This window comes from Paralichthys olivaceus, chromosome 15, assembly GCF_024713975.1.
Source record: "Paralichthys olivaceus isolate ysfri-2021 chromosome 15, ASM2471397v2, whole genome shotgun sequence".
In the NCBI taxonomy this organism is placed as follows: domain Eukaryota; kingdom Metazoa; phylum Chordata; class Actinopteri; order Pleuronectiformes; family Paralichthyidae; genus Paralichthys; species Paralichthys olivaceus.
The window spans coordinates 9439232-9511320 of NC_091107.1; the positions used below are offsets into that span (position 1 = coordinate 9439232).

The 72089-nt window shown below is 39.6% G+C and overlaps 2 protein-coding genes and 1 long non-coding RNA gene across 3 annotated transcripts; 2 read left to right on the top strand and 1 right to left on the bottom strand.

The window, feature by feature from the left end:
- Window positions 1-13152: 13152 nt before the first annotated feature.
- On the bottom strand, window positions 13153-20056 carry LOC138404854 (uncharacterized). The gene is made up of 2 exons (XR_011238616.1): window positions 16186-20056; window positions 13153-14227 (listed from the first exon to the last, which is right to left on the bottom strand). It is a non-coding gene; the product is annotated as an uncharacterized lncRNA (long non-coding RNA).
- A 1718-nt stretch (window positions 20057-21774) lies between these two features.
- Window positions 21775-31539, top strand: vdac1 (voltage-dependent anion channel 1). The gene is made up of 10 exons (XM_020097331.2): window positions 21775-22003; window positions 22477-22646; window positions 25138-25207; window positions 26652-26701; window positions 27365-27517; window positions 27779-27831; window positions 27989-28216; window positions 29186-29336; window positions 30035-30092; window positions 30447-31539. Exons 3-10 carry the CDS (start codon window positions 25141-25143, stop codon window positions 30536-30538), a joined length of 852 nt encoding a protein of 283 aa, XP_019952890.1. The 5' UTR covers window positions 21775-22003; window positions 22477-22646; window positions 25138-25140; the 3' UTR covers window positions 30539-31539.
- A 900-nt stretch (window positions 31540-32439) lies between these two features.
- On the top strand, window positions 32440-38941 carry c15h5orf15 (chromosome 15 C5orf15 homolog). The gene is made up of 3 exons (XM_020097362.2): window positions 32440-32597; window positions 35758-36599; window positions 37420-38941. The coding sequence occupies exons 1-3, from the start codon at window positions 32486-32488 to the stop codon at window positions 37552-37554; spliced, it is 1089 nt and encodes a 362-aa protein (XP_019952921.2). The 5' UTR covers window positions 32440-32485; the 3' UTR covers window positions 37555-38941.
- The last annotated feature ends 33148 nt before the right edge of the window (window positions 38942-72089 follow it).

A 72089-nucleotide genomic window follows, 5' to 3' on the forward strand; every position in this document is an offset into this window, starting at 1 on the left:
ATCCAAACATAGACCATACTTAAACATGGATGCCAAGAGGACATGATGGCTCTCCAAAAGTGAAGCCACAGCACCTCAATGAACGAAACACCAAGGATCCTCATTCTAAAATTAGTTTTCACTCTGTTGCGAGGACCGTCTTCCAAAGTACCATCATTCTTTTTCTCACTTTGTGCTTTCAGTCAATGTGTAAAAAGAGATTACCCTTTTTTTTATTTTGAACGTCTACGTCTGCCTGTGTGGAACAAAAACCCTTCAAATGCCTGCACCGAGCCCGCTCTCTCTTCTCCCTGTGTTCAGAGGAAAGAACAAGCGAGCTGTGGTTGGAACAGCTCCATCTCTGCTCAGCCCTGCCTCAGTTCATGAACTTTTTACAGACGTGCATTAACAAATCTAGCCCGGCTCATAAGGAAAGGTCTGATAGCAACCGGGAGTAAGAGTGAGAGATCTTCTGCGTCACGCTCTGTCACCACACACACACACACACACACACACACACACACACACACACACACACACACACACACACACACACACACACACACACACACACCATTCATAAGGTTTGTCTCAGTGTGTCATGGATGTCTGGGGGATGAAAGATACATTTTATGATACACTCTATGAGAGGTTGCTGGTAGGTTGCTTAAAATGTGTTGACTGTTTCAATTTGACTTCTCTGACTCACAAATAAAACAATGTGGGTATTTTCTACACATGAACCAATAATTAGCATGCAGATATTCATGGAATGATCATATAAGTTCAAACATAAATAGAAAGGTGTCCTTTAAGTCATAAAAATACCCACATGTCAAATTAATACTTTCATCTCTCTCTGTGTGAACAACATGAAATAACAGTTTTTTAAATGTACAGTGGCACATTATTCCCTGTTTGTCCCATATCAGGAGTCAATATGGAATAAACTCAACACAAGTTATATCAGATTATTTACAAATGTAATGATTGTTTATTTTCAGTTTTTTTTTACATGCATCTAATATTATGAACCCTTTAATGCTGTATAGGTGAATTCACTTCGCACGTAGCCTACTGCATAAGAGCCATCTTTACTGTGATCAGAAAGTACATGTAAATAATTAGTGTACCACTGTAAAAATTAAAAGGTGAAGAAAAGTCAAGGCAACACACTGCAATCGAATTTTGAGGAAAACTAAAACCTGTATTTGTTTCCAATCAAACAATAAAGGTTGTGCCAAGAGTTCATGAGTCATGAGTTCAAATATGTCCAAACTATCCATCCATCCATTCACTATCTTTACCGCTTCTCCTTTAAGGGCTGTGGGGGGAGCTGGAGCTGACATTGGGCGGGAAGCTGCCACCCCGGACAGGTATCTCAAGGCCAACAGAAACCATTTTCAAGCATGAACTCCAGATAATGTCTGGATAATTGGGTCCAAAACACAGAGTGGAGAACTCAGCAGGACATAAATTCCACAGTAGAAATGATAGTTTTTTGTGTTTAACACTTTAACACCAGCGTCAGCCCCATGTTGTCAAAAGCTCTAGAATCTTGTCTTTGTTGACATCTTCGTCTGTGTCTTCTACGTGCATGGCACCTCTTTGTCATCCTGAATATGATTATTCTTTTTGCTTTTTTTTTGTTGCAGTTTTGTGTTCGTCACGTGTTAAAAATGTGAATGTTCCAGACATTTTCCTGTTGTATTCTCTCATGGCCTCATTTTCCGGACATTTAAATAGGGCGTTGACGGGAAAAGTTCAGAGAAAATGGAGCAACTGACTCGGACATTTGCATTCTCACATACAGCCCCACTAGAAATTTTCAGGAACATTTCTCAGTTCAGTGCATGTCTGAAAGCAGCACCAGTATTCACATTCACACAGTGCTACTAAATGCTGTACTTCTCTATTACACATTCACATTTGTGCCAGTTCCTTTTCTGAATTTCACAAAACTGACCTTGGATCCGTTTAGTTTTGGTTGCGTTAGAAGAAGAGGAGGATCAGTCCTCTAGTCTACAGGTTACTCTACCCTCCTCACACACACACACGGAGCTCAGGGAGAGAAGTGTTGTAATCTGGGAGGCAGGAAACAAAGGGCCTCGTTAATGCAGAGACTCGCAGGGGCCTTTGATGTGGAGCCAAGCCATTCACTCCTCACTCCTCACGTCTCTCTCTCTCTCTCTCACACACACACACACACAGGCAGTCTCTTACCACAGAGCGCCTCAAACACACACTTTTGCAAACACAGAAAATGATAAAAAGAGCATAATCTCCCCGAGTCGAGGAAGCGTGCCTGCTATTTAAAGCTTGATCTATTAGATGTGAATCAGCCAACACAAAACACGCTCACACACTGATGAACCACAAAGCTGCAGCGTGGCTCATGGAAACAAACATGTTTTTTTTTCACTGCACATTTTCACCTCTGTGCAGTGATGCAAGTTTCCGTCACTGCCATTTTATTTCAGGAAAAAAAAAGAAAAAAGTCATTTCAACTGGTAAAACCAAGAAGTCATAGAAATTGATGTTATAGAATCACTATAGTTGTGGTAGTAGTAATCAAATGTAGTGTACATAGAAGTGCGCACCACTTCATAAAGGCTCATAGAGGCCATGATCACAGTGTCTGGACAGGCAGACATGGAGATTTAGGAAGTGATGACACACTCACCCACATCGGCTTTCTGATTGGCTCTTATCTGTCACAACTCAACTAGATGTGGCAAATGCTAACAGTCAATAACAGTTCCACCTTAGTTAGAAGGAAATCCTTGGTGATGTTATCATTTCCATATGATATGTGTATTCAGGTGTGTTTCTCCTTTAGTAGTATACATTTCAATGTGTTTCTACGTGGATTTCGATGAAATTTAGTGCAAACATCATTGTCCTGATTGACGTGGTGAAAGCCTTCTTCCAGAGTTGTATCAGTTCTGGGAGAATCGATGATTGCAGTGTTGGGCAGAGATGGTCTTGAAGGAAATCAAGCCACAGGGGGGTGTTGACACAGCCCAAATCTCCAACCATGACCATGGGAGCTGTCTCCACAACTGTCAAAGCCTATACCCCCTCCCCCGTGGTCACCCTCGGACCAGGTTCTTCAAAGATATAGATAATTAATGGATGGATTCATGGTCCTCAGAGGCTGAAACCTTTTGAGGTTAGCTGTCACCAAACCTTTTCACTACTGTAGCCATTTTGTAATTCTGTACATAAGGTATCAAATATATTTAATTTCTCTATTAGTATGTATGTATCCACCATAATATACAATATTTCCATTGTGGGAGATGTTGCAGTGTAGTGATGTTTGTGTAATTAGGATAATTATTTGTACTATTGTCATCAGTAGTGTTGATGTTGTTATTATGCTCAGTAAGAGGCTAATCCCTCCTCCAGTATATTGTGATGCAGGAGGCTGCAGCTGTCTGGTTAGTGCGGCCGTGCAGTTGTTCTCCTCTGCTGAACCAACCTGATATTAGTGGTCTGTGTGTTCACCACAGTGGAAGAGGCTCGACCGTGTCTCTGATGAACGTCCTGCCCAGGGCCTCATGTCCGAGGAGCACGACACACTGCATGAAACAGGACGTTAATAATCACAAGTCTTATTCTTCTCTTTATTCACTGTTTGATATCAGAGTTCAGCTCAGTTTTGAATTCCGTGTTTTAATTTACGTTCTGTTTCTTGCACTGCTTCTGCATAATTTTGCCTTGTTGTTTTGGTCTCTAATGAGTTTTTGGAAAAGAAAGACGCAAAACACGCAGCCATCTGCTTTCAATGCTCAGACGACCACAGTGAAATTGACAAAAACTTTGATGGTTTGCAACATCATTCTGACACACTCTTCTTCTTTGGCCTTAACATAAAGCAAATGTTTACTTCGCCTCGCTCCTGAAATAGAAACAGCTGCCTTGTGAGCAGAAAAGACAGAGCATAGACCAAGTATTTTTAGGTTATCGTAAAAAACTGCGTTTAGCTGTGTTTGCCTTTTCATATTAATTGTTCTTTCACCTTATAAGAGCAGTAACGTTACAGGGTGATACTCTTTTTAGAATAAACTCATGATCTGTAATATGATACCACATGTTTTAATATTTTCTCATACATAATTTTACTCAAAAATTTATATATATATTTTTTTTAATGTATATACTTTTTTTGTATTTCAGTACTTGTTTCTCAAATTGCTTTATCTTTCCCACCTATTTTTCTTCTTGGTTGTTATTCACCAAAGACTAAAGAAAATTCTTTGTATACTGCAATTGTGATTCTCTTGAAAAGGCTTTGCTCATGCTTTGCTCTTCCCTTAGCCTATTCATAAAAATCATACATATCTTTTTAATTGTAATATAGCTAAATATCAATGTTTAGCCACATTTATACGCTGGTCAACTCAGTAGCCAAGAAGCAAAAAGAGGAACTTGTGTTGATGCTAACAATTTAGCCTAGCAGAGGCCTTAGAGGATCCATTATGTTGACTTTGATATTGTACATTAAATGAACAGAGAATGTGGGTGGCAAAGTCCAGTCTTGTCTCACAAGGATTACTTTCATACGTGTCCCTCATTGTTTGAAACTTTGACCATGTTTAATATGAACATCTGACACCATAACATTATATATGACAGCAAATGAGGAAAAGCATAATAGATTCCCTTTGGTGTTTGCCAACAGCCAATTTGAGCTGCTGCATGTTTCGCAGCGGAAAGAGCACAGACCTACATGTATGCAAGCACACACACACTCACACACACACACACACACACACACTCACACACACACACACACACACACACACACACACACACACACACACACCACCCATAAACCTCGATGACAGCTATGACATCCGAGACAATTCACCTTCAATGACAAGGAACAAAACTATAACTAAAATTACAATTACAGCTTCGACAAATCCGCCATTGTGTTCGCCCCCTTTGGGGTTTTTCCAAAAAAAAAGAAAGAGGAGCGTCACAAATCCAGAGAGAGATCAGAGTGCTCTCAAACTAATGGCAGGCCTATTAAATGTGTGCGTCCACAGTGGTCTCTTTCTAGTGGTGAGTGGGCGGCTCGAGAGTCCTGCAGTTGACAGTTAGCAGCCGATTCTGGGATCAGTTTTTCCGCAGCAAAGGGATTGATGTGGCCCAGAGGAGGATGTGGATTCGTATGATGGATCATTGTTTAGGTTTGAGGAGTGGGTGTGTGAGCCTATGGGTGTGTATGTGTATCAGTGTGTGCGTGTGTGTGTGTGTGTGTGTTACCATGCCAATCCATGCAGTTGGAGTTGAAGGATTCAGTATCGGCCCCACACTTTGTCCCTACATGTGTGCAGACAAACATCTGCATGGAAGTAGCAAACACACAGACACACACACACACACACATACACACAGACACACACTCACAAAACACAAGGTTTGTCTCAGTGTGTCATCTGTGATTTGCAGATTGAGGCATCAGGTGTCTGGGGGTTGGAAGATACATTTTATGACACAAACCTTTAAGGCTGATATAAAAATCTAAAATCCCCTTTAGATCATCTACAACATTTGGCTTCTGAAAGCTTGAAACAACCCCCTTCACAAATGTGGATTTTAGAGAGCTTTGGTTTTACTTTACTGTGACATGACGTTTTCACATTATCATACAGAGATACTCTTTGTTTCTTTACTTTTATTCCAGTAAATAAAGTTGGGCTGAAGTGTGTGTGAAAAAAAAGCTCCATAACTGTGTTAATAAAGATGGCAGGTTGTAGGTCCAGGTGAAAATAAAATGGCAGAGCAATTACAAAAATCTGAAATACTCATTTCGACCATTTTTTGCATTTACTTTTGAGGCAATCCCTATATCTAAGTTTCCCCTCTCTCCTTCCCCACCTACTGTCAAGTTGCACAAAGTGCCAGACTTCAGGATTGGACACACACTGTTGAAAATAACAACAGTGCAGCATCAACACAAAACAAATCTGGCGAAAGTCAAATGGTGATGATCATGAGACAAACTCTAAAATTACAAGCAAACCTGTTTTGAGCTCTGAACTGATTCATGTTTATTCTTGCTATTGTGTACTGAGTCAGAAGAACATATGTATTATGGGCAGAAAGGTTCAGAGGCTGTTTACATCTTTATTATCTGTTCAAGGATTCTGCAGGACAGTGATGATAAAAGTATCTTTGGCAGGAGGTGGAACATAGTCTGTGTCATGCTTATACACGTACATAGAAACCAAACTAAGAGCTGATCTATTTGATCGGAATGAGTCATTTTCCTCTGTTCAGTGTGCAACAGGAGAAAGCTCAGCTTGAAATAAGGAAAGTATGTTGCTTACGTCAAAAACAGAACCAGGAACAGGAGCTGCCACTGTTTCTGCTCTGGTTTATATGAGGCTTCACAATATTAGAATTCTGGAAAAGATTAGAGGGAAGGATGTATGTTATTGAGAGTGACTTTCAAAACGAGTAAATAATAGTCTGAGGGTTAATAGATTTCCTAGTTGCACTGAGTCTTTGGAACATTCTTACTGTGAAGCTGTTTTATTCTAAATTGCTTTCTCGTCTTTCCTGTGATGATCCACTGTGTTCTGAAATGATCTGCGTCTATGTTGAAAGGAAAGTTTTAAGTATTTTCTTTATCTGTGGAAACATATGTTTATTCAGGCCGTATTTTAATTTAATGCAAACATTTAAAAGATAGACATAAGACATCAAGATAACAAATGTAGGAATTCGATCTGGTCTGTATGTAGGTAGTGTTTTGTGTTGTTGCTAGATACATTACAACATCAGGTATTTTACTGGAAAGAATGAATTGGAAAGTTATTACATTACAGAAACCGTAGACTGGAGAATACTTTGAGTTGCTTAAATTTCCGCAGCATCAAAGCAAAGAGCCCAAACAGCCGTTAAAAACAAAGGTCAAATGCAGGGAGGGTCGTGTCACACAAAGAAAAACATCCTGGTCAATTTTTTCACTCACAGTTTGTAGAATACATTTTTTAATGAGAGGTTAATTAAAAAAATTACTTTTTAGGTTCATTTATGTCTTTTCATCCCTGAGTAAAGACGGCAGGAATAGTAATCATAACTGACCTGCCAAGGAAGCGTGGTAAATCACATTTAATACATTTATATACAGTTCATTCTCAAAGGTTTAACCAAATATTAGATTAATGGAGGTGCAGGCAGCAGCAAGTTAAAAATAATGAAAGTCACTGTATTGAAAGAAAATTGCACCCGAGAGTCATATCACATATATGACGTCCAGCATTTCCCAGAATGCCAGCACCTCTAGGATGGTCCAGAAATTGAAATCAAACATTTTAGACTTCTTGGGCTTTGTAGGCTGTTTTTCAATGTTTTTTTTATTTTGCCTTAAATGTTTACCATGCCATAGTTTGGTATCACTTTTTTTACAGCACCACATACCTACATGACGAGACAAATCATTTTCACTTTGACCTAGGATGTAAACATAATGGATTTTTGTCTCTATACAGATGTCGTTGTGACTATTGATGTTTTGGTATTAAACATCATTAAATCTGCCTGGGAAGCTGATAATCCATAATTGGAAACTTAAGTAAAAGTACCAAATATATATACTATTGCAGAACTAAAAATGTAAAATCTAAATCAAGTATTATCATTAAAGCATACTTTAGGCTAAGTATAAAAAATTAAACCTTTATATTTCAGTTTGTTTTTATCTTAACAGTGCTTCATATTATATATTGATCGAATGCTTTTGTCAAATAAATGTAGCAGGGTGGAACTATTGTCAAATACCTCATACTGTACAATACAGCACTTGAGTAAATGTACATATACTATAAAAATAAATAAAACCTCAGATGTACAATGTAAACCCACAAATGATGTATATAATGGATCTTTACAGTGTTTTTTTAGGATTTTTCAAAGTCTAACTTCTGTGTTCCTCAGTAACAGTATTTGGTGCCAGTACATCCTGCTGGTCACAAAATCTGCAACTTGTCAAAGCACAAAGTTTTAAGCTCCTGTGGGGAAAAGACATCACCTGCTAAAATAACCCTGCAATTAAGGCTAAATATATCAATGAGTACTTTTATGTTGTGCTGTATTATTTAGTGAAGAACAGCTTCAGTATTTTTGATGACATGTCCAAAGATAAACATAAACAGCCTCTATCTCCAACTGATTGTTGGTCATTGGTTCTGCTGGTCACTCAGTGCTGGCACAGGGAGCTAGACTGACCTCTTGAGGTGTAAAATGGGAATTAAACTAGGGCCTCAGAGTGTGAGCTCCACCACATCATTACATCAGAAAGAGGAGAGAGGACTACCAGAACAAATCTGGTTTTATTCCTTTTTGAAGTTAAAAGTTACTTTTTGACTTTTTAAGTAAACGAAACCGGAAAAAAAGACTTGACTGACTGTCCTCTCTTGAAAAGGTACAAAACAGACAAGGACAACTGACAATCTGACAACATTTGATGTCACAACATGAAATGATTGTGTATTTTCTTTCAAAGATAAAAAAAAATTGTTCTCCTTTTTTTCTGCCCCATGCAAATGATTGTAAAAAAGGTCAAACCCTAACTTGAGACTCGCACTCTGAATAAAACCCTCTCGTCATCTCATCATTCCATCTTATGCATAATCAGAAAGCACATTATTCATCGTGGCAGATTTTGAAAAACGATTTGGTCCCATCTGGGTTTGATCGGCAAATCTTCCCAATACTTTTCTTCTTCACATGTAAAAAAACAGAAAACTCTCAGGATTTATGAGACATTTTAGTATGGCTGGAACACTAATGTATTACACACTCACACAGTATTTTTACTGTGACTTTTGTCAGAGTTATGGCTCTGGGATGCGCGGAAATGCAGATGAGTCCTTTTTTGAAAACCTAGTTTATACTTTGAACTACTTATAAGTGAATACGTTTGATAATTCGAGTCGAGGACCTTTCAAAGCCACTTAAAACGCACTGCATAGTTTCAGATGGCATCATGACTAGTTTAATATTCAGAGATTTAAGAGTTTCACAGAACTCAACACTGCACCATGAACTACTTTATGGTGCAGGCCTGGAAATCCTATTTATAAGTAATAAATTATTTCTTTTATTAAATTACAGAGGGATTTTGTCTGAACCCGAATTCCTCAGAGAGACGTGTTGAGCCCACACACAATGATATCTCTGCTTGTTGTACTGTAGTTAAATGGGGCAGCGAATAGCAAACCCAACACATCACAATGGTACGCAGGTTATTGTCTTAATGTTACACGACAAAATACCTCTAAGATAATTCATATATTATTCACATATTACCTTGAATATTGAAACTGTATTGGGGCTGAAGGCAAAACAATTTCAGGTTAATTTATTTTTTAACAGCTGCCATTAAGCCATATGAGCTGCAGGAGGGGACAATAAATACTCAAATAAATACCTGTTGTTTACAATTTACTATAACTGTGTGTACATGTATGCATAGGAATAGTAAATGGACTGCATTTATGTAGAACTTTTACAGTTTTATCAACAACTCAAAGTGCTTTACAGTACAAGTCACATACACCCATTTACACACAAATTCATATAGTGCTTCCATACACTGCGATTTTTCTATAATACACAAGACTGGAGGTCTCGGGGATCAATCCGTGCACCCTCTGGTTAGTGGACGACCCTCTCTACCTCCTGAGACCTCTAAAATTAACTCTAGAATGGCTCAAAGGCAAATACACACATACAATGCATAATTCATTCCTATGAAGGTTTATCTTTTCCCTGTATGGCCTCCACAGTATTTCCTGAAGATCTTGTAAGAACTGTTAAATACCAATTCACACGTCAGGCTGAAGTAAAGCAAAACCCCCTGATATGAAATCTTGTGAGCCTCAGGGCTGGGCCGAGCTGGATGAGAAGCCGAGGCCTTGTAATCTTTTCACTGTGACTCGCTTCTTGTGTGTGTGACACCAGGAAAGGCGGGGAGGGGGGAGGGCGGGGGGTTAATTACATTAATCCAAAACAAATAAACGTTTGGCAGCCCTTGAAAGGCTGTGGGAAATGGTTGGATATCGAACTGACTTTCGAGTCCCCAAAACCTCAAGCTTTGATGGTTTCTACTTGACTTGGAGACTGAAAAAACAGATTGGTTATCCAACTGGAGCTGAACCGATCTCCTCCTGCCCCCCCCCCCCCCCCCCCCCCCCCCCCCCCCCCCCTCTGAGCCTGAATCTGTCTCCCTTTATTTTTCTTTCCTGTCCTCCTCCATTTCTTGTTGTCTCTCTTTTTACTTTACAACTTCCCTTTTGCCTTTTTCGATGTCACTTTTAATCTCTCAGGTCTTACTCTTGCATCTCTCTTTGTCAAGTTTGTCTTTGAAAGTTTTACTACTAAAATATTACGAATCAAAGGTTCCTTTTTACTTGACAATCAGGAGATTATGAAAATACTTTCCCATAGATTCAATTCTCTTATTTCTCAAATCTCCCCTTAACTGTGGTGCAGCTTAGTTCAGCCTGGGTTCTATCGACAGGCCCCAAAATGTTTCGTTCTTCATTGGATTCCAAGATGTCTTCACCTGTTTGCACTTTTTAAACAATTTTTCATGAGAACAACAAAAGCTGTAGTGATCCTTCAATTCTTCCTTCAGCGCCACCAGCAGGTTTGTGATTAGCTCATGTTAGCATGCTAACACATTCAACTAAAATGGTGAAATGCTATTACTGTTGAACATACGCAAATTAGCATTGCCGCTGTGAGCATGTTGCTACGCTAGTATTAGCATGTGCTAATCACAGTATTAGAATAGAAACTTCTCAAAGAGGTTTTACAGGAATAAAGTGTATCAGTGTTTGTTGTTGACCTGTTTTAACATTTAAACCAAATATTACCCTCAGCATCATTGTTAATGCTAGCAAATGTTAGCATGCTACACAAAATCAGAAAGCTTTTATGAATGTTCAACGTAGAATATTGTTAAATGTTTGTCTTTCTGTTAACATGTAACTTTGTCAAGAACAGTGTTGTAAAAAATAAAGTTTGTTATATTTTATGAAATATTATCCTTGTTAAACGTCTGCATGTTAGCTTTGCCACAGCGAGAACGTTGCCGCTAGTATGGTCAGTGTTCTGCTCGGCCTATCATTTGCTGTTTGAGTGATTTCCAGTGTCAGGCCTTTGTTTTGGACTTGTAGCTCTGTGCTTTCTCACAGTGACAGTTAACAATCACCCTGACTCGCCCGATGCTTGTTCACCACCAACAAACCCTGTAATGAAAAAGGATGAGGGCCAAACCCAAACCCCAGCTGATCCTGCAACCTGTAGTTTCACTCTACCATACAATATGCGTGTGAGAAGTACAAGTGAATGGGACTCTATCTTCTCACAGTATATCTTGAGGACCAGTCTTGGGAACAAACATTATTCTCCCAGGCCCTGTTGTTGCAATATAATGTACTTGTTCATGTCCAGGGTCACGATGATGATTTACAGTGATGGGATACTGGAAGTGCTGCAAAACCTAATTTGTTCTGGTTTTGCTGATTGGAAAGATTATAGAGCGCTTGCTGCGACGGCGACAAATGTGTCACCGCACGTATCCCCGCACCGGCTCCGTCTCTCGGTTGTTATAAACACAGGGAAAACAATCTGAGGCCTTTTCTTGATGTGTGGCTTCTGGGGGAGGATTTGGCCGATTTGAGTGTCACTGTGATGTACTGTGTAGCTGCTGAGGCTGTAGAACCTTTATTTGTAATTGACAAAATGTATTTGTGCGGCTGAGGACTGAGGTTGCATCATCAGCTGTAAAGTCGACGGGATCAAGGCGAAGCAGAGCCGCTCTTTTCTCAGTGAGCGAGCTGAAAGATAATAATGTATTACATCACAGCTGACAGAGCCTGACTGAATGGAGATGTGACTTTGACCCTATGAATTACATCAGTCATAACATGTAATTAAAGTTACATTTCACTGAGATATATGATGTTAATAAAAAAAAAGATAAATAACTGCTTTGCTTTTGCGCTGGGAAAACATCAGAAGAAGCATATTCTTACATAAGGCTGTTTGCATTTTTTAAACTCTTTTAATAATTAATTTAATTTGCTGTCTTTTTGTAGTTTCGCTGTGAGAAAGCTTCTTTGAACAGCATGCGTTTTAAATGATGTGGGTTTTTTTTTCTTAATTTGCCATGTAGAGGACTGGCTCTGGATGAGGTTAAGATGTTTGTGAGCAAAGATAAATATAAAGGAGAAGTTTAGACAGGCCCCAAACCCAAGACTTCTTAAATTATTTCATTAGGTTGGTTGAGTCCCAGATAGATTGTTGGTTCCAATGCACACTATAAGTAGTGTGGAATTTTTTTTATAAAACGTAGAAGTTGTTGTTGTCCACTCAGATGACTGGGTCAGGGGCCCCCTTTATTTTACAGCTACAGCTTTCATAAGTCTCTGCCCAAAGTACGCAGTCAAACCTTTACAGTGGCGTTCGAGTTAAAAAGTTAAGAAGAGTTTTGTTTGGAAACAGTAAACATGATGCAGAACTCCCTTTAGTGCAGAATGTTGTCCTCTGTTGTGTGTGTCTGTGATTTTTCTTGAGGAAATCCAAGCAATGAAAAAAGAAAATTCACTCTATTTCACATAACGTCTTTTCCATTTTACATGCCAATTTTTATTGGTTTTTAAATGATGTTGGTTTATGGTTTATAAAGTGTTTTATGGTCTTGTACCAGCCAACGAGTTTGACATGCTTGCAGTGCATGTCTGCACAGCTTCTCTAGGCAGGGGTCTTTCAATACTTTCAAAGTGCAAAAGATAAAAACATTTGGTGAGACAGCATTTCATTTTTTGCTCCTGTACAGTCGCTGGATATGTCTGCTTAATTGTACTGATCTCAATCAAACTAGATGTGAAACCGATCTCTTCAGCCTTTTCTTGTTTGTTCGGTCTGTTTTATGGCTATTGCTAAATTGTTTTATTATTAAATTATTTAATTTAACCTTTATTAAGTTTTTACCATTTTAATAGAGCAAATACTTAATAAAAATTATAATTAAATTTTGATTTTCTTTTAATAGTTTCATTTGCCTCATTATTTCTATTTTTCATTGTTTTTTTTGTATTGTCTAAATTCCACCTGAATAATTATGATAAAAACAACAACAACAACAATAATAATAATATTTATTATAAAATACTTTACAAGTGTTTTACAAGGACAATACAACTGTGGAGCATGAGCAGAGAAAATATAAAAGACATTTCACTGACGTGTGTAAAAGGGATTATCAAATAAAGTTTGATTTGTTGCTTAGGAACACATCTGCATTACAAGAACTAATACTGGTGACAGAAATCTTTTCCCTTTGACAACATTAAGTAACGATTTCTTCCACCCGAAACTGACTTTCCACAGCGGCACAGGTTCAGATCACACTGTGTGTTCTCACTGCAGCATCTCTGGGGAAACAGGAGTAAACATAAAGGAGACAAACATTTTGTCGCCTTCAGCTTTCTCTGTGATCCCTCACCTGTGTTACCATAATACAGTGGATCACACAACACGTGTCACCACTGAATGTGTTTTATGGTTATTTTGTCAGACAGGTTTGTGAGCATGAAACAGTAATTTGAATGTCTCTCCAGGGCAGCAACATGGGAATTAACTAAAATACTGTTAACTATATTTTCTATGCCTGGAGGGGTTTTCCCACTGCGTAAAGAGATGAAGGATTCGTGAATGATTTTTGATTCTGTCTTCTCATCTTTTATTGAGTTTGATATCTGTTTGTATTTCTGAAGAACTTTCTGCTGTTGAAAGTGGTAAGTGTGTGTCTTTGTGTGTGCGGGGGTGTGTTAGTATGTTTGTGGGTGAAACTGTAGATGCAGAGTGTGCGTTCATAAGCATGTGTACCCACTGCATCTGTGTCTATGCATATGTGTCCGTGCCTGTGTGTGTGTGTGTGTGTGTGTGTGTGTGTGATTGTACGTTAGCTATAGGTGGGTCTGGCATTTAGATCTAACCGTTTGCATCTCAACAAACAGCCTGTTTACGCCCAGACTGATTTCCTCACGTCTTTTTCAGTGGAAACATCTTTTCATATCGACAGCAGAAGCTTTTTGAAGAAACTGAGGCCTGTTTCTTAAGACACAGAATTACACAACCTCTGCAGATCTCAAGGCTGGAAATGGAAAATGTCTTCTTGTCACTTCAGTTTAACAAACGTCCTCTCAGGTGCGTCCTGTGAATGGAATATGGAATTTCAGAAGTGGTTTAACAAACATTTTTTATCTGTATCTATCCAAGCAGTGAAGTTGTGGCTTTACAGTACGATGCAACAAACAAGAATAAAATCCTTTTAACATTTGAGGTTAGCTGCAAATTATTCACATTGCTACCAATTCTAGACAGAATTCATGTTGATTAAGATTACAAAGATATTCCTGTAAAATGGGTTTAAGGCTCATTCTGGTGGAATAATTATTGATGGATGTGACTCCTGGAAATTCAATTTTGTGATACTTTGCTATTTTTAATGTTGATTCATGTGTAATTTATATGGAATAACAATTGTCAGTAGAAATGCAAACTGCAAATGCCAAAGGGATTTCAAAAAGCTCAGAGGAGATGTCGTGAAATAAACAAACAATATCATAATGACAGATAAATAAATACAGTGAATAATAGAGACTAGCTTGTTAAATTCAAACATCTTAATACAACTTAAAATCACTGATGCAGTGGAATGGATTAATTGTTAAAAGAAGTTCATTGCGTGATTTGAAAACCAATTACAGAACCTTAAAAATCTGCAACTAATGGGCAAGCACTGCAACATCTGCCTTTGCATTTGCGGTTTGTTGAGAGTTTTCAAATAAAAAAAGAAAAGGAAAGGCATTAAAGTTGTCAAGTCTTCTGGTGATAAAAGCATTCGTATGCCTTTCAGTATCTGGCTGAACTCCGCACAAGATAAAAGCATGTTTTGGTGATTTTTCTGATGTGAAATTCAAGTCAGGATCAAAAGTGCAGTAAGTTTACTCGCTCGGGGCTCGGTGTTCAGTGCCAGGGATTTTCTGTTGGTGCAGCTTCTCTCTGTCTCCCTGGGCTTTTGCTCTTGTAATTAATAACTTTGATGTTGTGGTAAAGTGTCAAGGTAACAAAAGGTAACGGACGGATGGATGATTTGAGACTGATTTCAAGTTAAGGTTTAGTGTCAAGTCATTAGCTTTGATTCTTGATTTATTTATATTCAGCTGCTGATTTCACTTTGTTCACCTCCTTTACCTTTTTGTTTGCTTGTTGGTTTGTTTGTGAACAAGATTACACAAAAAATACGAAACATATTTCTATGAAAATTGCTTGAAGGATGTGATGTGGGTCACTGAAGAAACCATTCACTTTGGTGCAGCTTTCACTGCGGCAGAGGGCATTTGTCAACATTTTCACTCATTTCTCAGAGATTGATAAATGGATCTTGATATTAAAAACAACAAAAAAAACAGACATACTCAGGGAAAAGAGTGTGTGAAATGTGGTGCAGCTTGATTAAATTTAAGGGGACTTTTGGGCCTTGGCAGAATTATGCGTTCCGCTAAGTGCCATTCTCAGTTTTGACATGAGAGAATGAAAATGAAGGCTGCAGCTGTTTCAGTCGTCACACTTAAGTATCAAGAGAAAAAGAAAGTTTAACTTATATAAAACAGATTATGTTTCTATTTTTGAAGAGATAAAAAGTTGTATTAACTTTAGAATCGAATCATGAATTTAATGTTACTTTAGTGCATTTGTACATGAATGAAAGTCTGTGGTTTTGTTTGGCATCAGTTACAGAGAAGAGTAAAAATTGTTTATTAGGATTTCACTGGAAAATCATAATTGTTCCATTTCATTCACTTCAGTTTGTAAGTTGGTCAATGAAATAATATTGATTGACTCTGTGTTCATACATTTGATTGATTTTAAAGAGTCACTCAGTAGTTTAAATTGAACTTTCCATGAATAACAAAACTTTACACTGTTAGTTTAAAAAACTGTCACACTCAGTGAGTTCTTGGTTCTAAACCTCTGCTCTGCACAGAATCACAAGAGTTGGATCTTTGGCACAGAGACTTTCGTATCTGATCCTACACTTTTTAAGACGTATTTGGTGCAGATCCGCTCGCAGGCAAAACCTACAGAACACATGAACCACAGCCCTACCTGCCAGGTAACAACGTCGACGTTGCGAAATTCAATTTCCTCGGCTGCTTCCCGCCTGTGTCTCGGGGCTGTTTCGTACAGTAGAAGAAGCAGGAACAGAGAGATACCACACCACCCTTTACTTTCTTTGATGTTTGCGAAGCCACCTGAGGGGCACAATATGGAGAATATTATTTTTTTGGATTACAGGATCCAGTATTCAGTACACACATCGATGCTGGGTGCAGTGTATGGCAGGGGTTTGATAGATTGTGGTTAACGTGCTGGCAGGGCCGCAGCTCCCCTCGCTCTGCCAAGCCTGTGGTTCTGTGTTGTGATTAACAGTGGCAGATGTGAATTACAATATAAACTTTTCCTGATCAGTGTGGCCTAAAGTACAGGCTTTACTTGGACTGATTTAGAGTGTTCTGTGTCGGTCGGTGAACGTTTTTTCAAAAGTGTCCGCATCAACCATCAGTGGTGGCCTGACCTTATTTACACCAGAACCCTGTCACTGACGCAAATGTGCTATTAAAGGTATAAAAGTCTTTTTAAAGACCTTTTGACCAATCAGATTGATGTAGACGAGCAGAAACCAAGACTCTAGAGAATGCTGACTCAGACGCCAAACGTCACTTCCTGATTTGGTGACAATCAATTCTTATTTGTCATGCTCCTATCACGTTTTGTGGACGGTAACTAAATGGACAGCAAACATGGCTGACCTTGTTTTCTTTGCTAGCTGATGTCGTGCATGCAGTTAAATTCTACATTTCATAAAGCTACTGCAATATACATGAATGATCATGTGATGTGTGTTTTCAGGAGTGTATAAGGGCTCGATCACACATACATGAATGCGGAGCAAGTACCGAAGTTGAACTCCACACAAAGCCACGCTGTGATTTGCCTCCTCGTTCACACAGACTGGAGGTAAACGGGTTCGCTACTGAAACATTTAAGTATGTGTGACTGGACTGATGCTGAAACGCTCATCCGAATGGAGAATGTGCTGAAGTGTGAACGTAGTCTACGAGCGTCACCATGTCAATGCCAGTGGTTAGTCTGTATGTGAAGTACATAATAGTACACATAGATAAGTTGGCTCTAGCAAACATTTGGTTTCACTTCAAAAAAGTTTTTCTTTTTAATTTAAGAATAGTTTTACTTTGTGGTTTTTAAAATACCCCAGTTTGTAATGTTATTGCTCATCCCTGTGATTTCACCTATAATTTGTTTCACCTTATTTCACATGAAATTGCCCTGGTTTATCCTGCACTGCTTTTGTATTGAGTAATACTTACGCAGAACAACTACGCCTCATTGAACTGAGGAGTATGTGGGCAATGCAAACACTATTGGGCAACGCTGCAGCATCACTTGAGTTTCCACGGAGCGAGGCAACAGGTGGCTGCACCAGCGACATGGCAGTGATTATCTGTACATCTCTGTCAGGCAGATACTGAGAAAATGCCTGTAAACCAGCATATGTGTGCTACATGTGGACGCCATGAATGAGAGATAAAGAACGCTACATCTGCTCTGTACAACACACACACACACACACACACACACACACTCACACACACACAGAGTGAGTCACGGCTCCACGGCAGCGCTCTGACCACAGTTGAGCCTTGACATTTTCTCATGCCTCCAATCTATTTACCAAAGTTCAGACAGGAAGGACTCATCTCGGCAGTTTTCCTATCATGTCGCCCACTTACAAACACTGCTCCTAATCACAATCACACAAAAGCCAAACAAATACATAAACTTAAGTTGTGTTATTTCATAACCACAGTAAAAATGTCCTCCGTATTTCAATTTATAGCATCTTCTCCCATTAACTCAACCTTATTGATAAAACTCGGCAGTTTTCAGAGTAACTCACCACCCGAAGCCTCACATGATATTTTATTCATTTTAAGATTCCACAGGGGAACAAAGCCCCATTGATACAACTCAACCAAATGCAGAGGAGGAAACTCTGAACACAAACAGATCTTCATTGTTCAGTGAAACAGGTTCACATTGTTTGTGTTTCTAGACGTTAAATCACTGGGTTTGTCTCAGAACAAGCTGTGGTTGGTTATTTAAACTGAACAAAGAGGCATCAGCACATTATCATCAACTGACTTATCTGATTTATCAACTGATTTATCTTATATATAAAGAGCAAATAAACAAAGACGTGTTATGTGAAGTGAATGTAGGAATGTGCATTTAGATTCAGATGGATAGAGATAGACAGACAGACACACAGACACACAGATAGATAGATAGATAGATAGATAGATAGATAGATAGATAGATAGATAGATAGATAGATAGATAGATAGATAGATAGATAGATAGATAGATAGATAGATAGATGGATAGATATACAGACAGATAGATAGATAGCTGGATAGATAGATAGATAGATAGATAGATAGATAGATAGATAGATAGATAGATAGATAGATAGATAGATAGATAGATAGATAGATAGATAGATAGATAGATAGATAGATAGATAGATAGACAGACAGATAGATAGATAGATAGATAGATTCTGGACTAGGCCTGCAGCCTCAGAATGAGAACATTTTATTTATCCATTTGGACTCTATCATCTCCTTCAGCGTTTCAATAGATGGCTCCAAATCTAGAGTCGTGGAAACTCTGAGCCATTCAGTCTTTTTTACATAAAACTTTGAAACCCGCTGATTGTTGCGTTTTGTCCTACAGAGACGGAGGTAAAAAGGTTAGTGGTCTCGGACTGTTTGAGCACATGTGAACACAAGCGAGGTGATTTATACCCACGTATTAACAAGACCCTGGCTTATGGACTTCCACTTGGAACTGGAAAAAGCAGCAGCAGCAGCAACAGCAGCAGGGAGTGAAGTCATTGACTCACAAGAAAGGCTTGGAGATGGATGGGTGGAAGGTTTGGAAGGAGGGAAAGGGAAGAAGGAGTTTGGACCCTGTGTGAACCACTGAATTAAAAAAAACAACATGCTGCCTCATTTATCCATATGTTTCAAATGATGACATCTGTTTACAATTCATTTTATTTACTTTGGTGATGCTTGGCCCGGGTTGATCAACTTTTTCGGCGGTGTTTGTTGTTTTCTGGAGCGGGATTTGATTGGCGTTTGCCGATGGTCTTTTGAAGTGAGCATGGCGTCGCCTTTGAAGCTTCTGGGATGAAAGCAGAGCATCCAGATAGAACTGGAGGATAATCCAGAAATGGATCCTGGCGGGCTCCGAGGGCGACGGACGGGCGACAAACACGTTATACTAGCTGTTGATTTCATTTTATTTGAGATGAAGTGATGCAAGAACACAAATGGAAACTTTTAAACACATATGAGGAAATCAGATAAATATGTTTGTGTAATGACGACAAGCTGTGGATGAGTAAAGGATCAATTATCTCTTCTCCTGCAGGAGACGGCTCCTTTTACTTGTGAGCCATTTGCAATTGTGACTTTAATTAACATTATCAACTTTGTTTTCCATCACAGCTGCCTTTAGTTTATCTAGTTGATAACATCAAATTCATCATGTCTGAAAACAGCTCAAGACCAACTGGAGAGTTTGCAGTAAAACCTACAGTGTTTAGTTCAAGTTCCTGAAAAGAAGATAAATCTGTTTGCAGCATGTCACAGGTAAAGGTTACGTAAGTCAATATTTTGTTGGGAAAGGCACTAATCTGTAATTAATATTCAAATAAGTACATTTTCAATATGAAGTCCTCCTGGCGTGTGATGAAAAATGTCTGGCTTGACTTTTCTCTTCAAGCTGAAGTTAATCTTATAAACCAAATGTTTAAATCCCTTCCCAGAGAGAATCGAGTAAATGTGGCTCCTAGACAAAATGTTTCTGAGCAGAATATTTGCTCGGAGTCAAGAATTTGATTGAATAAATTATCTAAAGTGGAAACATTCCGACAAAGCAAAAGAAATAGTGAAATATAGAACTGGAATGAAAACGTTCAGTGGTGTGTTTTCATGTGAAAGAGAAGAAAATATCATAAAATACAACTTGAGTACATTTGTGATGAAAATATAAATTGGGAAATTATTAGCTTGCTACACTTATCAAAAACAAAATAAATGAAATCTCATAAACACAATTATTAAATTCAGTTTTTACTGAAATATGAAAATGGTATTTTAAAGATTTGCAGATCAGTCTACAAAATGTTGCTGAAACATTTCCTAGATGACACTTTAGCTCACACACTTAAGAATTTAAATTGAATCTTAAAACAGACAGAGGAAGTCTGCTGCACAGTGAAATGATTTCTCTGAAATACCTCAAGTTTACTGATGCAAGTGACTTTACTCAGGTTGTTATCAACACTGACATCTAGTGGCTGTTTAAACTATTTATCTTATAATCAGCCCTGCTACTCTAACATTTTATATGTTGTATTATAAGATGCTCTGCTGCTTCAGACTCCCTTTTTGTTCTGATTTCTCAGAGAAAACAAATTGTGATGGATTTTCACTCAAACACTTTTGACTGAAGGCAGACACACAAGGTTATTTAAGTTGATATCTTATTATAATTTACTAATCCACTACTGGTAATGAAATTTTTTCACAAAAGGGGATTTAATTGAGATATTTTATATCAGGCAGGGGTTGTTTCATTCCAAGCCACTTTGATACTGATATATAATAAATGAAATGTCAACAAGAAAGTAGAGAAGTGAATAAGAAGCTTAGAAAAGTATCAAAATGAGGTAAGCTATGAGTGAAAGTGATTTGATCACTGTATGTTTTTTGCAAAGGAAAGCACCTTCAGGTTTTGGCAACAATCTCCAAACTCAACCACAATCGCTGTGTTTCTGCAAAATCCTGTGCACAAAATTAAACAGAACTGCAACAACTTTCACAGCCCAGCTCTGCTGAAGGTTGAAAGAGGATAAAGTTGGTTGAAGCATGATTATATTTGACACAACTTACCTGCCATTTAAATTAAATATTTTTAAAATTATGTCAGCCTCAGTATCTCATTTTTATCATTATTATTTAACTATACAGAGTTAAACATGTGGTTTAGCTCACTTCCTACCCCGTGAATATCCATCTAAGTTATAATAAGTATAATGTGTGATATCAAGTGATATTTTCTCAATATATTACATCAGGGAAATTCAGCTGTTACCTTTATATTATAAGTGATGAAGAAAGAAGAAATATTTAGACCTTTTAATTTAGCTAAAGTAGTAACACCACTTATCTATTCGATAAAAAAACTATCTCTAATGTGTAACAGGCTATACATTAAGTAAAAGTACATGAGTACTATCATCGCTGTAAATTGAAGTAACAGCAGTTGTTATGCAGCAGAATGAGTCCATAGCATCAGGGTTTGCTTTATAAAGCCTCTGTACTTTTTATAAGCATTATATTTTAAATATAACATGCAAATATAAAAATTATATTAAAAACCTATTTTTAAGTCAAATAAAATGTAGCATCAAAAGCAACAAGTGTCAAGAAAAGGTAGTTGTGTAAAAGGTAAATACTGTTTTTCTGTAAAACAGTAGAGGTCAACATCTTCTCCTTCAGCTCTGTACAGATGTGATGTAACATTACAGCTGTGAGGCGTGTCCTCACGTCCAGGATCAGTTTGAGTGAACTGCATGATGGGATGAGATTACAGTGAGGGTGCCGAAAGCTGATCTGCAGTCAGCTGCTGAACAGGACGTTTTATTACGGTGAGGCTGCGGGAGTTGCGTGATGCCGGAGTGAACTGCGCCTGTGTAAAGGTAACGCACGACCAAAGGGCTGCCAGAGAGAATACTGTGAAGCGAGAGTGTTCACCTGCTGTCATTTCCGTAAGTAACTTGAGGAATAGCAAGAGGGTAAAGAAGAAGAACATAAGAAAACTTACATTATTGTTGCCCAAGTGATAAAGTATGTGTTTGTTTAGAACCACAGACTGTATATAAAGAGTTTAGAACCCATCTATGATCATTGTAGTTCTATGCAGTGTTTTACTGAACTGAGCCAAAAAGCATTTCTTGTCAGACCTATATTAGGCTACATCAGAATCTAATTGGCCAGATGTGGAAACACTCATGCTGAAGAGAAAATATAAACAGCAAACACTCAGTACTTTTTTCCCCCTTTAATATAAAGTATATATTTCTTATTTAGAAATATATATATATTTGGAGAAATATGATGATACAAACAGCTGGTGTGGATTCAGAATTATGAACCATTTCACCATCTTGTATTTGAAGAACAATATTCTCTAAATATCTGGAAACAGAAATCCAGCCTGTCTCCTCCTCTTTGATCTCAGGCTGTATGCGAACAAAGGAAACATGGGGGGGGAACCATCTCGACCATGATCTCGACGTCTGACTGACCGTTTGCGGGGCTCGTGACGTCACATCCCGCCCCCCTGCTCTCCTCTTTGTGCGGTTGACTGACAGGCTCCTTCATTCTCTGCCGGGACAGGGACGCACTGAGGTACGTCTCACACCCTCTGTTTCTGTTCATAACACGCGGATGACTCTGCCCACCCGTCAGCAGCTTTTCCCCGGTCCTGGGCTGCGGAGCTGCGGGTCTGTCCGCCGCCTACATCCGTGGTTGTATCAACCCGGAGCGGGATGCAGCTCGTGCCGCAGGGGTGCTAGGCCCACTACTACTACTACTGCTGCTAGCTTAGCGGCTAATATGCTGCGGTGCGGCCATTGGACACTGACAGTGCGGTGGACGGTGCTCAGGCTGTAACTAACAAAGGAGCTTAGCTAGCTTCACCCTTCTGTCGCGTTACTGGCATCGTGTCCGTCAACCTGCCGCAGATTTTACTCACTCGCCCGCTGCCCACCTTGACGGACAGCTAATGCTAATCTGTTAGCAGTGGAGGGCAGAGGGATGCTGCTGCCGCCCCGCCTCCATAACCCCGCTGTCAAGTAACCACCGCAGGGTTTCACTCTATCGATCGATTAGAATATCGATTATAGGTCATATCGATTTTAGGCCTTTCTCACAAATGAATGTCCCTGAAGTAGACTGCAACCAAAGTAAGGGCTGAAGGACAGTGAGGAGGTTAGATGCTAATTCAAGCGTAACATGTCGTGCATGGTCCTCATCTTTTCAAAGTCATTTGTTTTATGTGGTGATAATAATAAATACAAATAATGAAACTTCATTTCTAAAGCAATTTTACAAATGTATAGAACAAAACCAAATTAGGAAAAGTATTGAAAACAAACAACATCCTGTTTAACCAGCTAAAACTCAGCCATTGAAAGGTTTTCTTCAGATACAGATTTTGCCTCAGTCCTCAGTCGATCACATTTCCAAGATAATCCTGGTCCTGTGTCCTGCAGGTCCTGCAGGTCCTGTGTCCTGCAGGTCCTGTGTCCTGCAGGTCCTGCAGGTCCTGTGTGAAAGCCATGAATCTACCCAGTTGTAGGAGGATGCATTGGCAAGTGTGCAAGCTATTCATGTGTGTGTTAATAGGCATTGCGATGTGTGACATTAGTCAACTTCCGTGGTCCATAAGGGATTCCCTATGACCATAATTTACCCATGATGACTGGGTTCAGATGGCAGGTCGGAGGTGAGGGTAAGTTGAGCAGTTCAGAGAGGGTGGATCTGGATGGAGGCCTTTGAATATGGCAAACAGGCTGTATTTTTACTGTAAGACTATTTAAGGAGCTTTACAACACACACACTCATTCATACAGCGCTTCAGGGAAAACTTTTATGGCTCGATCTTGCCCTAGGACACTTCTGAATACTGACTGGAGTTGGTGGGGATCAAACCTTGGTTAGCTGGCCTCTACCTCCCCCACAGCCGACCACTCCTATCCCAACACTCCAGGGATAGACACACATTTGTTGTGCCAGAGCTGATATTGCACAATTTCACAGTTTCTAAAACCCAAGCTGTGGTGGCTGCACTGTAACATATGTGAGATGGGGTAACGATGCAGGAGATGTTTTAGTCCTGATATATTTGGAGTAAAAGAGGGAATGAGGTTGCTCTGAAACTTAATAAATAAATGAACAGGGATGTTTAAACACACCCTTGATGCACTAGTGATGACTAGTCATTGAAGTTGAGCTACCCTAGATAGACCTCTGCTCCTTACAATTACTTTAATATAATCTGTATTTTTGTTGTTTTTGTGCTCAACTTTACTTAGTACTAAACTGTATTAAATCTCGCCTAAACCTGTTCTACAATACTGTAAATTTGTCTTCATTTTGGGGATTCACATAATAGTCATACACTCAGATGATCCTGTTCCACTGGTAAACTGCATGTATTCCTGCTCTAACTTCTATCAATATTCGTATGTATGCTATCAACAAGTATGTGTTACTGCTACGCATCTCATCTAATGATGAAATACACACATCTTGCACAACAGGCTTTTCAGGAAAATGAAAGACAAAGAAGTGCAAACATGCACGAGAGCAGCCGATCATCAGGGTTGGCACAGGGTCTGCCTTGTGCTTCATTCTGTGAGTCTCAGGAAAAATTATTATAGAGTCAAAACTGACCAATATAAATGAATTCAAAACCAGAATGAATGTAGGGGAAGGAATCAATTGATGCATCATATTTTATTTGAATGACTCTAAATCATAAGAATGGAAATGAAGGGCTAATGCCAAGTGTGACATTTGCATGTACAAGCTGCTCTCTGTACTGTCAGGAACGCTGGTTTAAAGGAATGTGCTTCCTCTAGTGGGAGTCACTGCTCCTGTGTATAGCTCATGTAAAACACTAACTTCATTAGATCTTTACCGTTACAATCCATCAGTAGCCTTCTCTTTCCTCTCACTTTCAACAGCACCGCTCTCTGCCCAAACACCTCACATCTGATCTGTCTGTCTGTTCCGGACCTCTTTCGTGTTACTGAGCACGCTGGCTGTCCTTAAACTGAGACACAGCCTTGTTTTGCCTTGTCACAGCCTTTACCATCACTCTTTCCCTTTGCAGATAATGGCTGTACCTCCCACCTACATTGACCTTGGAAAGTCTGCCAGGGATGTTTTTACTAAGGGATATGGTAAGCACCAAGCAGCCCAAACCAGCACCCGTACACACCGGACCTGACTCTTTATCGCCAAATCAAATCCGCACCCACACAGACACTTTAACATGTGTCCCGCAACCTGACCTGTCGCCCATTTTTAAAACACATGCTACATGCATCACATGGGTTTTGGCCTCCTTGCTCACCTGTGCCCCTCCAGCAGTAGTATATACCACAGTGAGTATCCTACAATTACAACAGCTCTCTCGTGAAAGTAATGCTGAGATGCTAAATATCTCCAGTGTAACTGAAGAGGTGACACACACATCTGGAACAGAACAATCCATTTTTTCGAAAGTTTAAATCATTTATACTGTGAAGTAAACAGACTATGAAACACTTTCAGTTTCACATACTTTCAGATCAGTTTGAGAAACACAAGCTCATGTTGTCTTTGCCTTTTTCACTCAAAGTGCTGCATCTTATATCACATTTGGATTTAAGACTTGACAAAACTCGTCCAATGTCACAGAAATCAATGCAACAGTTTTCACAGCCTGTACTAGTTGCCTGAGGTTGGTACCTTGTTAGTTCTAATGCTCATGGGCCTTTTCATTTCCTATTAGTTTCTTCAGTTTTAGTTTTTATCAGTCTTTGCACTAGAAGAACAGAAACCATCTGTACTCGTGTTGTACTGTGAAGTTATCAAGATTTCTTGCAAGATTCAGTGCAACACTTCCTCTGTGTTTACCAGAAAGCCCCATGATTGCAATTAATCCAGTAACTTTACTCAAGAGCCTACCACTAGCTGAATACATGATGAGGTGGAGCACAGAACCTGCAGTTAGAGTGCATGTCCTTTGGATGTGTTTTGTGTATACACAAGGTTTGTGGCTCTATTTATGTGCACTTGATATCTAGAAAAGTCCTGCTTGTTGCAGCAGCACGAAGTTATTTATAATAAAGTTTACGGTTAAACTGTAAAATACCAAACCTCAATTACATTTCTTTGTCACATGGGGTTGATAACATTTTAGGAATCATTGCCAATTTGTTTATTTACATATATCGTCTGATATATCTCCCAAAAATCTAGTCCGTTCTAATCTGTAAATAGTGTGACGCCCTCTAGTTATTATTCATAAGTGAGACCTCCAATGCTTTCACAGAATGTACATCGAACTAATGTGCACATTCAATCAGTAACTTTAAATGAAGTCTAGAGGCTGATAAGTGGGTATTTTACAGATATATATTAATGAGTTGGTTCAGTAAGATGAGATATTTATGAAAGGATTCTTAAAATGTGTATTAATAGATAATCTTGCACAGTAACGACGAATAACATTGGTATTAAAGCGACATTTATTTTGAGCACGAGGTAGAGAAGCATGCTGCATTTTAATAATGATATTTGTGTTGTCATCCAGACATCATCTTGATCATTTTTAATTTTGATAAATCCTGTCTGTTACAGGCTTCGGGCTCATCAAGCTGGACCTGAAAACGAAGTCTGACAATGGACTGGTAAGTCGTTGCCAGTCATTATCAGATTATCAGAGCTGCCACCCCAGACTGCAGCCATCCTGTCATGGTTTAAGAGGCTCTTGGCTGATGGTAGACAGACAGGTTATCTGATCCCGCAAACATTGCTGCAGGATGCTCTGACCCTTGCTGCCTGACTGATGGATTTAAAGTGAGAAAAATATGTAAAAAATTGTTATCTCTCAGTTTGCCTTTTATAAGGGTGATAAAAGTGAGGCTATAAATACTCATGCTTCTTTTTAAACTCAAACAGAAATTTTTCGTGTTTTAATTTGCTATCACTAAATTGTTTTTTTAAACTTTATAAATGTGTCCTCAGTTTTTTTGGATTACGTTATTGTTAGTTTATTGGTTCAGATTAAAAAACAGATTGAGATAAATACCGTCAGTCTAGTTTCATGTCATTTTGTTGTCCAAGGCCTGTCTGTCAGATGAGTTTCTTGAAAATCTACTCAAAGTTTTTTAAACTTCTTTTTTGATGATTAATAGCTCATTGTTATTTGAGGTTGGATACAGACACTACATGACTACATCACTGTCTGAACACAGAATAAGTTAACACCTTTTGTAAATACATTTTGGAACAAGACATCCCAGTTAATTAACCTGTCTGTACCAACCTGTCACCTATTCTATGATGTGCAGGAGTTCACCAGCACAGGCTCTGCCAACACTGAGACCAGCAAGGTCGCAGGATCCTTGGAGACCAAGTACAAGTGGGCGGAGCACGGACTGACCTTCACGGAGAAATGGAACACCGACAACACCCTGGGGACAGAGATCACCCTAGAAGACCAGGTTAGTGATGGTGTACGCGGCCAAGAAAATGTCACATTAAAAATATGATTTGTGTCGCTGTTGACCACGGTATTTGTGGATTCTACAAGCAACACAAAAGGTGTACCGGTTGTTTTAGACTAGATGTGGAGACGTCTCATGTCCAACTTCAAAATCGAATTTCTTTACTCACGTCCCATTTCTGTATTCACAAGGTCTGTTACTCAGGTTATGGATGTATTGCTATTTGCCTGTTTGCAAAATCCTTGTCCTTTTCCACAGTTGGCTAAGGGGCTGAAGATGACATTTGATTCCTCTTTCTCACCAAACACCGGGTAAGGAACATTAAATGAGGGCCCTGAAAATGTAGTTTGGTTCTAACCACTTGCTATAATTAGTAATATGGTCTGCGACAGTTGGGAAATCATAAAGGCCACATTTCATAGATCACTAGTGCAGTAATACTCCATTCTCTCCCTTACGTCCTGCCAGCAAGAAGAGCGGCAAAATCAAGACAGGCTACAAGTGCGACCACGTTAACCTTGGCTGTGACGTCAACTATGACATTAATGGTACAGCCATCCACGGTGCAGCAGTGGTCGGCTATGAGGGCTGGCTGGCCGGCTACCAGATTACCTTCGAGGCGGGCAGGAACAGGATCACCCAGAGCAACTTCGCAGTTGGATACAAGACTGATGAATTCCAGCTCCACACAAATGTGTAAGATAACATGAAGCAGCCGAATGATTAAGTTCTTTTACCACAAGATGTAGTTCCAGTGTACTTTTGAATCTATAAGCACTTAGTTACACCCTGAATGCATTATAGATGCATAAAGGTTTTTTTCATTTATACATTTTCACATTCTGATGTTAAGTTAATGTTTCTGTCTTGTGGTAAAAAATAAATCCAGACAATGAACCTTGACTAGACTGCAGCCTTCACACTATGTTATCATTGCTCCATGTTACCAGCTGAGACCAAAGGCTTCATGTAAGTAGGTAGCCTATTTGTATGTCCCATTCTTGTGATATGATATTTGATATTTGGAAGTGAAATCACAGCTTTTTCAGGTTAATGTGGCACAACCTTACTCATGCACTCGGGGACAGATTTAAATTTAGTGGTCAAGGTGACTAAAACAACACTTTTCTATCCATTATTGAATGCCATAATTCCGGCAGGGAAAGGGAAGAATGGGACAAAAAGTTGACTGGTAGGCGGAGGCGTACATCACCAAACAGCCATTCTACCCCTTTCTTTGTCTGGCCGACTAAGTTGTTGCCCGCTTGGCTGTCTGCTGTTCACCCAGGTTATTTTTACACCCAGGTGATGGGATTTGCTCTGTTGCTAGTGAGATGAAGTGAGTAGTTGGCAGACATGAAGGGCCTGAGTCAAAAGGCAAAGTGAGGTAATGCCAGACAGTGAATGAGAAAGAGGGACAGTCTTAGTCTTGTTTCTGCACACGTCTTTCTGTTTTGTCCACAGCTGCAGTGGTGACGTGAGGTCACATGAAGTATAACATAGGCTTTGTACTAGTGCTCTCAACTATGGAGGTCTGTTAAAGACATGCACAATACTAATAAATTCAACTATACTCTGTGTAGCAAATGTGTAACCACTATTTGTCCACCTGAGAGGACAACATCACCTTAATCACATTAACATTCTGTTGTTGTTTTTCCTCAGAAATGATGGCACTGAGTTTGGTGGCTCCATCTACCAGAAGGTGAACGACCAGCTGGAGACGGCCGTCAACCTGGCCTGGACTGCTGGAAACAGCAACACCCGCTTTGGCATCGCCGCCAAGTATCAGATTGATCCTGATGCATCCTTCTCTGTGAGTAGTGTTTTTAAACCCAAGTAGTGACTTAAGTTGTGGTGTAGCCTGACTCTTAAATCAGCCCGTAAAAAGACAGCTTGATGTCATGCTCACTCAGGTGTCACACAGTGCATAAGCCAATGAAACCGGCTCCTTCCTGTTTTTGTTTTGACCTTTTTAGCTGTTCAGGGTTTTTTTTCTTGTTTTCGAGACACAGTCTGGGAATCATCTGTACAAAAAACGTTTCACTCAGGCTGGTCTTGTTGCCCTATTTAAATCTGGGTCACTGTCTTTGCTGCGTGTCCTGCTGAGAAAACCAACTAGGCATGATGGACATGAGTCTGAGAGCAGCCTCATGGGAGGAGTCTGTCTGCCAGAGTAAAGGCTTTTTAAGTCCTGTCTGCCACATTAGTCCTTAAACCCCACTTGCACCAGAGCCAATTAGTGTGAATGGCTGTTGTCAGTGTCATTTCATAAAAAAACATTATCAGCATGTTAAATCACGTTACCTATATATAAATCTGAAGTGAAAGTGTTAGTGGTGACTTTTGAATCACTGTATCAGTTTCAGTTTCACATAAATCACAGCTAAGTTTTTGTTGACATAAAGCTGGGATCAGGCATTGAATTAGATACGATGTAATAATGTAATATATTAGTAATACAAGTTTTTCTTCGTATGATTTTTTTTTTTTTCCTCCATGGTTCTCACACAGGCGAAGGTGAACAACTCCAGCCTCGTGGGCCTGGGCTACACTCAGACTCTGAAGCCAGGTGAGTGCAGACTGTATGTAGCTTGTCATGTGCATAGATGGTCCAACATACTGAATATTTACAAAGACAACAGTATTTCAACATTTGCTAAGGACTTGAGACAATGTTAAAAACAAAAATAGCATTTAGGTCAGGATTTAAAAAAATGTTATACACTCACAAGCTGAGCAGTAGAATTTAGATGTGAACCATGTTGATTATATCAAGTTCAATAATCAAAGTGAATTGTAGACATACAAGGTCTGGATCAAATTAGTGCTTTGCAGTGGTTTTAATGGAAGTTTGAAAGTATTTATACATTTAATCACAATTTCCTTGTCTGTGCATGATTTATCCTGATGTGTGTTCCTGCAGGCATCAAGCTGACACTCTCTGCTCTCCTCGACGGCAAGAACATCAACGCCGGCGGCCACAAGCTTGGTCTCGGCCTCGAGTTCCAAGCGTAGGAGGATGAGGCCGATGCCATTCCAGTCCTCCGAACACACGCATTCCCTAAAAAAATTCCAAATCTGTTTTGATTAGTAAGCCCTCACAAAATCCCAGATTCCCCTAGACTTGTTACAGCTGGAAGCCAGACATCTTAAAGGTTAAATCGTTCCTGCAACGATCTACCACAGTTAAAGGACCACTTTAAGGGAACAGTATATTTTGACCATAAAGAGCCCAGTTCAGAACAAAACTACAAGCGTTTATCTTGAATTGTGTAGCTTGCAACGGAAAAGTAGCCTGGAGTACACCTATGTTGGCCTCACTCTTTGTCATCTCACTACATTCATACACAATGTTTAATTTGTGTGTCTCTATCTTCATTTCTTATGCAGATAAAAGGGAAGATCAGAACTAGGTCAGCCCTAAATGCAGCTGGGTTTGACACCTTTAACATACAGTTAAGTAGTTAGACCACCAGATGGTGCTGTTACATAGCGCCAGTAAGCACTCCCCACTCAACAGGTGTTGTAGTGAAATACTTTAATTTTATCACTATTGCACTGGAGAGCTCTTGTATTTGTCTGGACACATTATACAATGGGAAGCGTTAGTTGTCCCTGATGCAACCGGCTGTCAGTAGCTCAAAGAGACACTACACCCCAGTGTGTATGTCCTGTGTTTTCGTCTCACTTGTCTTTTGTGTCAGTGCTTTTGGTGTGATTCATGTCTTTTGTTACATATAGTAAAAAGAATATTATTTTATTGACAGTCTTGCAGAGTTAAATCTAAATATTAAGTCTTGCTAAGGCAAAGATCGGTTGGATCCTAATAGTGGTGAAAATTAAAGGAAATGTATCGTGCACACAGTTGAAACTCTCTGGATAAGTTCATTCTGAGGAAGAGAAAGGACAAATATATTGGACAGGCAATGGTAGTCTTCCACATCTGGTCATGGGAATCATGCTTGGTGTACTTGACAGTATTGTCATTCCCTGAAATAATAAATATGAAGAACAGACTGGACCAGTTTCTGATTGTATATGTTCCTGTGTCTTTCGTCAGATAAAAACCTGTAGTAATTATAACTTGTATCTCTCTACAGCTAAACCTACCAGATATATTTGTTACTGATAATCTTAATCAGTCTTTTCTGTAAATCATTGTGTCCATACAATAATATATTTGGATGATGAAAACACAAATAGAGGAAAAAAAGGCAACTATGAAAGTTATAACAGAATGAGTCAGTCTTCACATCTAATTTACAGTATTGATTGATGAATTGATTTTTATTCACAGATTAGCAGACAAAAAGACAAACAAAATCCATAGAATAACACGTTAAACACGTATTACCAACACGGTCCTCAGATGTCAAGACAGAAACATTAACTAGAACTAATCTTAAAATCCTAGAAGAAGACGAAAAACTCATCAAGGTTGCCAGATGTGGATTTATCGGGTGGAAGATGTTGGAGAAATCACTTTTTCGTAAGGAACAGAACAACGAAGAAAAAAGAAAGATGTCTTCCGTCTTCGTTACTTCAACTTAACTCAAAAATTCTGACGAGACTGCTGGAGACACATGCTACCAAGTGGACCAACCACAGCTCTTGCGGTCTCGCCTCGAAGCGTAGCCACATGTTTTGGGGCTGTGGCGTAGCTTCAACGCAGGAAGAGGAATTTGGCTTAAAGGATCGTGGCATCACTTTTGCGACGCTGTCAAGTCGTCCATCTTTATTTACGGTCTATAACATAGACATATAGATGCATTACAAACAGGAACTGTGAGCACATTTTCCAAATAACAACAGCCTCATGAAAGTCTAGCTCTTGAAAATTAGAGATGGGAAACTTTATGTCCTTTAAGTGTTTTCAGTGTCCGGGTGAAGTCACTTCCTGTCCACTCTCTCTGCGTGTTGAGCCATGCTAAGCCACGCCCCTCCCCTCAGTCACTCACCAACATGGCGCACTTCAGGACGATGGGTCGCAGCAGCGGAACCGTCTGTGCTCTCTCTCTGGTGGTTTTACTGCAGCTGTTGTCCGGCCGGAGTCTGTCAGCTCCCGTACAGACAGGTTTGTCCGACATGTTTGAATGATCTGAGATGAAGCGTGTTTTCGAACCACCGACCAGGAATACTAGTTAGCGAGCTAGCCACTAGCCAGCGTCGGAGAGCTAGCGTTGGTGTAGCTTGTTGGTTAGCACGCCAGGCTAACAAACACGGTGTCTCACAGTGAGCGGCCCGGAAGAAGTCATGAAATTGTACTTTTTCGCATCTTTCTACTTGTCTTTATCTAAGTGGTGTCAAACAAAGTATTTCCCTGGATTACTGACGAGTGTCACCACTCTGTTTTGTTTGGAAAAACACCCGTCGCTAGATTTGGACTTGATAACACGTCATTAACAAATGCATGTGTCTGTTTCAGATGTTGTTTCTTAAACTAATTCAATACAAGTTCGATCTGTGAGTTAAAACGTGTTTGAAATCACTGTGTGAAAACTACACTTGAGTCATAACATTTCGAATACAGGGCAAGATGTTGAATATCACTTGTACGTTTGAAGGCCATCCAAGCGAAAGTAATATTAGTAGTAGTCGATGATAATGTAATAAAACTTAATGTATTTATAGCACTGCTCTACACAATGTTACAAGGCACAACGTTACATTAACATAATTAAATAGATTTGTATAAGAATTATACAAACGTGTCAATAGGATTAGTCAGTGTTAAATCTTCCATCTCAAGAAAATCTTTTAGATTGAATTTAAAAGAAGTTAGAGAACCGTTTCTAAGTTAACTCATTTCAAATCTGTATACTTTTTCTTTAAACTCAGATTCACCTCATTATTTTAGATGTTATTTTGGCCAAAATTCTAAGAATCTTCATCTGCCTTTGTGTAAAACATATCGAGGTCAGTTTTCTACATATTATTGTGGAGTGATTTAGTGGAATGAAAATGTGCATTCATTGCATTCCTCTGTGTACTATACTCTTCCCTCTTTGTATTTGTTTCTGTTATACTAATATATGTCCAATTTCTCTTTAATACTAATACAAAACCTTAAATGAGGGTTTTGGATGTTTTCTTCATGTTTTTCTTTAACATTTCGTTTATATTTTTTGTATTTATGTTGTGTGAACTAAACTAAAGTTCAAAAGGAAGCAACCTCCATAATTTGGGGGCTTTGATAGATAAACTTTGATCACCTTTTGTTTCAAGGTGAGATATAATGATCACTGGGACCAGTTTAAAGTTTACGCTCTCTGAAGTCTACGGTGAACTTTGTGATCCCCCTCAGGCGACGCTTGAGTCGAACTGCAGTGATTTGAGGTGGTGAGATAGGGACTTTGTCCAGATGTTCTGGTCATATATCTCAGCTCTGAACTAACTCCTTGTCAGTCCAGTTGCCCCCAACGCTCATTAAAGAAAGCCCTTTAGACGTTAACATGCAAGACGCCTCGGCCTCGCCTGTAAAATTGATGTCAGGGGCGTTGGACTTTGGCTGAGCAGTGTATGTAGGCCAAATCTGTGAAGGTAGAGTCAGCAGTGTTGATTTCTTCAGCTGTGTGCTTCTATTCTCTTCATATGAATGGATATCATGTTACCGTCTGTTAGGTTGCAGCATTGTGTTCCTTCGGGAAAATCCCTGTTGTATTTCCTCTTCATAATATGACACCACTCTCATTTTATTCACTCAAACATCTTATTTATGCAATATTATTTTCATAATAATGCACAAGGCACAAAAATTCATACAAACAAAAAAAGTCATTTCGAATAGACTATTTTCTGTAGAATTAGTAAATATTTTTTTGTTGCCTGGAATTACATCAGAAGTATTTTAAGCATTTAAAGTTACATGAACTGCTTACTGTCACACAACTCTTAATGTTTGTTCATGGGTCATGAAGTTGCAGTCGTCATGATACGGATGTCCATTTGGATTTTATGCTTGTGTGTTTTGTCATTGTTTGTACTGAGGGAGGATGGTCGCTTGATCAGCCACTAACCTGCTAAATATTTATTTTGCCTGAAGTACAAATATCATTTGCTGACTGTGGTTTATTCTAAGTTTATTTGCAGTAAGCTAGTGCTGAAATTGATTTTACAGATATCACAGGAGTCTAATCTGAATACAACTGACTCAAGAGCCAAAAGAGTGCAAGTTTTGAGAGGAGGAAGACTCCATCACTTCCAATGAGATGTTTGATTTCAGAACATATTACAAACATGCTTTTTCATTAGTATTGTGACATTTGTCAGGTGTGATCCAGCTGTCTGGTCTCAAAACTCAGAATTCGCTGTACGCTGCTGCAAATCTCATGACTGTTACTGCCACAAAGATCTCCTGTTCACCGATGATTAATTATGCTGCCCATGCCCCATGAATATGAATAGTCCCTTTGTTCTCGTGTTCGTCTTGCTCTGCACTTCAAGTCCCTAGTGTTATCCTCCCGTCCTTAGCAACGCCTCCTGTCCCACAGGATGTAATAATGTTGACACACGGTTAAATGGAATCATTGATTCAGGAAAACTGGCCAGATTCACACAAATAACTTCAACTTTCATTTAGAGGTGCAACCAGAGACTGATTTGTGGACTTTTTAACTTTAAATATAAATTGTTTTATTATGAAAGTGATAACATTAGGTCAGTTAAAATGTAAACTTTATAAACAGGCTCAAAAAATGGAAAATCTGGCTAACACTTACGTTTATTCAAACCCCCTTTATAAAAGATCTTTCATGGAATGAAATATCTTGCAGTGAATTAAATCACGTGATATGGTGGGCTGACAGTATTATATGCAGTAACACATCACATTGTTTCTTAGAAGAAAACCCATCTCAAAACATAATATCTCATTGTTGGTTGTGGTCATGGGAGGAGGGCATGTTTTCACACAATCACACACAAACAAGCTGCTGTTTAATACAATTGCCCACTTGAAATTGCTGGAATGTTTACTGCTTAGCACAAGAGCATTTTAAGCTCATTTCCTGGTCGTAGGTGCTGGTGTGATCACAATGTGTTGTAAGTATCTGTTGATAGAGTGGAAACTGCCTCATTAGCTGGAAAGTGTAGAGAATGAAGTTCCCCACTTTGATTGAAAATGAATATTTTCTTTAGTGTTCAAGCTTTTCAAGTTGATATGTTCAAGTGAAAGAAGTTGTATGTTGTCATCTGGTTTTAGTAAACTAATATATAATGTTCTCCTTACTTAACAGATCCCCCACTAAAGAATAAGCTGGAAATTGTATCTCAGGTTCCCATCATGATGAACGAGAACACAAGTCAGGGAGAGACTTTGCCGCTTGAACACAGCAACACAACTTTAGCAGAACCCAAAAATGCTACAGCAACTGTTGGCAAAGACTTGACACCAATTGAAACAGTGCCTAACCAAGTTGTCAGCACACCTAACAAAGATGACGCCACAGCTATAAAAGGTGAGAGCACACCTATCAAAGAGGACAACAAACCTGATGCTGACCCAACAACGCCTGAGATCAAATCGCATCAAATCTCTGTCATTGCTACATCTGCAGATAAACCTCAGCCACAACCCGACAGCACTGGGGACCAAAAAACAGATGCAGTTAAACCTGTCAGTGTTGAAGTGACAGATGAACTCGCTGTTTCTGAAACCATTCCAACCACTACTGCAGAAGTCATCACCACCTCAGTGATAACCCCCGAACCAACCAATCCTACAACTGAACCCGACCTGCTGCAGACCTCTGAGAAAGGACCAGAACCCCACACTTATTTAGGTGGTTACTCAGAGGAGGATGACGATGACGAAGATGGAGGAACCGACGGAGAGAGCGAGGACAACAACAGCAATAACAGTATGGACAACACCGACAACAAAGACATTAAGGGCGGTGTCGATGAAAAATACCAGGCTCCGAACACGCACCAGCAGTCAGGCAGGTTTGAGGTGACGCGTTACAAGGAAGTAGACAGCTACAACACAGAGGATGAGGACTCGCACTTCTTCTTCCATCTGGTCATCCTGGCCTTCCTGGTGGCCATCATCTACATCACCTATCACAACAAGAGGAAGGTGAGTGTTGGCATTGCCACCGCTGGCCAGCAAATTGGCTTCATGCACCACAGTGGCAGTTCAGGGGAATAGGAAACAACAATTATAGAGCGCATCACGTTCCTTATTACTCACGTGGTCTTTAAGTGAGAAAATACTCATAAAACATTAGAGCTGAGCTAAACGTAAGCATAAGGTTAAATGATGTGGACCTCGAGGCAGTGAAGCACATCATAGCTTTTCCATGTGATCAGACGGGAGCTGCTCTGTGAACTCAACCCGTCCATCGAGCTGATATCATGTAGGAACAGCTGAGAACCACAGGAGATTTCATCCTGGAAGTCAGGAGCTGGCACTGCACACTAAGATGTGTTTTCATATTTTCAGATCTGAAATATTTCTCTTAAGTTTTCATTTTTCCTTGTTGCCACATGCAGCTTTATGTAAATATAAAAAACTCAAGATTCAGCCATGACACTGAAGTTTTTTCTTCCACACAAAATAAAAAAAATCTACCTCAGCACCGCATTCCTTAGGTATTAAACAAAGCTCCTGGTGGTTTGAACTATTTCATCCGTAGATCAATATCCTGGTGAAGAACATGCAGTCTGTATTTTTCACTTTCTGGAGGGGCAAGTTCTTTTTCTGTCTGTTCCTCTGAAGAGGAAGGTTTTATAATTTATAATAAAAAGTAAAGTTGGATCTTACAGCTGAAGTGTGGATTCCAATTATGTAGTCTTACAACTTTTCTGCTCGCCTGTTACCCAAGACATATTTTTACTTGATCAGCACCCACACATTAATTTGATTTCTATCTTATATTCTCTCTTCTTCTTTTCAGATCTTCCTCTTAGCTCAGAGTCGGCGCTGGAAGGACGGTCTGTGTTCCCGCAACAACGTGGAGTATCACCGCCTGGACCAGAACGTCAACGAGGCCATGCCGTCCCTTAAGATGACCCGAGACTACATTTTTTGATCCACGTTCTCAATGTCCGGACCTGCTCAGAGCCAGATGCCCGTCTTTCTTCCCGGCCGCTTGCATTGTCACAACGCTGTGCTTTGTCCTGGGGCTTGATAGATGCTTTCTCTTGCTTTCTGGGCCAGTCAGAGATAAGGAGGTGTTGTCGTCTTTTGGATAGAATTATGTGCAGGATTTTTTTGTTGTTGTAAGAGTTTTTTTAACTCTTCATTTATTATTCCTATACTTTTTCTAAATTGATAACGTGGGATTTTAATATATTTATCTTTATTTTTGTTTTTCAGCCTTATGGTCCCTCTACACCATATTTTCTTCTTCCATTTTGTCTTAATATAATTTAATAATCAAAATAAGAGTATGAAGATTTACATGCTAATGTAACTTTTAGGTCCTAATATAATGTGGGATTATAACAGTTAAATATTTTCCCCAAGATTGATTGATTGAAGATGTGAGTCAGTCAGTAGACAAGATAGGAAATGACTCAAAGACGTTTTCAAAGCACTTGTTGCATCAGGCATACTTTTATAAGGTGTACGTATGCAAAGCAAGCAGGTGCATACTGGAATTAAAGTAAAGGAAACATTGGGTAATTTGATTTAAAGACATGTAAAAATGAAATATTAGTGTTTCAAATGAATATAATGTTTTTAAACTTATAATTTCTGTTTACATTAAGTTCATGATAGCATTAAGCATCAAGTTAAGGACTCTTCCGGTGAGGGGTATTTTCACGTGATTAAGCCATTTAAAGAAGACAGATGCTGTATTTAGTTCAGGTTACCATTTACTGATCGTGTATAGGAGAAGCTTTTTTTATTACCAGACTTTTCCCCTCTTCATCGGTTTATATTTAACTTGTCTGATATGGTATCTCTTCTTCTTCTGCCCAGATTTTGCTGTGTAGAAATGCTGGGGCTGGCCCTCTTTGCTTTTTATGACTTCGGTGAAGTCTCCATCAACCATTCTTCATCATCTTTGTGGCAAAAAAGCGACTGTTGTTTTCCCTCCTGCTCACATAGTTACCTTCTGTCAAAGTACGGAGTTGGTGGACTGTTTTCATTCATCAGTTTGTTTTTTTGCACGCTCTGTGTGGCCTAATGTTCTCGAGCACCATTTTTGTCGTCGCGGTCTCTTGCCTTCAGTTAAATCGCTGTAACTGCCACATGAATCCTCATATTTGTTATCAATCTTTTGTCGCCTTCTCTCAGTTGTTTCCATCTGTCTTGTCTGTAAACGAGGTATTCAGTGGGTAGATAGATAATGCGATTTGCACTGTGCCATCGTAGAATATGGACCGAGGGTGGGAGATGACAGATCTTGCAATCAACAGTAGAAACTGTGCAATCTTTTTTTGTCAATAAAGCACAAATTGTGTACAGAGTCTTTGTTTATCTTTCATATTTGTCCAGTCCAAGCGATAAATCTAACCTAATAATAAGAATCTAACATCCTTGTCCTCTGACAGATTGTTTGAGATCCAAAGTATTTAAGGTACAGAGGCTTCTGTAGTCCAGCTCTTTATGTGGAGAATGTTGAGATGAAGAGTTCTGGCATCACTACAGGAATCTGCCAAACATTCTCTCTGGCTGTGGCTCAGAGGTTGAGCCAAAAAAATGTTGAACCAGTTTAGATTTTAGAATGGACAGATTTCTATTTAACAAAACAAATATGCACTTCTCTAACTTGAATAGGATGAACTGAAATGAATAAGCTGCAGAGGCACGATGAGTTAAAGGATCATAACCTTTCCACTAATGTTGAGTTGAGCACTAGACGACTAAATGGTGTAGTTAGTGACTTCACCACAGGGAGGCAGTATGCACACACAAATAAGCAGATAATTCAAACCTGTGCGTTTTCCACTGTGTCCTTTAACAAACTGTGATTGTGGAGTTTCATTGTATTCTGAGCAAGAGACAACACAGCCAGGATGCACCTCCTGCACCAATAAAAATGCAATTTTCAAATTTGGCATTCCACTGCTTGTTCCTCTCACTGTGACACAAATAATGACAGCATAATAAAGGAGAGTTTGAGCTGAACAAACTCTGCAACTATTTAATATTTCTCTCACAGTGTGTGGTTGGAAGCATGCGGTATGTGCCGTGGTTATCCAGAGGGCAGAAAAACAAAGTCCCCCTATGTGTGTGTCTTATATTCAGAACACAACACCAGCGAGATGGATGTTCGACAGCAGATGGGATTTTTTAATACAAAAAGTGTATCACGCCACGTCTGTCGTCTAAATGTATTAAACAGCAGAGACTGACAACACAGATGGAGGCAGAGAGAGAGAGAGCGAGGCAGACTAAGTTATACATGCATATCTTTAACTGTCTAGTTTTGATTAATGGTTGTCACAGTCTGTTGTTTGAGCAGAATGTGTCCAAAAAAACTCTGGATTTATATCATGAAATACTGTCAAGACAGAGGCTGACACATTTAAACAATTTTAAACTGCAGCGCGACATAAATTAATTCATTCCAACAATGTTTATTCAGCTAGAAAGATTTTATCACCTAAAATGTATTAAAGCAACACTACGTGAGTTTTACTGAGCAACAGCGCCCCCCTGCAGCCACGCATGGTGATTCATTGTGTTGAGCAGAAGTGCGAGAGGTGTTCATGTGGAGAAAAGACAAAGCCTATCAAAGTCCCACTCACTGAACTGAAACACAGCCGAATGGGGGATATTACCCATGATTCCCGGCTTCCTGAACCAGAGGAGCTGCTGCTTCAACAAATAAACCAAACCCTGTGTAGAATTCTTCATATTTTGCTCTCAAACATAAAAGTTTCCTTCTTGAATATCAGAGATCAACGCTGTTTAAGACTTCTAAGTCTTTTTAACTGATCTCATTACTCTTGAACTTGCTGGGCCGGATTCTGACAATTTAAGCTGCGACTCACCAAAGTTACATAGAGAAGAACAGAAATTCAAGGTGATGAGTGGGAATGAAAGAGGAAACATTCTCCATACTCCAAGGTAAAAAATTACATTTTGTGTTGTATCAACACATTTGTGTAGAGGTGGATTATCTTTAAAAAGAAGTTTCGGGCTGATTTTTTTAAAGTGAGGAAAATCTTCAATGAAAGGAATTAAGATGTAGTCTGACCAAAAGCCAAGAAGTCATAAGAAGCTCGATTGTATCCTTGGTTACATGTTACATTATATACTGTATATAAATGGATTTCATAGTTTAAGAATGATTGATTATCAAGATTTTGGATCATTCAATTACAACTTGATTCACATTACTTCACATTTTATTAAAATCTCAGTTTTTCCTTTTACAAAACTGACCTGTGCTACAAAGATGCTTCACAAGGAAATAAGATGTGTTTATGATCTGATTCCTTCAGAGCATTAGTAATCCTTATTCTGAGATCCCCACAAAAATATCCTTTACTTTTTGAAATATATGATTTTCTGAACCTGAACACATATAGTCTAAAGATTTCAATTTTTATGTAAAATCTATCTGAAAAAATAAATATACACTGAGGATGAATTTGGATGTGACACACAATTACTACATTTTTAAATGCTTGTACATGTTATCTGAGTTTCTACAGGGACAGAAACCTGTTTCAAATGTCACAGCGTTTATCCCCTTTACCCCCTTAAAATAATCTCAATGTCTGTTTTTGAAGAAAGTGAACTCCTACCTGCTTATTGACCAGAGGTCACGCTGCATGAAAGCATCTGTCAGGCGGCATCAATGTAAAACCTGTGGATGAAAACACAGGAAGTGCTCGGCTGCCTGCGGCGTTGTCATAAGCAGATAAGATAACCGGGCTTTGTGGATATTTGTACAAAGTTCTATCTGAAAGACGGCAGCAAATGAAATCTACCAGCCAGAAAATCTCACCACTACTTCAGATTGCTGAGGGGTGAAAATCTTGACGATGGTTATCCAGTGGCTTTTGAAAAGGATTTTATAACTTTTATAAGAAATCTAATTCTCAAGAGAACAACATCCCTCAGTTGAGCTCGCTGAGAATAAAAAGCTGATTGGTCAAGACATGAATTAATGAAATGTTTTTATAAAATGCTGTCATTATAAGCGGATCATCTTTGATGGTATATCTTCGGCTGTTTAGTTAGAAATGGGTTTAATATGTTGTAATGAAATTCAGTCAAAAAATGTAACCTGTTCCAAATTAACCTTTAAATATTCCAGTTGCATTCACTCATTTATTCTTAAAGTAATTTTGATGAATACACAATTGCTTAAAATATCAACTCCTTATCAGTGATCAAACAAAAATACAAAGAAATTAAACTTTTACCATACATGTGATATATATTCCAATTTATCAGAGGTGCAATATTTGCTGTTATTATTATAATTGTTTCCTCATGTTAAAGGAATTATTACCTCACCATGAGGTTACGTTTTCACCCGTTGTTTGTTTGATTTCCCGCAAAACTGCTTCTCAGATTTTCTGGAAACTTGGTGGAAGGATGGTTCATGGGCCAAAAAATAAAACCATGGTGTGAATTTGGACTAAAACATGGATCCAGGAATCTTTTGATGACTTTCTTCACATTGTGAGATGATGTTTTTAGCTGATCTCCCAGGGACGAAGTCATAGATCTTGGTGAAAAAATATTTGGCACATTCAGTAAACTGATATCTATGAGTGTGTGAAAGTTGGTGCAGCTTGATTGAATTAACAGGGTCTGAGGTATGTGCTCTATTGAGGGCCATTCTAGTTTAAATGTAAAATACTTTCCCATAGGCTGCAACAAAACCTCAGACTTTGCTTTAATTAGTTACAGCAAAAAAATGTGTCAAGTCTTCTTCATTGTGACAGTAATGCAGGGAGGAACAAGAGGCAGGCAAATAAAGGCATCACCACACAATTCAATTATGGCTTCACCAGCAGCAGCTTTATGGTCAGAAAGTGTTCCTCTCCAGCAGAAACACAGATCACTATATTCCTCCCATGGTCAGATAAATAAACCAGCAAACGCACCAGTATGAACCATTATATATTGTGCAGGTTTCTGGGAATAATCTGCACAGCTGGAATGCTCTTTTGACGAATCCCTTTTTTTTTATGAAACTATCCATCAAGGACAATTCTGACAGATATTGACCGACTTGGCTTCTTCTTTAATAATTTCTGTATTTCAGTATTGGCTGGATTAGATTGGCCCGGTTCTTATATCCCCTGTTCCGCGGGTATCTGTTTTTATCACAAAAAAGACGTCGATATATTGAGCGGCAGGAGACCTGGAGGTGAAAGAGATAAAACAGCCGAGGTTAAGTTCGGAGCTTATCCAAGCACACGCCGTAGTGATCCGATCATGTGGTCGGGTCTCTTGGCTGCTGTACGCTGCTCCACGAAGGCTTTCAGCAGGTTTGCTCACCAGATACTCTGCCTAACAATCTGGTATAAGATAGTGTTTTACACACGGAGGTGAAAAAGGTATCAAAGTGTGAGACTTTCAGTTTTTGCACAGAATCTGGTCCAATGTAAGATACTGCGTCTTGTATCTAATAACAGGACGGAATCTAATGTTGTTTATGTTGTTTACTCTGGAAAATTACTTTTGGGGAAGGAAAGTAAATGAGTATCTATCTTCCATCATCAGCTCACACCATGATGCCCTTGACCCCCAACTGATCCCATTTCTGCAGCCATCAGTGTGGTTACAGTGCACAGCGACCAGCTGTGTGCAACTGTGTGTGTGTGTGTGTGTGTGTGTGTGTGTTATTATTGAAGCTTTCCACCAAATACTGTGTGTAATTTGATCTTTATTGCTTTTTCAAAAAAACCAAGAATAAATATATATAAACTGTATAAGTGAGGCTTCGGCTCAAATTTGGTTCAAGGTGCAAGACGAAAGTCTCCATGGGGCTAAAAGCTCCAGCATCACTTGTAGTAATGAAAGACTGACGGCTTCAGCCCCTCAGCTCTGAACTCGGTTGCTCTCATTATTACAAGTCTAGTGGGAGTTTTTATCTCACTGTATCCTGTGTAACAGGAGCCAGTGCAAAGTGTAGGTGCAACACATGACATAAGAGTCATGTTTCATATTGTAGTGAGCTGTGGGCTTCTTCTCTGCTACATGCTGCAGGCTTTCCACTGCCACAATACAGAGAGTGAGACTCTTCAGACGTGAGCTCCACAGAATTTACATTTTCCAGCGTTCACCTTTTACATATTTAGAACACAGAGGGAGATTGTCCGGGTTAGATGTGTTCACAACAACAGGAACATTCAGGTGAGGGGTGGAGCCTGAAGGAGGCCAGACATGATGTATAAATTCCGCTCCAGATTTTTGATTATTTGTTTACAGCACATCAACATTAATGTTTGCCCTCATCACCAAAAGCTCTTAAATTGTGTTGTCTTTCAAAGTTGACAAAATCTTTGTCTACCAGACATTTCCTGTTTTCTCACAAGGTCTCACTCTGACATTTTCTGGATAAGTAGCTGGCAGGAAAAGTTTTGGAAAATCTCTGGAGCAACTGCCTTGGACATTTGCGTTCTCAAGTCCAGGAGCTGAGACGAGAGCCTCTCAAATGAAAGAAAGTGAGTTTTCTGGAGTTTCTGTGTCTTAGCGTCTCTTGCAGCACTGTGAGCTGGTGCTCATAGTTCCCCCTAAATGAAAATACAAGCATGAGAAGCGTATCTTCCTTTCTCATTACCTTTGAGAACCTCTGGAGGGCCTGGGTTCCTCTTGCAGCTTCCTTTATATTTAATTTCCTGTCTGTGAGTTTCATGGCCCAGGGTCTCTCAGGAGCGTCACATTATATCCACAGTCGAGGCTTTCTGTTTGCTCCATTCTGTTTTATCTCTGAGAGTTTTGTGTCTTTGTGTTGACAAAGCTTAACCGCCCTTGTTCTTTATCTTCTGCTTGGCTGGCATTAAAAGTGGAAGCTCTTTTCCTTTTTCCTCTGTGCTCAGAAGAAAGTACAGGGGCCATCATCTTTAAGGTTTGTGGAGAGTGAGAGACTCAGTGAGGTGTCAGAGAGGCAGAGAAATGACCAGAAATGGAAAAAGAAAAGTTTAAATCCATCAGAGGAACCAATTAGAAAAAACACTAATTGAGGAGGAAGAGAAGGAGAAACAGTCTGTGGGTAAGACTGTCCGTGATTATTCTTAATTAAGTGTCTTCCAACCAACAGTGACAGGTTGATGGTGAACTGGGAAATGGTGCACTCTCCGCAGTGTCAACTGGTAGAAGCTGTTCTATTTTTCATTTATTTATTTAAGCTTGAATGTCTTCCTATTAAAGGGTTGAAGTTAGAAACCAACATCAACATTTGGGATTAGGGATTAAAAAGACATTTTTTTAAACTTTAACCAACCCAAGTTAATTTTACACCACATAGTTTTGTGTGCTTGTTAAAGTATGTACCATAGAGTGAGGAGGCAGACTTTATCATAATGTCGAAATACAAGAACAAGATTTATAAATTTCCATTTTCAGCATACGGTTAGAGGACTGCCATCGCCATGGTTACAATAAGAAATAAGCAATTAAGGTTGAGGATACATCACAACAAGGCTGACTAGATTCACATGGGAAATAAAAAATGGTCTCCTCTGTGAAAAGTTTGCTTCTATCATATCTCCACCTCCACAGCTATGGTGTGCTATATTGCCAAAATTCACATTTATGTTTACAGGCATTTATTTGCCAGATGCTTTTATCTGAAGCAACTTACAAATTAAAATCCTTTAAAACCACCAGGGGTCACGTAACAACTAAATATTGCTATAGGCTTTAATCAGGTGCTTGCACAGACAATCTCTGGGGCTGTTTTGTACAGTGTAAAATGACATTACCTTGTGTTGTCTGCTGTGCCCATTGTTCTTGATGTTACCTGATTCACAAACAGCAGAAAAGTCGGGTGTTGGGCCCAAAACAGTTTTGTAGAAATTCGGCCGTGACTTTCTCACCCTGGGCTCAATGACTGCTCACAGGCTGGTGGCTTCAAAAACAGACTGGACTTTGCTAAATGAGCTATGACAATAAAATCAGAGAGTTATGAGTTGCAAGAAAATATCTTTTTAAATATCTTCAAAACAGACGTTTTAAGTGCACCTGTCCCTTTCAGCAATGAGCTCAGACCGGCAGTTGAAAGCATTGACGTCTCAAGGTTTTCTGCACATTAGATCCTTCATTATGCCGACTGTTTCAAGTCCTCTTCAAAGTTCTTGTCACCGTCTCACTGCTTTTTGTGCTATTTTCCTCCCTCTGCACTCTGAACATTTTGTCAGCCCTTGTCATTTGGATTTTTTATCTCTATCTTTTCTCTTCTTGAGGGAATAATTCTATCCATCAAACCCAGCTTTTAAATCTTTGACTGTCTGCCTTCCTCTCAGATGGTTTTGGATTGGAGCAATTCATTTTAGTCTCATTTTGCCTCCGTCATTTTCTTTTTCTGTTGTTTCTCTATCAATCTTCCTCTTGTTCTTTTGCCTCTCCTCCATTATCCCCTTTTTTCTGTCCTTCAAGTTGCACTTTACAGCCCCGTCTCCCCCTCAGACCTCCACGCTCTGCTATTGCAGTTGCTACTTTGATCATCCACTCTCAGCCTCTGATAAGCAACCAGGGGTCAGTTTCAAAATCTTACTAACTGCATGAGCTCCTGGCAGTCGTGATGCAAGTGTTTCCCAAAACCATAGTTCAAACTGTCATGGTAACTACACTTGTAACTTGGTGCAAAAAATTTATTAAGCATTTATTATTATTTAATTCTGTATAGTTTGAACCTTAACTCTGGGGCTGTGATAATAAGGAAACATATTCAATAACCTTGTAAATGTTTATAATACTAATGTCAAGTACTTTCCAAAAATGTCCCTATATATATATATATATATATATATATATATATATATATAAATGTGCATAGAAATAAACTATAAAACACAAAAAACGATGCCTAAAACTGTGACTGTATCTATTTTAATTACATATTAAATTCCCATGAAACATTATTGCATAAGCTCAGTGTAAGGGGGCCCATTTAGTGAAGCGTTTTAGTGTTGAGTTTGAATGAAATAATCAAATAACATAGAGTGATTAGATTAAATAAACTGTGTGTGGAATTTATATTTATGTATAAGTTCAACTTTAATGAAATCACTTGCAAGTTATTTGATTTATTCACTTTATTCACTCAACGTGATAGAAAACACTTAAAGTGACCCCCACCCCCACCCCCACTGAACTTATGTTATAAAGTTTCCTAGAAATCTAAAATGTAATATATAAGAAACTAGAGTCCAGAAACTACAGTGGACTTAACCAACATGTTTGTACCATGTGAGTTCAGTGCTGCCTTCCATCGCTGAGTGGGAGAGGCTCCCCTGTCTGGTGGGTGTGAGTGCATGTGTGTGTACTTTTAGGTACGTCTCATTTTTGCATTAATTGGCCCTCCTGTATTAGGCTTGCTCTCCACAGTACTTCTCGGCTTTGGAGGAAACATTCTCGTGCTTTTATCCTCCCTCTGTAAGAGATTTCTGCCTCCAGGCTTTTATTACACCGACCCAAGTTTTCTGACAGAGAGAGAGAGAGAGAGAGAGAGAGAGAGAGAGGGTTCGGTGGTGGAGTCCTTGCTGAGGGCGATGAAAGTATCTCTAAGATGGTTCTGTGGGAGATCTGACATGTTGCTCTTGGATAATTAGCCGACTAGTTCTGTAGTACTCATTAATGTCTGCACATTAGCTTACACCGTGTTCTCTTTCAGGGCAATGTTTTAATTAGAGTGGGTTTTGTAAAGAACTAGTAGCTGCGATTTTTTGACTTCTATTTGACATCCACATTTTTTAATGTGATCTTTGGAAATAAAAGAAGAAAAATAAAACCTGTTGTTAAAACTTGTGAAGAATAATAAAGTTACACAAGAAACATCTGCTCAAATACACAAAGGGCCTTGAATTTCATTGTAGCATCAACTGCTGTGTGTTGTATGTTCTCACTCCTGATGTTCTGCCAACATCCAAGCTAAGCTGATCAGCTAATTGAAGTTTCAAGGGTGTCATCATCAGTTGACCTTCCAGGCATTGGTGTGTAAATAGCTATCAACAATGTGTTTTGTTTTTAAGTTCTGCAGCAGTTGCCCTTCATTCTTTAAAACTGAAACCCAAAGTGCTAATTTAAAGCTAATAATATAAATCCAGGTGGTTAAGTATGGGGAAACAGTATTAACTTATTTAAATGGTAAGTTTTAACTATTGGACACATAATCCATCACCTCCTGCCCACGGCCAGCATGATTTATCTTTCAACCTCAGAAACAGCCGAAAAACCTGGAATATATTTAAACTGTTTTTCTCCTATTGACCTTCACCAACAATTTTTGGTTTTATCTTCACTGTCAATCTGTTTCCTGCTTTAGGAATGTTTACCCTTAGTTAGCACTTATTTGCTGGATTTGATCAACCTGTATTTTTCTTAACAGGCTAAGAACTGCAATCCTTTAAAGTGGCTGTAATTAAAGCTCTTCTTGAAAAGTCTATGTTTGATTCAGGTTTTTGAAGCCAACTATAGACTTATATCTCTCCTCCTTCGTCTCAGGTACAACTATAGATGTGTGACTCTCTATATAACAGTCATTTACTTGAGTTAACATTAGTGCATCGTCACACAAACAGCACTGGAGATAGATAGAAATGACCTGAAAGGACTCGTCTCTCTTCTTGTCTTGTTAGATTTTGCATTTCACATCATTGACCATTATAACTTTTCTCTTGCATCTAAGGAACCACATTCAGATAGATCGATTCAGATTGTAATCATTGACAATGAATCCTGAATGTTTGCAAAAGTTAGACATGGAGTTCTACAAGGGTCTGGTCTGGGACCATTGTTTAGCAAATTATACCCAATGTATCAGTGAAGCCAGATGAAATCACCCAGTTAGCTACAGTTCAAACATCTGGTCAGACCATAGAGACCTGGATGACCTGTAGCTTCTTCAGACTCTGCAGCTGATCCAGGATACTGCTGCACTTTTCCTAACAAGAACATGGAAAGGAGCCCTGATTTCTTCCATAGCTTCACTACACTCGCTCCCTGTAAACCCAGTGTAAAATCCAAAACCCACTCCTCAGCTACAAAGCTCTTAATAGTCAGACACTTCATATTCTAACAACTCCAAATCTCCAACAGGAGAATGGAAGCGATTCAGATACAACTCTAGTTTGGTCTGTGAGGCAGAAAGACAAAATATTCTTTCTATATTAAAGAGTAGTCTTAAACCTTCTTCTTTGATAGCTGATGCTGGCTCACACTTGCCTTGAACCATCCACTAGTTCTGCTGCTATAGGCCTTGACTCCCTGGGACACCTACCCATGATGCTCCTCTCTCCTCCTCTCACTCACATTCACAACTTATTAATGAATGTCTCCAGAAGCGTCTTCTCTCTTCTCCTGTCACTTTCTGTAATAAAGTCATTTCACCTACACTTGCATTCTTACAGTGGCTTCCATCCAGGATTGAGTTTAAAATTATCTTATGAAAGCTGCATCTAATGTTACACCTCAAACTTTTAACCTGAACCCGATTTTCAAATCAAGATTTGTCACCGTATGTGACAACAGAAGTGTCACGTCTTCCATATCTTAATAAAACCTATACCTCACACTGACACACTACACTGCTCTGAAGTATTTTAACAACTACAAATCATCACTACGATCAATTTTACAAACATAATGACTTTAAGATTAATATCACACAGTTTCTATTCTTTCCCCATGTTTTCCTCTCTGTTGCCTACTTTTATTTTTCATTTTTATTACTTGTATTGTTTTGCTGTACTTCTTTTATTGATTGTGTTGCGTATTTTTCTTCCTTATGAGATACTTTATAACTTTGTACCTAAACATCAAGCTTATTGCAGTTATAAGTGCGACTGAAGGCATGAAGAAAAATACAGTGAGCTTCAGTCTTTTGGTCGGTGTGACTGAAACAAACACGCACACACACGACATTGTTGCAGCGTCTGTTCTTTGTACTGGAAGCTGAACCCCTTCCTCGCCCTTTGCTTCACTTTGATGAGGGCGCCGTCACTGCACAATAGAACAGAAGGTACAGAGGATAAAGCTTTTCTGGATCAGAAGAAGAGAGAGAATGAAGGTTAAGTGAGGCAGAGAGGAGAGGAGAGGAATAAGGTGAGAGAGCTACTGATGTTCACTATGCAAGCTTAGAATAAGTTTCCCTTTATAAACAACTAACTCTAGGAGCTCACTGTTACGGCTCCATGTAAAGAAAAGAAACAAAGAAAATGTGAGGTTTGTTGTTTATGGGGTGCTGCTCATCCAGTGGTGGTACGGGTGTAATAGTATTGTGGTGAAAATAATCATCGTTATGAAAATGAATAAATGCTCTAATTATTTATACAATCCTCCATTTATATTATTATTTTCTCATGAATATTGTAAATACTGTTATTTTGTTCATGTGCTCTGTTATATGAGACGTCTGTTGCACTTCTATCTGACCTGGGAGAAGTTTTTCCTCACCCTACCGTCGAGGGTTAAGGGCAGAGGATGCTGCACCTTGTTAAGCCCTTTTAGGCAAATTGTAATTTGTGAACATGGGCTATACAAATGAAGTTGATTCATTGATTCATTGATTAAAAAGTAGAATGACTCTCATACCTGTGTCAGGGTCCAACATTCCCCCTAAATTCAATCAAGCTTCACCAAATTGCAAACGCTCAAACTGCTTTCAGACACGGATCATGAATAATCTCTTGACATTATCCAGAGGGCCTGTATGTGAGGAGGCAAATGGTTGAGTGAGAGGCTGCAGATTTTCTCCTGCCAGCCCCCAAGACACTGTCCGATTTAACCCATGTGAGCAGGAGATACTCTGGTGGATTTTCAAGTGGTTGGGTGCATGGATGTCATTTCTAACACAGAAAAGAGGCTGACAAAGAGGAGCCATACACCTAAAAGATACAGATGAAGATGTCAACTTCAAAAGACGATGAGATTCAAAAACGTCAGGTGATGAGGGCCCACAAAGATGTCGAAAACATCTGTACACAAAAACATGTGATCTCCGCAGCAGAGTTTTAACGTTACGTCCTGCCTCCTTCATGCTGGACCACCCCTCAGCTGAATGTTCTCCAGGTTTCTGTGTTGTTGTGAATGGAAAGGCTCAAAGAAAGAAAGACAAACTCCAGAGAAAGTCTGGAAACAATTGTGTGGACAAACTCCACAGCTCTAAAAACTGCTTTGTAAATAACATTCCCATTAACATCCCTGATTTTTATTATGTGGGAAATTTGTGAAAAATGTGAAAGAGTGTGCTATCGAGCAATGTGAAGGAAATAGAAAATAATTCCTGGATCTGCCTCTATTTCCAGATATGCTCCTATGTCCCGTTCTTTCACCAAAAACATAACCTCCTTGATTGAGGTCATTCATGTTTTTCTCGAGAATATCCTTGTCTGTAATGACATTTGTGGGGTGAAGCAGTGAAGTAGTTGTTTTATTCGATGTTACCCTCATAACCTCTCACAAGGAACAACGGCCTCCCTGTGTTTGTGTGTATGTGTGTGTACATGTAGCACTAATGGAGACTCACACACACTCTGCCTCATATTGCTTTTTTCACTGCAGAAAAACCCTTAATTGAAATGCAGCGAGCGATTTGGCACAAGAGGGACAGGCCTATTAGATATAGCTCTCTGTCAGCCGGGGTTAGCCAGCGATGCTTTATCGTTCTGCTAAAACCCAAACACTAAAACAACTGCCAGGCCCTGCTCTGGTCAAGGAATCCATTTCATCACCTGACGGCAGCCATATAGCAGGAAGAGTTATGAGGGGGTCTGTCGCGGTAGCCAGAGAGCAGGGGAGGAAGGGGGTGATGGGGGGGAGGAAGGAATGGAGGAGGAGGTATAATTTTCATAATGGAGGCGACGGCAGAGCAGGAGCAGAAGGAGGTTGAGTGTTTCTGCTGCAGTTAAAACGCAAAGAGAGAGAGAGAGAAAAAAATCAAAATAAGGTTTTTATTATAATCCTGAGAACTACCCTCACCTTACTTCAGTAACACAGAGTTTGAAATTCTAAATAGTGATCAGAGACTTGTTTAATGAGAATGAAACTCTTTCTTCTCCCTACTTTCTTCTTAAACTGTTTGAACCACACAGTGACTCCATTTGTATTTATTATTTTATTTCTCTTCTCCAAACAGACACTGCTATCATAAATAAGTTATTACAAATAAAGCCTTTTTATAAAATAAAGCAAGATCTCAGAACAATCATCATTTATCTAATTTCAGTACTCAAACTATATTCAAACATTTCATATCAGATAGATGCTTTTTTAATAAAGCTTGGTTTATAAGTTGTTGTTTTTACCATATTGCAGCAGTGGAAACTGTTAAGACAACAATATTATGACCTCATATCATTGTCCTGTGTTTTGATAAACAATTGCTTTGTTACGCATTTAGCAGACAGAGGATTTAGGAAGCTCTGTTTTAGTGTCCACCAACTCCTGACAAACATATCTGTCAGATAGTGGGTTCATCAGAGCTGCCATTTTTAAACCATCATTCTCTTTCTGTTGTGACTGGATGAGGTTGATGAGTACAGAATTTGTGCTGGAAGACAAAGAGCTGACAGACGCTGAAACACTTGGTGGAGGGAACTGCAGAGTCAGATGCAAATACTGACGATATAAGCATATCGCTAAATGTAGCTTTGAATTTCTATTTTTGCAGTTGCCTTTGTTGTTTAGATGCAGTTTTGATCATTACCTTCACCACGTTTTCACCCGTATCTGCTTGTTGGTTTCATACTTTCAATCTACAAACTAATTTCCATCAAACTTGGCTGAGGGATGACGCTTCAGTCCTGGAACAACCCATTCAATATTTTTTTGCATGCAAAAGAAGGGGGCGGATCCAGTTATTATTTTTCCCTTTCTGTAACATTGCAATGGAGGATTTTTTTTTAAACCATTTGTTTCAAGAATGTTGTTTATTGTTATTAAACTGCAGCTTATAGAGACATATTTTGTGTTGCTCTATGATACTTTATTAACAGATACAAAATATGATCACAAAATATATATTATATTCGTTTCATGTCCACCGTTAGGTACTTGAGTAGAAATAAATCATTTATGTGATCAGACCATTTCCTTTTTTCTTTTATATTACTACTATAAGAACTGAACAATCATGTGTAGGATTGTTTGGCCTTGGTGGACGACTGAGTACCATTCTAGTTGTTTATGTTTTTTGGCTGCGGCTTTTATTACTGTTATCGATTCTTTTCTCTCTTTTTTGCCACATCTTAGCTGAAAAGAAGATATTTAATCTTCATGGGACTACCCAGGTTTAGACGACTCTACATACAAATATGAACATAATAAACAACAATATTGACATAGTCATAATGAGGGAAATCCATTGGCAATGCTCCAGTGACTCTCAGCGGCCAGATATTCACAGAGATCAGTTAAAAGCCTCTCAAACACGAGTACGATTTATCAACTTCTCTTGCTACATCCCCAAAGGGAAACATTTAGCAAGAATCGGCGATGTGTGAAGAGGTGAAGAGGAAGCAAAGATAGATAAATCTATAATCACCCAAAGCAGCGGTTAGCCGGCTCTATCGGGAAAACGATAGTGTGGCCAATTGGTTCTCTGTGTCGTAATGAACCTCTGTGTGTTGCTTTGTTTTTAGTTCTGGCCTTTGATTCATGGAGGGTAAGAGCTGGAAGACAAACTCCATTTAATGACACAGTTGACTCAATGCTTTTAACCTCTATTTGTCCGATTGAGTCCCTACACTTTTTGAACAGTCTATTAAATAGAAACATTTTAGCAGCTATTATTTTGAATGGCCGCACTCACACAACTTGTGATATGTTGTAACTTACACTGTGCAGGACCTCTGATCTAATTGACCACTATTAGAATTATTAGAAAGTGCTTTACAAACTGCATGCTTCCCTGTGTGATATATAATGTGAAGTTCGCAATGTTTCCATCATATTAGTGAGTCTACATGGGTGAAATATAGTTTTAATTGACACGCCACTTATTCTTTATGGTGAAATTTTCACATCTTCTCTGTCTCTTCATTGTCTCTGTAGGATCAGCCTCAGGAAGTATTTTATCCCCACACCATCCATTTCCAAAACCTTTCTATCCCCATGTCCATCGAATCCTATACCTGAATATTATCCCACGTCAATCTAAACTTATCCCCATGAAATCCTATTCCACTATATCCTAATATTCTCTCCTCTTTTCCCTTTAGATGTCATCCTCTCCTCCTTGAACAAACTTTAACATATCTTACCTTAACTTTCTTCCCCTCTCATTACTCTTGCACAGGTACACTTCTCTGTAGTCATATTCACGTTGAATATGAATAAATAATTAAACTCAATAAAATTCAAATATATTCATAATAGTTTTCACAAGGTCCCAACAACCTGGAGAAGCTCAGATACATTTTATATATTTTGGTTTGTCTGTAATTCTTTGCCATAATTTCTGGTATATTTGTAATTATCAGAGCTATGTACAGGCTCCCCATGGCCCGACTGTGGCTTTGGTGCCACTCAAACTTGAGTCGCATGATGTTCTTTAATTGCTCTATTATACCACATTTTTATCACCATATAACATAACATATAACATTAATTTGGCCTTATAAAGATTTAAGGCAGCAAAGTTTGCTCAGAATGTACTGCAGCAACTGCAACTAAATTCTTTTAAAACTCAATTTACGTACCAGTTCTTTGACTGCAGTGCAGTTTTACAGGCCTCTTTCCATCCATGAGGTACAACTTGTATTTTTCATTCCTGTGAGTACAAAGATGTGGGGACATCATTTAACTTCAGCTCAACTTTAAAATGAGCACAGAGGACACACAAGCACAGGAAATGAATTCAGGCAACATCTTTAAGTCGCTTGAATTAAGTCCAATCTGTGCAGTGGTTCCACACGGTAACAATTATCCTGATCGCTCCACCTAACAATAGCAATCCAGCACCAACCCTACAAGTCCTGATTGAAAGAGTCAAATTTATCTCCAACACTTTATGTCCAAACACTGCTGTTACTACCTCGCCCTGAACTGAGCCTCTCGGGCAACAACTGCTCTTTAAACAACTGCAAATCGAACACAGAAAAAAAGGGACATTGGCAAAAGTTAAAGTTGAACTGTATTGATTTGGTAAAAAGCTAAATGGCTCATTTTTAGTGGCAAAAAACATTCAGGTTCATTCTGCAGTTCACTGTATAGTAGCAGTTAATTTGCTTTATCAGACATGAAGTGTTATTTGGAGGGAAACTTTTTCAAATGAACTAATCCTTCACTGCCTTTCACCACTGACACTCTCAAAGATATAGAGATTAAACTATTGATAATCTCAAGCTGTTTCAACATTTATGTTATGTTTTCTCTTTATCCTGCAAGATCGCATAAATGAGCCAAAGCTGCATCAATACCAACACATGACAAACAGTCCTTTGTTAATAAATTGTGTGGAACCATAGACCCTAAATCTATGTGAATTTATTATAAATAAAGTTAAATATGCAGGCTCAGCTGTCAATCATGATGTTTAACCCATTTTATAACACGAAATAACTAATTAAAACTAAAGTTATCCAAAAAATGAACGTCAACATTCATCAGTATGATTTAAACAACCTAAAATGACAAAATAATTTTTTGTGAAAAATTTATTTGTACTTTGTTTTGGTCCATGTCCCATTCACTAACATGGAGGGAGCAGGACCTATACTACAGCCAGCCACCAGAGGGTGATCAAGATGCTTTGGCTTCACATTTGGGGAGCTGCCATGTCGCTCAGCTTCATGTGATGAAAATACAGATATTTCATATATATAATATGCACGTCATCTCCGCCGCTAACGTTAGCAGTCATGCAAAAGACAGACGCGCTGCTATAGATGATTTAACTGTTGAGATCTTTATATACAGTCTATGGTTGAGACACTGACTCTGAAGAAGAGACGCTGAAGGCTTTCCTCTTCACTGATGTGGCTGATCTGAGCGCAGTTGACCTTACGAGTGGTCTGCAGTCCTGTTAGGAGCAGTTCAAACATCAGCTGCACATTAAGCTCTTCTCCCGTCTCTTCTCCCTCCAGCGTTGGCTACGACACTATAATATGTTAAAGGAGTGCTCATGAGACGGATGAATGGATAAGGGGAAACTAAAGAGAAGAAGATGAGTGGGATAGTTAAAGGCCGGTAAATCAGCTGCAGATATTAATGTGCAATAATGTAGAATATCCAATTACATAAAGGAAGAGGTTGATGATATTTTTATGTGGCCTGATGATCAAATGTACACATCTGTACACTAGGAATATGTTATTAAGTTGTACATCAGTTTGACTGCTTCATAAAAAAATGCTTTTGTGATGCACTTAACAAACCAAAGAGGCAAAATTAAGAAATAAGCAGAGTTTAAAGTTTCTATAATTGAACAATAATATTATTTAAAACTCAAACGGCGCCCATACAGCACATACCTCCACCGAGGGCATTGCCTTGCAATGATAGAGAAAGTGATGACATTTCCCGCATCCGACCCCTGACCTACATATACTGCATCCCTCCCCCAGGTTTCGCAGTAATCTGTCCAGTGTTTGTTTACCAGAAAGCTCACTAATCAGCACAGGAGTTATATTGCTCTCTTATATGGAAATCAGTGTTCCATAAACAAAGTACAGCATATTCTATTTATCTATGATTCCTTTTAGAGTGAAATAGACTGTTGTTCTCTATTGGGGTTGAACTGTGGCTCCTGTAAATGTTTTAGGATTTTCTCACTTCATTAGGTTTATCTAGAAGCCACATGACCACATCTTGCGCTTGGCGAGCTCAGATAAATCCCACTATTGATCTGAACCCACTGAGGTCACCTTCACATGCAGAACACACCTGGAGGGTGGGCCGCCTTTATAGATCAGACCGTAATTGCATATACAGTTGTGTGTGCAGAATAAAGGAAAGATGTGTAAATCTGGCCCTGCATGTTTCACACATACACACCAACTACAAGTAAGGCTCCGGTGTACAGGGGGGCAAGAGGTCCCACTACATGAGGATATTTTTAAGTTTTCTTGAGTTATTTAGCTTAAATAATGGCCTCTCGTTGACTTGCTTTGTCATTCAGGTCTCCAGCTTGTTCTTACTCACAAACAATTTGTTTTGGGTTTCAAACATTGTCTCTTTGCAAGCGTGTCTAATGTCTTGCATCACCTAACCCAACTAATACGAAGTTTTGTGGTGTTTTTGAATTTTCTACTGTGTTGTTTATGTTGTTAATGTTGTTTGTGGATGATGTATTTAAATACACGTAATAAATCCAGATGTGTCAATTTCTTTCCACAAAATCAATATGCTATTTGCTGAAAACTAGATTTACGATGAATATTACTATTTGAGATGCACGGTGCTGCACTCCATGACTAACTCTCGATATCATTCCCTTGACCACTGACATCGTGTTTCAACCACTAATGGTGGCAGAATGTGTAATTACCCCTCACTTTAACAAAAATAGCTGAGGGTGTAAACAAGACCACATGCTGCACATGAGCCCCAGCCTCTGATGCAGGAACACATGGCTGATTTAATGAGCAATTCTGCATTAATACCTCCATGTTGAGCCACTGTCTGGATGCTTTTACAGGCTGCCGTTTAACTGGCTGTCTCTACTACACCTGTCCTGATGAAGCTAATGCCTGGCTCCGTTCCCACCTCTGAGCGGCCTCAGGTGACTGCGATCACACCACGCTCCCTCCCACTGTTGATTCTCCTCATTAGCTCGTGTTGGTCGCCAGTCAGAAGCGATGCTGGTGCCGTGCGTGACGCCACCACAGCAGCTGCACCATTAAAGTGGAAACCAGAAGTCGTCAGCTCTCGGGGGGGGGAATTCGTGTGCCCTCTATGTGACACCAACTTCTCTGGAGTGGATTTTTACAGATCTCCCAGCAGCCACAGCTGGCACCATGATGGAGGTCATCCGGAGAACGGGAGTTCGCTAACGCTTACATCTATGGGCTGGTTTTATTCATCATTTCCTATAGAGAGACATTTAAACAATTTTCAATGCAGAAATAATGATGTGAAACAAGCTGATGTGTGTATTATAAGGGAGCAACAGGCTCACTCAGGGGTAATTATACCTCTGCGCAGGAGGTGAAGTTTTCACTGACGTTTGTTTGTTAGTTAGCAGGATTATGAGAAATAATTGGACAGATTACAATGAAACTTGGTGGAAAGATGCGATATAGGTCAGGAGTGAACCCATTTAAATTTAGTGTGCATTTTCTTTTCACCTTTTTTAACCTTGTGAAATAGTTAAGAATGATTTTCAACATTTTTGTAGATTTATCAGTGAATAATTCATGGATCTTGTTAACTGATGACTAACTTTATTTATCGGGCACTTTTCAAAACAAAGGTGCTGCACAAGAGAAAACAATTGGTTCAAGGAAGTACATAAATACTAATAATAATATATCATAAAGATAAAAGAATAATAATAACCTGGCACCCCAAGTAAGTTCAGGACTCTACCTTCTGAATAAAGGGTTAGTTTTTAACTGAAGTTTAAAGAAGAAGAAGAAGACATCACCTCAGACTGATTTATTTCCTCAGAGCCTTGTTGCCCTGATGCAAACACTCTGTGGCCCCTTATTTTAAATTGTATTTATAGTTTACAAAGTGTGAAACTTTTAGACTGAAAAACACAAAGCAAAGACAGGTGATCTGATTCAGCCAATGGGCTGAATGAACTCCTGACCTCATGCTAACCACTTCCTGTTGAATTCACGTGGACTTCAGTGATCCCTACGTGTTTTATTCCGGAGCAGTAGAGGATGAAGGTGAGGAGAAGGAGAAGGAGAAGGAGGAGCAGGAGGAGCAGGAGGAAGCGCAGCGGAGCCAGTCACGTGAGCAGAAAGAAGCCATGGAGCCTGGACAGTGAACCAGTGTGATGTCATCGTGTCGTAATGGTAAGTGCATGAGTTTTTTCTCTCTGTGCTTTTATAAATGTCAAAGTATCAACGCTCATCCATTGAACACGAGGTCTGTGACACTGAACACTGTTGAATCATCAGTGGAGGCTTTGACACTCTGTGATCTGAGATCTCAACATGTTGCTTTGTGTGTGAAGTGTTAAAACCTCTGAGGGCTGCTTTGTGTGTTTGTTTGTGATGTTTGGCAAATTCAGGATTGTTTTCTCACTTTCCTTAATAGTGTAAGAAAATCTGTATAATTCATAGATCTGTCAAATCTTGTGGATTTGAATGTTGTTTCATTTTTTCAGCTGTAATACAGTTTGGCATGTATCTGGTCTGAGATGCAAATCTAGCAACTTGCATCACTTTCCTTAACATTGCATTGGGCCCTTGACAGAGGTATGTGCTAGTGCCGTTGTAATTTAAAACTATATTCTCCAATATTCTTATTTAGTGAAGCTTTAGTGTGGTTTATTTCTTATTTTTGCTATTGTGGTTTTGATAATAGCATATTTTTAATCAATTAGTCAAACTGATTTACAATTTAACAAGATATTCACTGTGTACAGATCTGTAAATGTCATACTTTTGGGCCTTGGTGGAGGTTTGAGTTCTACCAAGTGACATTATTCAGAGGTGTGTCTTCACCTTATTAATCCAGACATGTATCCAACTTGATTGATTTGAATCAGCACATTAGTAGAGAAGTGAAGACACACGAGCCTTGTTTAGGACGCCATATTATCCCTTAAGCGGGACGATTTCTTAACATTCTCTGTCTTATTTTTGTTGCTTATCATCTCTGACAAAAGAAAAGACTGTACCTGACACAACTGAACCCAGTCCAACATTTACACTCGCTCAGTGGGACATAATCCATGGGGGCTGCTCAGTAAATCCACTATCTCAATGGTGCAGAGTCTTTCTGAAGGGCCCCTCAGCAGTGGTTACACAAGACCTTTTTAATACAGAGTCCCAGCTCCAAACAACTGGCTCCAGGTTCAGATTTATTATAATTCCTTTTGTGCCTTTGCTGCTTTTTTTATTTACCGTGAGTTAACACGCAACTACAGGATTTCCAGTAACACAATAACACCACCTACTAAAAAGAAGCTAGATGAGATTGTAGCTGATTTGACTTTTGCTTCATTCATTTGCACACGTAAAGAGGGATATCAGCTTTTCTTCCCAATACAATAATGCTTTGATATATAAAGATCACATCAACAGGACTTATGAAAAGTGAAGGCACACACAGTCCCATAGAATATTAGCTCATTATTAATGCATTATTTATCTTAATTAATCACCTCGTTAGGATAACTGGTTGTATTTAATGGTAATTCCATCTTGTGTGTGGTTGTGTAGGAACATATGGACAAACATTTACAAACCTCTGTGTTCTGATCAGGTTTTGAGTCTTGATGTAGCAGATGGAACTGTTCATGCAGAAATATGGTGAAGAATACAGACCTAGGCTACTGCCTACATGCCAACATACATGTGGGGTGGAACAAAAGGAATTGTAAAGATGAGCAGCGATGAAGTAGTTGAAACAAGAAGAACAAGGACAGAGGGAGGAAGAGGAAGAGAAGAATAGTGGAAAAGGAGACAGGAGAGGTGAGACAGACTGTCAGGCAGGTATAAAGATGTAACTGTGGAGAAAAATGAGAATGAGAAATGGCCAGGGGCTGGAGAGTAAGAAAAAAGACAGTATGGGATAAAGATAAAGTGTGCATGAGTGTGTCTGTGTGAGTGTGAGAGTGTGCATGTGTGTAAGTTAGCGTGTGTGAGCTCTCTGTGGTATTTGAAACACCAGGCAACTCCATGTTTCTGTGTTCAACTCCACTGTTGTCAAACCCTGCTGAGGCTGCTGGGGGAGAGGAGCCTGGGATAGCAGCTGTAGGTGCGTGTGTGCGTATGTGCTTGCGTGCGTGTGTGTATGTGTGTACGACCTTGGTTCTCTCCATCTGTATGCATGTACATCAATCATATTTGATTTATATTCTACTAATTTAACACAACAAAACACATTTTGAGAGCAATGAAGTACTCTCTGACTCGTACTTTTTATAAGCATACTAAGGAAATTTGTTTATTTTGTTTATTTAACTTTTTATTTATCCAGGAATATCCTGTTGAGATAAAGATCTTATCTTCCAGGGATTTCTGTTTAAGAAGGCAACAGCTTAACAAGAAACAGGGTAAAGAAAGATGAAATCCAAGCAGAAGAGTAAAAACTGAGAAATGTACATTATCCCTAACACAGTCCATCTCTTTCTTTCTTTAAGAACAGCTGTAACCAACACATGAAACCGCAACATGTTTCCTTCAGGGCAGTTTGTAGGAGTCTTCTAAAGTATAATTCCTATTTTGCAACTCATTCCATGCCCGAGGTGTGTGAAAAGAAAACACAGTTTTGCTGAGCCCTGAACTCACCCTGGGGACATTAAGATGAATTAGATTTTTGGATATACAGTAGTGGCTGGTATGGAAAGATAAAATGCTGGAGATAGAGGTAAATACTTAACAAAGTTTGTGAATAAAAATAACAATTATCCTTTGATGGAGGGAGACACTCCAAAATGCATTTCTCTGCCTTTTTCTCAGTCCATTATGTTCTGCATCTACCCAGATCTCACCCCTCACCAAGGGTGACCAGATCCAGACAAGACCATATATGATCTTCCACCGACCTTCACCTGGCTGTGAGAAGTTTCCCAGTCTTTTTCTGCCGTGCTGTCCATTATATTCCACTGCATAATTCAGATTTTTGCGGCTGCAAAGAAATAATAACTTTATTTGTATCTAAACAAGGTCACTTGAAGAAATCCCTGGCAAAATGAAGAATGAATTATCATAAAAGGTATTCAGCTCGGTTCAATATTAAGGGCAAGACATAAAAAGGTCAAGACCTTCAATTTGTAGAGAAACCCGACAGTTCCCACAATAAGCAGCACTTCTGTGACTGTGGAGAGTAAAAAACTCCCTCATTAACTGGGAGAGTCCTCCAGCGGAACCAGACTTTATCTGCCATCTGCCTCGACCGGTTGAGGTGAGTGGAGAAAATTGAGAGGAGAGGAGAGATGGGTGGCAAAGAGGGAGTAGAAAACAGAGAGAGAGATGGGGGGAGGGGAGAAAGAGATCAGGAACATCATAAGTGTAATGAAAATAAAAATGATAGTCTTCAGTGACACGGGTCTGCGCAGGTTAAGTGGGCACATAACCTCGGGTGCGATTGATCGACAGACATTTACAGCCCCTTGACGGCAGCTTTCTTCACGGCCATTGGGTAAAAGCCAGATTAAGAACAAGCTATGAGAATCATTGTAACTTTAACCTCGATAGACGAAAAAGTTGTTTGTCCTGATGAGTAGAATACATGTGGTTATACATGCGTTCATGACACGTCTGCGTTTGTCCAAGTAAAACATTGTGAGTGTCCCTGTGTTTTGGGCGGAGAGGGAAAGAGGCAGCTGTGTCCCTTTAGTGACTCATCCAGGCAGATCTGCCAGGTGTCGTCCCCCGTCTCTGTCTCACTCTGTCTGCTGCATTTCAGATACTTTTCTTTCCTTTACCCATCACATCATTCCTTTAAGCTTTCCTGCCTTTCTACTTTCAGTCTCTCTATTTATCCTCAGACCATCAATATATTACTTTGCTTCTTTTGCTTAATCAAACCATCTATTCTCATCCATCTCCCGTCTTTGTTTTCTGTGTCCCGTCTCTCTTTCTTTCCATTTCAATCTCTCTTCTTTTGTTATGGGTTTCATGTCCTTCTTTCCTTATCTCCTCCCCTCCTTCATTCCCTAAAACTTACTGCTTTAGTTCTATATCCCTACACTTTTTCTTGATCCACCTTTCACAATCATGTTCCCTGAGGGGGAAGGCTCCCCTCCTTTACCTCTCCCTCCATCCTCTTCTTCTTTTCCAGTTCTCCCTCTCGCCTAACCTCGTCTCCCCTCTCCGCTGTGCATTTGTCTTTTACTCCATTCTTTCATTCTTACTCTCCATGGATTTCTCTATTTCTTCTTTCCATTGTCCTCTTTCCTTCTTTGTTCCTTGCTCTTTCATTTAAAGCTTCTCAAGGGCGCTGCTTAGGTTCTTTCTCCTCGCTCTCACCCCGTCATCGTCTTCTAATAGAAAAAGATAGGAGGAGAACACACATGCGGGGGTGTAAATGAGGAGGGGGGAGACGGAGATGGGACTGTGATTAAGCCGTTAAAACAGTCGACTAATTGAATTGACAAGCTGTTAAGTAATTGTCTCTACTTGTTTCCATCCATTATTTGGCTCTTGACTGCTGTTATGAGCAGCCTGATGTTTGTTGTGAGTCTCTGTGTGTTGTCTTGTATCAGTCGTACTTTTTGGCCACGAAACACAAATAACAGGAATTTAAGAAATATACTGATTCTGGTGGGAGATTTCATTCCCTAAATTTCAAGGCTAATGGTAATTCTGAACTAGCATGGTGATGGAGCGGCATTGCAAGGCACTGAGCTGCCCACTGGGAGCAACTTGGGGTTTGCCGTCCTCTCTGAAGACCTGACTTATGGACAGGAGGGGATCGAAGCAATGCCTATATGATCCACTCTACCTCCTCATCCACAGCCTTGATTTTCTTTATGCCCTGACAGCAATTTTCCCCCAAACCATTACCTTGCTTCAATCACCTAAATGTAGCTCTGATCAATACAGTGCTACAGTATACATAAACATCTGATCATGTTATTAGTTTTTATGTGAAAGCATTTGAGGCCACAGAGAATTATCAGCCAACACTGCAGCTTCCCTCAGATCTGGATTCATGGTTTCAGATTTCTGGCCTGAAACTTTACTGATTCGATTTTTTGGCATGCAGCTGTTTTGGGAGAAAAATCTCTAAATCTCAACTACTGACCAAAAACCCTAACACTTAGGTTATCGAGGAGGATTAGCAGAAAATGTCTGGCTTTACATGAGAACCTCATCCCTGAACAAGCTGTGATTTGGAGAACAGAAAAAATATAAGCTGCCAAGCACATAAAATATATGTAATAGAAATTATATGCAGGTGAAAACAATATTTCACTTGAGTAACAGAACTCGTCTGTGCTCAATTAATGTATTTGCATGTTTGCTAGTATCCATATTAAAGTGCTTTAATAACCACTCTTACTCAGTTGAACTCATTCACTCAGAGAAAATGCTTAGGAGTTGTTTTATCACTTACACATGAGTCTTACTCCTGATATCTCAAGTGTGTGTATCCTGGACCAGTTCAGCAGATTAGAGACTCAAATGGAGAAGGACTTTGTTTAGATTGATTTTCAGTTTGGTGTCAGTGTTTTCTTTCTGCACTGGTTTCTATTATGATTTGCAGACACCCCCTTCATTTCTCATCTACACAGTAATTTCATCTTTACAAAGACTATTATCACCGGCGTGGGTGGTTTTATTGAGTGTGACTGATGTTAACGAAAGGAAAGATTTATGTGCATAACAACAGGTCAATGGCTATATAACAGTGGGACATTGAGCAGTGTCTGGCAGCTGATTGTCTCGTTTCCTCTGCAAACTCATCTGAAGCTCCTCGCGGCTAAACTGTGTGCACACTCGAGGCTGGTCAGAGCAGCAACAGTAGCCTGCAGGCGTGGGAGGATGGAGAAGATGCGTAGTGGGATTGGTTAGAGTGACAGATGTGCGCGCGCGCACGCACGCACGCACGCACGCACGCACGCACGCACGCACGCACACACACACACACACACACACACACACAGGCCTTCAGATTTGATATATGTCTTTATAAGAGGGAGAAATAAGTGAAACTGTACAAAAGAAAATGTAATGACTCCCATAGAATTGTTTCCCATTAATTATCTAGACTGTGGTGCTCCACCATAGTGTAATTTGTCCTGCCACAGTTACATAATGGTGAATGGTTTGTATTGAGTGCTTTCTAGTCTTCATGACCACTCAAAGCACTTCCCAGTACAGGTTTGTATCCACCCATCCACACACACACATTCATACAGTGCATCTACATGCAGCACCATCTCTAGCATAAATCAATCATACACTGTCGGCACAGTCGTCAGGGGCTTGGTATCTTGCACTACGGCACGCAGAATGGGGGAGACGGGGATCGAACCACCAACCCTCTGGTTAGGGAACGACCCGCTCTACCTCCTTGAGCTACAGGATGAACCAAAATCATTTTTGACATAGTAACTTCAGGGAGCTCTGCCTTGGTGTTTTGCTCAGTTGCTGCTTTGTATAGCTGTGTGCAGTCAGTGCTATTAGCAGCGCTACTTGCCGCATGCTTGCCGCATGCTTGCCCTATCATCCATAAAGTGGTCACGCTCCACACAGACATCGTAGTGTCAGCTGCAGGTTACGTGGCATGCAATGCTGTTCTCTATCTCACACGAGAACTTTGCGTTCACTCTTTAGTCTGTGTACCTGTCACTTGGAATTTGATGCACATGAGAGCAATGTTTGGGCGAGTGAGATTGCACCCCAGCTACCGCTGTAAAATTCTGTGTATATTTATTTACACAGAATATTTACTTTATTGTATCTGTAAAGTGATTAGAATCACTTGGTGGCTCTTCAGAATCTGAATAAGAACATTCAATCTGTACGTTTCACTTTTCTTTATGACTGAGAGGGACGCAGATGGCGGTGGGAGGCTCCATCCTAACTAACCACATGGTTTCATCAGTGCTCACTTCAGATGCTCGACTCAGCTCTGACACGATTATCATTTTTAATTCAGTGCTGGGCTTTCAGCTGCTGACTCTCATTTCTCTTCTCTTCGTGAAATGTGAGAGCTCTCACTTTTGCTTAAGTGCTCAGGATTTAATTGTTAAGTGAGGCACATAAGATGGAGGACACACGGTAGACAAAGAGATAATACACAGAGAAAATATCCCACCGCAGGAGCAGCATCAAGTTTGGAGTATTTTATCATGTCCTGCCATTTACTTTATTTTGCTATTGTGATGGAAATATAATACAATGTTCACAAGTTTTTGTTGTTGTTGCAGAACTGGGCTTCGCACCTTAGCGTCCTTGCATTTTTTTGAGTTCATAAACCTACTTGTCAACAACAGATGTCCACGTAAAGAAACCGACACAACCGCCACGTGCTGCACGTGCACCCAGTGTGGTGCGGGTGATACTGATTTATACTTTAACATTACCCTTATTGGGTTTTATTCCTTTATTTAAGTACATGTAGTATCACCCAATTACCCCAATCCTATGTACTGTACCTTGAAGCATTTAACAATGATACTGTGCAGGAGCATCCATAAAAACGCCCCTGCTCCCTCTGTCACTGTGAATTCCTGAGACAGTTCAAATGATGCTCTGTCCATGTGTGATGGACTTGTGCTTCTGCCCTTACATGAAAAACACTTGATGCACTTGTAGCAACAAGCATTGTCAGCATCGACTCCAGTGAAGTGTGAGTTTGAACATTTATTTCTCTCCACTGTAGTTTGTGTGCGTGCGTGTGCATGCGTGCGTGTGTGTGTGTGTGTGAGATCTGGATTGGGAAAAGAGAAAATGCATCATAGACAAATGTCTCAATCAGAAATGGAGTTGGTGAGATAACATTAATGTAGCTATGCTAAAATGGAAATCTATTTTCCCAATTTCTCCACTATGAAGCGCTGAACCGATAACATCAGAGCTTATCGATACTACAGTCAGTCGGGTCATGTTTAATACCAGGTTTCTGTCCCCATCTCTAATGAGAATTCAGCGGCATAAGAGAGCAAAAGCCTGAGTGCAACTCCAGTGCAACTTAACTTGTCTTTTCTCCAATTATGCTGAGACAGTTTCTCTGTGTGCAAACCTCCATACTGCTAAATCATTTTACAGAAAACTATTTTCTTTCTGTTGGTTTCTTTTCTTTATTATGTGTACAACAGAAGAATTATATTTAAACTACTAAACAATTTAAACATCCTGTTTAAAGATAAATATCCTGTTGTTAGTTAAAACACAAAGGATCCAGATGACACAGGGCTGAAGGACAAATTAAGGTCGACTGTATTTTATGGGAGATGAATGTGGGCTTGAGCAGCAGCAGAGCAGACGTCAGCACCAGTCTAAGACTCTTTGTTTCCAAGTCGAGTTATCGGTCTGTGCTCGTGCTCAGCGCAGCTTCACCTCTCTATGATTCTTTACTTCAGCAGAGGCCAGAGGTCACAGTCAGCGACTCTGGAGCTCACGGGGACTCAGAAGTTAACGCTCAAGGACACATCAGCTAAATGCATGTGTGTGACACTGGGTCATCTGATGACTGATGATCTCTACACTGCCCCGAGTTGTCTTTACACAGTCGACCACAGTATGTGTGCTGCGGTCAACTGTGGTCTGGCTACACAGGTCAGAGGACACATACCAGTTCCTAAAATTTCTCTTTGAGTCAGTTGTGAATAATATCTCAGCAAATTCTTTGGCTATAAACTGTAAATAAAGATGGACAACGTGATCCCACATCCTCCATGTTAGTAAATGAGGTATTGACCTCCAAAAGGTTTATAAACAATGGTTTCAATAATTTTAGACTGTTCTGTTATTTTTCTGCTAATTTGGTTTTAATAATTTGATGTTATACCAACTCAAGATGGTTTGAGCGTGTGTTTCGGCTGGACCTCGCTACTGCGGCACCATCCTTGATCACTGCACAGATTCTGGCTCCAAATGCGCAAGATGTTGGTATATTCAGGATAGTTTTGCCTCATTTCTGGATCGTGGGAAAAAGGACAAGTCATCTGTCTTCATGCCGTCTATGGTTGAGACATTCAAGGAAAGCGCAAATGTAAGAACACCTTTTGTGTTTCTAATCGTGTGTCGTGTCACTGAAGCAAAGATTTTGACAAAAGATTTCTTTCCCTATTAAACATTTGCAGCTGCTATTTTTTGGGGGAATATTCTAACATTGCATTGTTAACATCCACGTTTACCTGCTAGCAATCCTCTTCTTCTTCTTTATCTTTGCTGGCACATTGCTGCATTTATTTTAGTGCATCACAACCACCAACTGTTGTCCAGAGGAAAAGCACAAAACTGACAGCAAGCCTCTGCATCACATTGTGTGCAGGCATATCAGCGCTTGAATGTTTGCATGATACAAATAAACTGAAAATTCTCCACAGCAGTACTACTGTTCAACAATGCCACAGGAAACTTTTTAGGGTTCACCTGATACAAAAAATGGCTCAAACAATATGTACTATTTATGTTGTTGCTGCAGCTTTTCAACACATCTTGTTTATTTACCATTAACGCTGAGCAGCAGATGAAGATCAGATTTTCTGCTTATGCTTTAGTGAAGAATCACGTCCCTAATTAGCTCTGGATTCATGCCCAACTCTGTGTGCCATCTGCAGTCCTGTCACGAAATACATGGAGCTGGATGTTTCCTGACCCTTTCCTGCACAGAGTGAAACATGCCCCCCACGCGTTTCAGATTTATGGCTGCCTCCATACTTTTGGGCCACGTGGTTTCGCTCTGCAGCCGTGATAAATGGCTGCCTTTCGATGTCCTGGGGTCTGGTAAAAAGCGAGCAGAAATCATGGGAGGGAAAGGACACTTGGGAGAAGTGTTTTCATCCGTTTTCTGTGGCAGAGCTGTGCGGCAAGGTGAATGCAAAGATGGAGAGGAAGAGGTGGAGGAGGTGGAATCATTGGTAGTGGAGATGATGATGGGAAATGTAGAGGTGCTATAAGTAGAAATGGAAGTGGATGGAGACTAGAGTAGAAACATAAGTGTGAAAACATTAGGTGAATGCGATTCGGGAAAGAAAGAGGGGTCAGAAAAGAAGGAGTTGATACATAATGATTGAATGTTGAAGCAGTAATGGAAACAAAGGTTAGAAAATGAAGGAAAGGAGATGTGGAGAAGAGGGGACATTACAGACATCGTGGAAAAGCACTATCCAGCGCAGAAGAACAGACCAGTGAACAAATACTGTATCGTTACCCAGCGGTGATTAGATTATTCACTGTCCAGACACATGGTGCTCTCACAAAGGCAGCGGCCACGACTCAGGTTTGGGCTCCTGGGATGTAGGAATCTAAATGCAAATTCAGGAAAAAGTCTATATCTCTGCTGAATAGAAGAGATGTAGAGAAAGAGACGGGTTCACACAAAGACACACCGTGAGGATTTACCCAGCATGCTTTTTTATTTTGGGAGGAAATTCACTTTACCCTTTGGATAAATTCTACTTAAAAAAGATGTTTTTCCATTTCCCCTTTAAAAAAAAAAAAAATCCTCTGTCAGAATAAGCTTTCAGGAAGCACTGCTGTTATGACATGAGATTAAGTTGATCTTTGGCGTGGTAATGCAGTGGTAGCGGTAGCGGCAGCGTGGTATTGATGTAAACAGCATTACAACACGCCTCCTCTCCTATTTGAAGCACTCCATGGCTGTCTGGGTAATTCCATCTACTGGGGGTGAACAGCGTAGTGTACCTGCCATGGACGACTGTGTGAGCTGATGTGTCTGTGGGCAGATAGTGAGGCGCTTCATGTCGCCTGCATGTTGGAGGCAAAAAAAAATTATCTGTTTCAGTGGGTAAGAAGTTCGCAAAGCTAAAGGGATTAGAGGGGAAGGAACACGCTACACACAGGTGGACAACAACAGAGCTCTGCACAGGACTGTCCAACAATGTCACTGCAGCGCTGCAAGAGCTTTTCTATACTGTTAACGTATCTTCAGCAGCATAGGGTTTCTGTAGGGGGTTTTCTAATGTAGTCATGAATTATTCCAACAATACTTTCATCTGAAATTGATTCAACAAATAGAGCAGAATCAGCAAAGTAAAAATAGGGGACGAAAAATAGCATTATCAGCTACAGTCACTAAGAAAACACGTACAATAGCTGTGTTGCAGTTCTCACGTGGTATAGCTATAACTTTACAGCATTCAATAGAGGTTTGTGTTGGTATTGTAGAACTGCTCTCCTGAACACAGGAATCAAATTATCCTAGAAACTGCTCTCAGCGACAAACCTACAGAGAATTATGTCATCAACTGCAGCTCCAAAAGCCTTTAGCCTCTTGTAGCCCTCCTCTTTGTTTGGTTTTTGGCACGTTGACTGTGCGGTTTAGTCTCTGTGCACTTATCAGCAGCCGATCTGGCGGCGGCGAGCAGCTGTTTTTAGAAAATAAATTCTCATGAACCAACTGAACAAAACCTCCAGAAGAACAAGCAACGGATACACACAGCACGTAGCTGGTGAACATAGCAGAACATTTGGCAAAAAATGCACCAAATCCAGAGCTAAAGGACGATTCAATAGTTGTCACTGAATCTTTTAATAGGAAACTGGTTGCTTACATGTGGTGGTGACTCCCAACGAAACAGCATGGTGGGTCCAGCCTCTCAACCAAGTCCAGTTTACCTGTTTTTAGCACTTGGATGTCCCACCACTTTCCCAGACACATACATACACATTCAAAAAATCCTGTCTTCATTCAAACCTCTGACATTGTGTCATTTTTTTTGTTTTTTTGGCAGAAATCTTGTGGCCTAGGGCCTCGTCATAGTGTTTCCAACCATGTTGCTACAGTCCGCTGTACATAGCCGATTATAGAAATTAAAGGCCCACTGTGTAATATTTAGGTGAAAGGGATTTATTGGCAGACATTGAATATAAAATAATCCTAGTGATGTTTTCGTTAGTGTGTCTCATCTTATTTGTACAAAGTGTTGTTATCTTTACCCTAGCATGGGCCCTTAATATTTAAATACTTTATATTTACATCAGGAGCGGGTCCTCTCTAGGGAGGCCAACATTTTTTTTTACAGTAGCACTGTAAAAACAAACTGAAGGCCAGCACTGGTTCTCTTTCATGTTTGGAGTGAGTTAAAGGGTATTCAGCTGCTACTTGCAACTTCACCACTAGATGTCACTAGATCCTACACACTGAACCTTTGAGGGGAATTTCAGCTTGGGGCCACAGTTAATCACCTACTTTGTCTGTGGCCTTGTATCTACCAGCTTGCTGTGGAGTTCATCTGCCCGAGTGGTCAGTGGGCAACATTTTTGTAAATCCTCAGTTCTAAACCAGCTGTTTAAATGACATTTGGTGACAAATGCCTTTTGACATTTTCCATTCCTATTAATATGATTCATATTTGTAAATTGGTTCCAAAGCCAATATTAGTGTATTTTATTGTATTGTTTTTACACAGTAATGAATGGTTAGTTCAAGTTTATGTTTGGCACCTTTTTAAACGAATACAGTTTGGAGAAATGTCTTCATTGGTTTTCTCTTTTCTCACAGAGGACGTTTTGACTTGCGAACACAGGTGCTCCCTAATAATGTTAGTGATGCCATTCTGGTTCACTGACGAAGCGTAATGGAAGGAAATCATCCCTAATGTCATTAGTCACACCTGCGCTTTTTCCTGCCACCACGTGTCAAAGTGTCACGGCTGCTGTGAAAAGGACTGTTCACACATCGGCTGCACTTTCACTCGTTTCAGGCTCAGGGTTTATAATTCTTCCTGCAAGACACCGAGGCACGTTTCATCTGAGGTGAACTCCAAAATAAATATCTTTAAATTATTCTCCCAACAAGAAGGAAAATAATTAGGCGTAACAGAACCATCTTTTTAAATAGCTGAGGGCATAAAACCTTGCGCAGACACACATAAAAGTGCATATATTGTAAAAATAGGAGAGCATCGCATGCCCCTGAGTGCTCGCTGTTAAATTGTCATTCCTCTAACAGCCTGGAGAACTTTTATCATAACTTCTCCAAAATGAGACAGAAGGACTGCTGAGGACGAGTATGTATGAATGGAATTCAGCTCTTTGTTTGATGGTGATGTTAAAATGACTGTAGCACCATGTATCTAAAATCCCAGACTGAATTTGGTGTCGTAATTGTCGGACGGCTTTGTTCGCTAGTGTCCTCCATTTTCATACCAACAGGGACTGTCTGAAATCGTTCACTAATCACTATATAGTCCATTATGAAGTGAGGTTGCCGTTTTTGTGTGCTGACTCAATGTTTGTTAGCAATACATACATACCATCATGCATTGTGCTCACGGCAGAAAGACAAGAGGAGGGAGGGCAGCAAGAACAGCCTGACCTGTCGTTCAAATAAGCAGCGCATCACAGAACAAACTGTAGGAAACAAGTTTATTTCTACATTTAAAAATGTTCATTCAATGTGCTTTTTACCTAAACTAAACATCTCAAATTTACTGTCGGCCACCGCCCGATGTTGTAATTGTTTTACGACGAATATGTAATTACTGGTGCAGAGAAAAATGTGCAGAGTAGTGTCCTTAAGCGTTTTTTCATTTGCAGATGAGCTCATTCACCTTGTTGGTTGTTTTAATGTTGGAAACTCCTTTACATGCTACTGCTTACATGTTTGCTGAATTGTAAATTATCTGTGATACTCGGCTGCTGTTTTATTATGTTACTTGTGGAAAAATGCCCAAAGAAGAATTAACAATATTGCTAAAGTAATTAGCTAAGAAAAAGT

Excerpts from the sequence above, each read along its gene's own strand:
- vdac1 (XM_020097331.2), top strand. The coding sequence starts at position 25,141 with ATGGCTGTACCTCCCACCTACATTGACCTTGGAAAGTCTGCCAGGGAT. Across the intron at positions 26,702-27,364 it reads CGAAGTCTGACAATGGACTG|GAGTTCACCAGCACAGGCTC; the intron begins GTAAGTCGTTGC and ends TATGATGTGCAG. Across the intron at positions 27,518-27,778 it reads AGATCACCCTAGAAGACCAG|TTGGCTAAGGGGCTGAAGAT; the intron begins GTTAGTGATGGT and ends CCTTTTCCACAG.
- c15h5orf15 (XM_020097362.2), top strand. The coding sequence starts at position 32,486 with ATGGCGCACTTCAGGACGATGGGTCGCAGCAGCGGAACCGTCTGTGCT. Across the intron at positions 32,598-35,757 it reads GTCAGCTCCCGTACAGACAG|ATCCCCCACTAAAGAATAAG; the intron begins GTTTGTCCGACA and ends CTTACTTAACAG. Across the intron at positions 36,600-37,419 it reads CCTATCACAACAAGAGGAAG|ATCTTCCTCTTAGCTCAGAG; the intron begins GTGAGTGTTGGC and ends TCTTCTTTTCAG.